Genomic DNA, 66,307 nt, shown 5'->3' with positions numbered 1-66,307 from the left:
GGAAAAGCCAAGTACAAGGCCAGTGAGAACGCCATCGTCTGGAAGTGAGTCGCTGCTCTGCCTGAATCCAGAATCTCTCTCTCACACACACACACACACACACATGCGGTATGTCACCTCTGTGTGTGTGTGTGTGTGTGTGTGTGTGTAGGATCAAACGCATGGCTGGCATGAAGGAGTCTCAGATCAGCGCTGAGATCGAGCTGCTGCCCACCAACGATAAGAAGAAATGGGCCAGGCCCCCCATCTCCATGAACTTTGAGGTCAGAATGCATGCAGTTCAGTCCGTGCCTGCTTCTTGCCTACGTCTCCCATCATGCCTCTGACGCGTGGCTTTTTGCCCCCCCCCCCCCCCCCTGCAGGTTCCTTTCGCCCCGTCTGGTCTGAAGGTGCGCTACTTGAAGGTGTTTGAGTCCAAGCTCAACTACAGTGACCACGACGTCATCAAATGGGTGCGATACATCGGCCGCTCCGGCATCTACGAAACCCGCTGCTAGAGCGGAACCCCCCCCCCCCCCCGGCGGCGGGCCGACCACCTCTCCATCTATCTCTCCATAATGGGTTTTTTCCTCCTGCTTCCTCCCCTTCTTCCTTTTTTAGCTTCTCTCATTCCCCCCCCCGTCCCCCGTCCGAACTAGCTGTTGGAGATTGAATTTACACCCTAAAAAAAATTATATATAAATGCACAGATATATGCAAAATGTGAACCGTTGTATCGTATATATCTCGTAGTGATGCGTAAACCTGTAAACGGCAGGCGATGCAGGTGACAACCACGGGGAGACCCGAGGGGCGTGTCCCGCCCCCCCGGTGGTCCCGCGGCGACCGCTCGTTAGCTGATTTGCTGTTGTGGTTTGAAATGAATCCTAAACTCCACTTCCTGTCTGAGCCTTGGCCCCTTCCTCCGTTAATCTCTTTAGTGTCTATTTGACCGGTGATTTTAGGATCAAAGGTCAACCGCCATCATTCCTCACGGGTGCTGGGGTGGGGAGGGGTTGGCACGGCGGATTGATATTGTATTGCTTCCTTCCCGTGAATATTTCCCAGTTATTCCCAGAATTCAGTGAAGAAAGTCAGAATGAAGTGATGAAGGGAAACAGTCCAGACGGTCCGATCCTGACGAGCGCCCTCACAACTCAGTGGTGGGGGCTCCCCCTGGTGTTTGCCTCATCGCTGTCTGCTTCATGTTTGTTGCCCTGGTGACCATTCTGTTCAATAAATTCTGACTGTAACCAACCCCCCCCCCCCCCGGCCATGACTTATTTTTGATCACTTTCTCCTGGAGGGTCCGTGTCACATGACCTGTGGGATTGCTAAGCGATGGTGACGACATCGATTTATTTTTACCCTTTTTAGATCAATCTCTCGACCGTTAATTTGTTGAAATCTGAGGCGACTCATTTCATGTCAAAAGTCGTACGAATAATTGAAACACACGGTTTATTTTAGTACGACTTTACTGTCAATCTTCCTCCACACACAGGACAACAGTAACACGACTGGGACACTTGCTGTTAGAACATTTACAGCAGCAGCAGAACAAAGGAAGATTCCACAGCAATCGAGGCAAGGCTTCCCGAAACGCGGCGTAGCACCAGTTTAAAGGCTGAATTCCTTCCACCATTTACACTCGCTTTGTACCATCTAATACCAGAAGGTTGAACACATACCCGGGGAACTCCTTTGCTTCTTTAAAAGCGGACACGCCCCCACAAGCGGGGTCGCCGTCTTTGGGGAAAACCGAACCCAGGACAGAAATCACGGTGACGCAGGACAGAATCTAAAACGTGTGACCCCCCCCGACTGTTGCTTTGGCAACAACGGCTCTGTTCAGAAAGGGAAAAATAATGTTTTGTATTGTTAATCTCAGGAAATCCAGTCAGCTTTAGAGACGGAGGTGGCTTCAGAAAGTTGGGACGCGTCAACGCGGACCCGGTCCTCACGTCAAAGTTCCCTTTCTGGCACAGGTCAGGATCGAACAGACAAATGTAATCTCCATCTTTGCTCGTGTTGATTCGTCGCTCTACACGCGTGGAATGAAAGGAAAGGCTCTACAAAAATAAGTGTTTTTTTTAATTTACATCTACATATAAAATGGGCTTTCCTAGACGCCACCACAGGCTTCCCTTTCAGCAGACAAAGAACATTAATTATTACTCTACGCACTTAAGTCGAAGCTGAACCCAGATCTGTGGCCAGATCGCACATTTCCAAACAGACGGACGAGCTCGCCTCCACGTCTGTCGGATAAAGCAGCTGCTGAGATGACGGTTAACGCTCGACTCCCAGATCGGATGTAACCCGGAGTTTCCTCAGCTCCGAAAAACCTCGCCAGAGATATTCAGCAGCGTCACCACGAGGCCTCAACCTGCCCCCCCCCACAGAACAAAATACATGCACTGCCCCCAACAAGAGACCAAAGACCTGTGAGCCATCCCGCTAAAGCTAGAGGAACATTCCTGCAGTTATCAGAGTGACAGCAGCTCGCTAACCAGTGACTCGTGCTAACCCTCACCGACTGTTAAAAGGACAAAAACCGACAGTTAAAAACGAGAGCGGTGTTCAAGTTACCATGACGACCAAGTGCTTAATATAAACAAAACAAATCAATGGAAGCAGGAGCTCTGAAGCCACACGACTGGACGGCTCGGTTAACCGGCAGCCCCGACACGGGAAGGATTCGAGCGCGCCTTAGTTTTCATCGTCGTCGTCGTCGTCGTCATCGTCGCTGATCAGGTACCCGCGGGTGCCGCTGTGCTGCGGGGGAGGGGAGGGAGGCGGGGACGTCTTGGTGAAGAAGGGGAGACGGAAGGTGGGGGAAGGGGAGCGCTCCTCGCGGGTGGGGCTGCTGTCGGGGCTCTGCCTGGGGCTGATGGCCTGCAGCATGCGGCCCTTGCCTTCCTGCAGCATGTGCTTCTGCGGATCAGAGATGGAAGCCGATCGGTTTAGTGCAGCGACACGTCAGCTAGCCCTCCAGACAGAGGAAGAGTAAATGAAGGAGGATCCTCACCAGCGCCCCCTCGGGACCGAACATCTGCAGGAAGTTTCCGATGAACTCCCTGGATTTCTCCTCCCACTTCTGGATGAGGTCGATGCTCTTCTCCTCCACCTTCTGGACGAACTCTTTGCTCTTCTCCTCCACGTCACGCACCTTCCTCTTCACCTTGTCCACGCGCTCCTGCAGGTGGTACTTCTTCTCCTGGGAAGAGCAGAGGGGTAGGGGAGGGGGGACAAAGCCTGACCATGAAGGATGTCACGCGCCGACCGCTACCACGGCGCGGAGGAGGAGCCCGGTTCCTACGTTGATGTAGCTGACGTTGAGCTCTTTCGCCGTGTAGCCTCTCTGAAGGTTGCGTCGGACGTAAACGTCGTAGTCGCGTACGATGCGCGTGATGATGTCAGAGGTGGAGATGCCTTCGGTGCGCTGGGTGGGGGCGAACATTCCTGGGGAGGGCGGGACACCGAAGCAACACGGCGCCGTTGGATGCTGAATCAATTGCGGAACTTCTGAATTAATTTTTGGAGCCTCACACACAGTTTTTTTAGTGCAACCCCACATCTCGCATGACTTTGGAGGCGGGGCTATTTTGCGCTCACCAGCAGCCTTGATGTGCTTGTAGACGTCATTGCTGCCTGCCGACGAGTACGGAATGTCATCGTGGGCCACAAAGTCGATCTAGAGACCATCATCACAGTAAATCCAGAGCTAGAGGTTATAAAGCAGCAACAGGCGGACCGACGCGAGGCCCGGGGGGGGCGGGGTTAAAGCAGGCCTGGGGCGGACCCACCCCGACTCCTTCCTGTAGATTATTTGACTACCTTCCACCCTCCTTGGCTAACCGGGCGTCATCCACTCACTCTGTGCCTTTCGAGGAACTCGGGCGTTAAAGTCCAGGGAGCGTTTCGCACCACTTCGTCCACGTAGCGGCAGTGGCTGACGGCGTCGTAGCGCTCGTCCTCGTTCATCACCGTGAAGCCCTTGTATTTGCGGGTCAGAGCGTCGCTGCACACTTTGAACAGCGAAAGAAAGACAGGAATTGCCGCTTGAGGAGCTCCCCAAGCTTGTTTTTCCCGTATTGCAGTGAAAAAAAATGCATAAATATCATCCTGTGACCAGATCGCCATGGTAACCATGCGAGCCGAAACGCATCCAGTTCACGCGGAAGATAACTTTTACAGCTAGCTGAAGACCGATCTGAAAACTTCAGGTCAATCCACAGTGTTGGTGGATACTACGGCCTTGTTGTCATAGCGACGGCGTTTACCCCTGCAGATGATGAACCGTGACTCACTCTTACCTCCGACAATGAGGTGTGTGTTTGGGAAGAGGCATTTGGCCTGCATCAGTGCTCTGGCGTGGCCCGAGTGAAATATGTCAAAGATTCCATCGGCATAGACTCGGACCGGTCGGTCGGCTGCAGGAGAGACGGGACCAAAAACACAGACACGTGAGACTGATTCTGCATAGAAGGAACACGCATGTTTGATTTGGATCGCCAAAAGGCATCAGACAGACGACCGGAACGCTGCGAGGAGGACTCACGTGGCGTTCCCCTCTTGGCCTCCTCCATGTTGACCCTCTCGTAGGGTTTATCCGCTGGCTGCAGCTCATCTGCGAAAGGTGCCGGGTGCTTCAGTCCCTGAAAGAACCGCACGGACACGGAAAACAAACCCACAGCTGAATAAATTGCTCTTCCAATTCCTCCACGCACGATGATCTGACCAGGAAGTGAAGGTTCGCCGCCGGTGACACTTTGTAAGATCTGTTTTCTGCACGATGCACGCTGTGGGTCGAAACTACCCGAAGCCTCATGTGGAGAGTTTAACTGTTCGTACCACAGGCCTCTATTGACAGCACTCGGCTGACTCACCACAGTACATCTGGGGATTTTCCCGGGCCTCTCGACCTCCTCGGCCTCCCCATTGGAGCCCTCCCTCCTCCTCTTTCTGGACAGCAGGAGTCCGCTGGAGCTCTGAGCCTCCATGGATCTGTGTCAAAGGGCAAACCCACGCGCTTATTTCCCCGTCTTCTCGCATGATTAAAAAGAGAAACGCACGCGCGTGACAAAAGCTAATTCCTTGCATCAGAAATAAAGGATAAAGGCTATTTAAGATCATTTCAAGCCACCTGGTTCAACAGAAATCACTTTGCTCTGGAGCGTACAGAAAAGTTCAACCTTCATTTGCCATTTCCAAAGATCAAGTGTGACTGAGATCAAGTTAAGTTTTGGCATCAGGAGACCCGGTCCGGTCTGGTCCGGTCCGGTCCTTGTGTCATACAGTCAGCTGGACGACTTTCTGCTGACCCCACAGACCGCTGAGGTTTTATTTTCAATAATAGCAAACAGAACTCGAAGCTTTCCACAATATCATTTAGACGATTTATTCATTCCAACATTTTAAAAGTCACTTTCAACAATAAATAACCAGTTTGACCACTGATTCATTCATTAATCTTTGTCTGAATTCATATTTGAAGAGTTAAGTCTGGAAAAAAACAGGAAACAGCCACTGTGGAAACTGGAACCAAGGAGAATTGTATTCATTAAGTAGTGATACCTGGTGATTAACATTAACCGCTGCCTATTACACATAGGCTGAGTCAAGGTTCAACAAACCGGATATGTGGCCGGAGATACTCTCTGGAATCTAACATCGTATGCTTTCATAAAGTAAAAAGTCTGATACACAATGAACAAATCAAATTCACCCCGTCTGTCCCAATTTAGTGGAGGAGCAACAACACCTCTCGACATCCCATAATAAGAATTAAGGCTCTGCCTCATTCCACACATTCCACCGCACCAACAGCCACAGGTCATGGTAAAAGGGAGGGGTCGCTGTTTCGAAATGTTCATTTCTACGTTTCCGCTGAGGTTTGCTCGTCGTTAAATGCGTCTCAGATTTTGCCGCAGACCCCGGAGGGGCCGGTGACTGCTGCTGATCCAACACCGGACCCTTCCGCAGGTTCACCCCATGTCTCTCTCCCCTTACAACAGATGAATGGATGTAACATGCTGCTAATATTAGCACACAAACGAGAGGGCAGTCCTGTTTAACCAGATGCGTTTCATAATGGATCCTTTTGTCTTGTTCAGTCAGACAAAAGTCTCTCACAGTACAATGAGAGCGATTTATTCTGGTGAGCAAGAGTTCTGATTGGACTGATTAATCTGGACCAGCAGTCTCAGTAAATTAAATGAAAAATCAGGTTGGAACACAAAGTTTACTACTGGACCACTGGAAGTCATTTAAGCGGCTCCAGACGTCCCCCCCCCCCCCGGGAGCATAGATTGGGGACCATCGGTTTCAGATGCATTTTAACACAATGTCCCCGTGGGATAAAGACAGACACACACAGACACACATCTAGTAAAAGTTGTTAAAAGCTAAAGCGGGGACCAGAACGAATAACAGAGGACTTCTAGCTGTTCTGTTGACACACTTGTACCACCTGTCAAACTCCGGTTTAAGCTCCTCCTCTACCGATAAATGATCAAAACAGCATAACTAATCTAAGACAACGATTTAATCTTATTTTATATCTCTACAACATCTACTAAATTCACTTACGTTTTATTCTTTATTCCGGAATGATGCAAAAGAGACGCTAACGCGGTTCGCTACCGTCGAATGCTAACTAGCAAGCCAAGCTGCCAGACAGGTTGCCGTGTCGGCTAACTTCCGTTGTCAGCTCGCTGGTTAGCTGACACCGGCGGTAAGGATAATCCTGTGTGTCGCTGTTAACTACCCGAAGAACAAATAAAATGTTAGCAGCGACAGCTTGTACTACAACGCTGACAGGTCAACTACACAGGAACTACAAAACTTAGACGACGTCAAAGGAAATAGCCCGACAAGGCGGGCGTTTCCGGTATTGTTTCGTGCTGCCACCTGGTGGCCATCCAGACACATACATGTGTCTCATCATCACAAAATCTACAAATAGATTTTAATATACAAAAGCTACACAGATATAACAAAACATAATTGCGAAATTTAACAACAAACAAATAAACAAACAAACAGCGCACATGAAGAGATGAGCGACAATTGAGGAGTTTCAGCTTTCAGGCAGGGGGGGGCGCTAATGTCTCAGTTCAGTGGTTGTGGCGCCTACAGGTCAGGAGAAGAAGCCGCACCCAGCGAAGTGAACTATCTTCCAGCATCATCAGTGTTGTCACCGTCACCTCTAATCGGGAATTGAGGCGCAGGGAACGGGATTAAATCGTCAATTGTCAACTTGAACATCCGATATCAGGTATTTTACAGAGACTTTATCGCCGCGCTGCTTTTTTTAAAGGGTGAATAAACGGGACGGTCAAAGGCAGAAGAGCTCGGGCGTTGGTTCGCTCGCGATGCTTCCGTTACACAGCAAGGCCCCGCCGGGCGCCCCTGGAAGATTAGCATGCTAACGCGGCTAACATAGCAGCTAGTGTAGCCCTTGATAGATAATATAGGATTATAAAAAATGTATGACATGTTGTTTTAGTTGGTATAGAAACTTTTTGTGACGCAAAACGCTCATCAAATGATCGATTTATGATAAAGACATGGGTTGAAATCAGCTGGTTGTGATTGATGTTGGAGCATCTCGGTCGCAATGGACGTCAGCAGCATTATCGCAAATATGACGCGTTTATTTATCATCATTTAGGATGATTAGATTAGAAATACAACTAATGGAGTCATTATTAATTCCCCGGGTGTTCTGTAGAGCGGAATGAGACACGCTGTCGGTGAACTATGGCCCGAACAGGAGCTAAAGAAAGCATAAAGAGAATATTGTGATGATCAGCTGACTGGTGCTCTGACGTCAGCAGCAGGACACGCCCCGGGGGCGACCGTCGGAACTCACTGATGACGTGTCTTTTCCTTCAGTATGTCAGACAAGAGCGAGCTGAAGGCTGAACTCGAGAGGAAGAAGCAACGCATCGCCCAGATACGAGAGGAGAAGAAGAGAAAAGAAGAGGAGAAGAAGAGAAAGGATGCAAGTTCAAACGCCGCTAATTCCGCGTGCCACCGGAAGGCTCTAAGCCCACCGGCGTGTCTCTGACTTGTCCTGTGCTCTGCAGGGAGACCCAAAGCGTGGCGCCGAGGTCGGCGCCGGGTCTTCTGCTGCCCACGAAGACTCTGACCTGGAGAGGAAGAGGAGGGAGGCAGAGGCTCTGCTGCAGAGTGTCGGCATCACCCCGGACGTATCCCACGGTAACCGACGCGCGACACTCGCATGCGTCTGCGTCTCACCTTCACGTCTCGCCCTTTAATTCATTGTTTGCTCCATGCGTTTGCAATAAATGTCACTTTAAACGGACTTGATTTACATCTTTGCCCCGCCCCCACTTATGGGAACATTTTATTTGTACTGCTGTGCATGATCAAAACCAAACCTGAGCCAATTCTTTTCATTATCTCCCCCCCCCCCCCTGTCTGTCCTTCGTGTTTTACTCTCCTTACTGCATGCCTCCTCATTCAATCACTCCCTCGTCGACGCTCCATACATCACTTCATCTCTCACTCTCTCACTTCATCTCTCACTCTCTCACTCACTAAATGGCTTCATCACTAACACACATGCACCCACAGCTCAGGCCCTGAGGGTAGTAACAGAAGATACGTGTCTGTTTCACTACCTAGTCCCCGCCCCCATGTCTCCCTCCAACAAATCAGTGGGCAGTGATGCAGGAAGTCAAGATTCTGGAGACGGAAACGCAGGACCGAGGTCTGTGTGTGTGTGTGTGTGTGTGTGTGTGTCTGTGTGTGTGTGTGTGTGTCTGTGTGTGTCTGTGTCTGTGTGTGTGTGTGTGTGTGTGTGTGTGTGTGTGTCTGTGTGTGTCTGTGTCTGTGTGTGTGTGTGTGTTTGTGTCTGTGTGTGTGTGTGTGTGTGTGTGTTTGTGTGTGTGTGTGTGTGTGTGTGTTTGTGTGTGTGTGTGTGTGTGTGTGTGTGTGTGTGTCAGAAACATACTTGAATTCTGTAATGTCTCCTTTGTCCAGCAAGACGACGCTCCTGAATTAACGCACGCTCCACTCTTTTCTCTCTCCCGTTCTTCCTCTCCGTTTGCTGTCTTTCCCATCTTTCACACATCCCACGTGTCTCACCTTTTGTCTGTCCTCTGTCTTTCTGTCTGTTCTGTCTTTCTCTGACTAACACTGTCTGGTGGTTTGGCTGTAATAAGGACATTGCATTGGGATCCTGACCCTTCTACTCTGCAACTGCACTCCGACTCTGAGCTCATGGGGTACTCCTCCTCCTCCTCCTCCTCCTTCAGATTGTCTTTCTAGCTTTGTTTATTTTGATAGGTTTTCATCTTTGGTTTGTCTGAATGTTCTGTCTGTATATCAGTATTCGTGTCTCCACATGTAGCCTCTGCTTTGTACTAGCAAACCTATTTACCGCGCGTCTTTGTTTCCATGGCGTGTAGACGTGGAGCCGCGAGGCTGGGCATGTCCAAAGTGACCCAGGTGGACTTTGTCCCGAGGGAGATGGTGTCCTACTCTAAAGAAACGCAGACACCCACTGAGGCACCGACGCACGGCGATCAAAAAGCAGGTACAAACCGCTCAAAGGCCGGCTTCACAACCTTCTCGCCTTTCGGAATGAAAACCAAATCATATCCGCATGTTGCAAGACGATGAAGAGGACGAGGAGGCAGCGGCTCCCCCACCAGCAGAGGACGCTCGGGAAGAGAAGGATGGACAGGGCGACCAGCAGGAGGAGGGTAGGAACAGAAGATTGTTGCCGTGTCTGCATTACAGACACGCATTTTGGTCGTCTTCCCTTTTACGTGACTCGTCTGTCTGGATTTCGTTGCGATCAGATTCTCCCAAAGAGCTGACGGAAGAAGAGAAGCTGCAGCTCCTGCACTCGGAGGACTTCCTGTCGTTCTTCGACCGAGGCAGCAGAATCGTGGAGCGAGCGCTGGCCGAGCAGGCGGACGTCTGCTTCGACTACAGCGGCCGAGATGTGGAGGACAAGGAGGGGTGAGGCGCACGCCGGAACGCCGTGAGCGCGGATCCAAGCCGCGACGGTTCCAGAGGTGACGTTGTCCCGTCCCGCCTCTTTCAGGGACTTGCAGGCCGGAGCGAAGCTGGTTCTCAACAGACAGTTTGCAGATGAGCGCTGGACTAGAAACCGAGTGGTCACCTGTCTCGACTGGTCTCCTCAGGTGAGCCCGAACGCGCCGGTTCCCGACTCGCTCGTGAGCCTCGTCTTCACCTCGCCGCTGTGTAAAATGGCCGGCCTCTTCTTCGTAGTATCCAGAGCTGCTGGCGGCCTCGTATAACAACAACGAAGACGCTCCCCATGAGCCGGATGGAGTGGCGCTGGTCTGGAACATGAAGTATAAAAAGAACACACCTGAGTACATCTTCCACTGTCAGGTAAGGACAGACACCCCCCCCCCCCAAATAAAATACCTGATTTAAACATGTTTAAATTCTGCTGTTGTCCCTCATCCAGTCAGAAGTCATGTCTGCCGGGTTTGCTAAGTTTCACCCCAACCTGGTGGTGGGCGGGACATACTCTGGACAAATTGTCTTGTGGGACAACCGGAGCAACAAGCGCACCCCTGTTCAGAGGACCCCCCTGTCTGCGTCCGCTCACACAGTAATGCACGCTCGCCGTACATCCACACAGAGCATCTTCGTCCCGTTTTGGGTTCTAATGGCGCCCTGGCTCCGCCCCTCTGTTCCTGCGCGCAGCACCCGGTTTACTGTGTGAACGTGGTGGGAACCCAGAACGCCAACAACCTGATCAGCATCTCCACCGACGGGAAAATGTGCTCCTGGAGCCTGGACATGCTCTCCCAGCCTCAGGTACGTCGCCGCCGACGACGATGAGGCGGCGTAAACGCCGGTCGTCCTAACGACGCCCCCCCCCCCCCCCCCGCCGCGTTCCCTGCAGGACAGTCTGGAGCTGGTATTCAAACAGAGCAAAGCGGTGGCCGTCACCTCGATGGCGTTTCCCCTGGGCGACGTCAACAACTTCGTGGTGGGGAGCGAGGACGGCTCCGTGTACTCGGCGTGTCGCCACGGCAGGTGATGGATCCTCCCAGCCGGGATGCGAAGCGGCGGCGACTAGGAAGTGATCGCTTGTTGTCGTCGTGTGTTTGTGCGACAGCAAGGCGGGCATCACCGAGGTGTTCGAGGGCCACCACGGCCCGGTGACCGGGCTGAGCTGCCACAGCGCCGGCGGCCCGGTCGACTTCTCTCATCTCTTCATCTCCTCCTCTTTCGACTGGACCGTCAAACTCTGGAGCACGAAGGTGAGACTCTCGGTCGCGATTGGGCGACGCGTCCGTGGCGTCTTTTTAAGGATCTAAACGCTCGTTTGTCCGCAGAGCACCCGTCCGCTGTACTCGTTCGAGGACAGCTGCGACTACGTGTACGACGCGATGTGGTCGCCGACGCACCCGGCTCTGTTCGCTTGTGTGGACCTCGCCGGACGGCTGGACCTGTGGAACCTCAACAATGATACAGAAGTACGTTCACACACACACACGCACGATTCCGAGCCTTATGATTGTCTTGATGCTCTATTATTAGGTTCCCACGGCCAGCGTCTACGTGGAGGGGGCGCCGGCGCTGAACCGCGTGAGATGGGCTCACTCTGGTAAAGAGATCGCCACCGGGGACTCGGACGGACAGGTGCAGGTCTACGACGTAGGAGAGGTAAGGATGTCTTCGGTTCGCCACACGAACGGCTTTTTGGGTCCAGACATTCTCTGGAACGTTCCGCTCCCGTCTTTCTGCAGCAAATCTGCGTGCCCAAGGCCGACGAGTGGACGCGCTTCGTCAGGACGCTGGTGGAGATCAACGAGAACCGAGACGAAGCCGAGGAGCTGGCCAACGCCTGACGACGCGACGCCGACGCCACGCCCATAAAACACCACCTGACTCTGGCTCCACCCACTACACGGACTGGCCTGAGGAGACTTGCAGGGCTCGAGGCGACAGACCAAACGTGTGTTTGTTTTTGTGTCTTTTTGGCATTTTCGAGCACATTTTTAGGAAGTAGGAATATCTGGTGCGGAAGCAATCGCTCGGAATCCACAGTTTGAAGATGGAAGTTCATCTGACGGGAACTAAAGACGTGGAGGTAGATTCTTCTACCTTCGATTGCATCCTCAGGCCTCCAAGGATCTGCTCTTCTCCTGAGGCCACGACTCAGTTCTCCTTTTTAAAATATGCAAATCTTTCTACCTGCACCTTTTTTTATTTTTACCATTTCAGTGTTTTTACTCATTACTTTCCGGACATTCTTGTGCACATGCTAACTACGTCCCAAAGCGCAGGGAACAGACCTCTTTCTGACCAAATCCTGCTAACACGCTATTCCGCGCTCGCTGCGGGTCTTTATTATATTTTAACCACTACAATATTTAATATTTATTCTGTCTGTTGCACTTATTTAAATATTTTTGCGTCTTGTTTAAGAAGTGCTGCTCCGTGCTAAAGTGCTCTCCATTCCTAAGTTGGGAACTCCGAGGTTTCCACAAGGCGGGAAACAGTTGCTGTATTTGCCTTGAATTTACTGAAGCTAGTTTTTTCCTGCAAAGGTTGTTTTGTAATTACTAATGAAACTTCCTGACTCGCCCTCTTGAAGAGGATCTAGAAACTAAGGTGACACATGGAGGTCGAACCTCAAACGTGAACCGTATTTCCCAACTTTCCTTTTTCCATCCAATTCTTCCTTCATTCCAGGAAGCAGCGTTCCTCATCCCGCTGGTAAATAAAGCATCTTAAATCTGCACCCGTGTTTGATACGACACGGCCGGGACCAGCATCCTGTTCCTGTCAGTGGCTGAACGTTTTCCAGAATAAATCTGAGAACATTCTGTTCAAATTAAAACCATATGGATGATTTATTTCAGTAACATACAATTATTAAATTCAGATAATTAATTCATAAATTTCTGCTCATAACTTGAACAGTTTGTGTTTCATCAGGTTCTCGGCGCCGCTGTAACATTACAGTCGCTGAAAAATTATACAATATGCACAGTACTCCGCCCCTTCTCTAAGGACCAATCAAACGGAAGCCCCAGACACACACACACACACCGCACTGACCGATCTCATATCTACGTCTGCCGTCCAATCAGAGAAGTCCTACACTCACTGAGTATCAGAGAGAATAAAATCATACCAGCTAGCCTAAGAGAGCGAGAAAGAAAAGAAAGATGGCTGAAGCTTAGTTTCATACAGATGAAGAAAAGCGATGGCGGTGGCAGGAGCGAGCAGCCACTGAGGATACGACACAGTCATTGCTCTGGTTCCGTCGGATGTCGGCCCGGGGACGAGTGGAGCGCTCCCTCGCCGTGGGGAGGGTCGCCGGCTGGTGTTTCTCGTCCCTAAATTGACGGCGCCTACTTGTGGAGTGTTTGAACTGTATCTCCAGTGTCTGGCTCCTGGCGGAGGAAGAAAGGGATGGCAAGGTGAGGTGGAGGTTCGGGCCTCTACGAGTCCTGAGCCGGCGTGGCCGCCGCCGCCGCCGCCGCCTCTGGGTGATGTATGGAAGCCACTCCGGACGACTTGAACTTGGGAAGGTGCAGGCCAAATTTGTTCTCCACTCCGGCAAAGGTGGCTGCGGCCAGACGGTAGCCTCCCACGTGGTCCGCGTTGACGGGAGGAAGCTCTGAAATGTGAGACTTGAGGGTGGGTGCTGAACCGGACGGACGACTGCGGAAAGGAGAGACGGAGGAACAATCAGGACACGAATGGAGCAGCATGCCCCCCCCCCCGCCCCGTCCCTCTTTAAATGAACTTACTGTCCTCCAAAGTCGACGTAGAACCACCGCTGCAAGAGCTCGTAGGTCACGAGCGTCACGCCGAACTGCGGGGAGGACCTGCACATGCGAGCTGCAGAGGACAGACGGGGTTTTAACGCGACGTCCGCGCAAACGCGGCCTCAGATTGGAAATGCATTCGAGAGCGTACCTCCAGCTCCCTTCCACAAGGCCCTGAACCCTTCCTCTCTCAGGACCTTCCTGAAGCAATCGATAACACCCGAGTAAGTGGTCTGTCCCGCCCTCGCCGCAACTTGCAGACGCGTCTTCACCACGTCGGCGGGCGTGACCAGGGAGGCCGCGGGGATACCTGGGAAGTCGCAAAGATGGGAGTCAGACGACGGCGGCCGTCTCTCCCGCTACTTCCTGCGGCGCAGCACAGACGCCACGCTGTCCCTTACCTGCGATGGCTCCAGCCGTCAGGAGCTGCAGCGGTCCCAGCCTGCCTTGTTCGTCAGCAAAATACGTCTTGAGGTGGGCGTAGGCGGGGAAATAGATTGCCGAGAAGGGGATGTCTCTCAGGAAACAAGCTTTAGCGCCCTGCACGGTCACACGAGGAAAACGGTTGTGAGCGAGGCGTCGTGGCTCACGGCGGGAGCCGCGTCGCGCTCGGAACAAGCTACCTTGTAGAGGCCGAAGAATCCCAGGTCACGGACCACGCTGAGCGCGCTGACCCGGGGTCCAGTGGTGATCTCTCCTGCCACCTGCAGGCGAATCTTCACGATCTCCAGAGGATTGGTGAAGATCACCTGAGAGGCTCCGGCCTGTATCGATGGGGGGGGGGGGGGGAAAGAGGAGTTCACAAAGTTTCAGGAAGGAGTCACTGGATGGAAGCGAAGGCTAAAGAGAAGTTTAGAAAAATCCATTTCTCTGGATGCTGATGTTTCCTAAAATCCTATTGTATCTGGAGCTCCAAGCAAATTAACACAACAGACAGACAACCTTTTACACCTGGGGGGGGACAGAGGGTGGGGGGACACTTACACAACCACCGGCAATAATCTCGGCATACAACGGCATTGTGTCGCCTTTCCCCATGAACTTGTCTCTTACGAAGTCGTTCACCTGAGGAGCACAGAGAGGAACCCTGAGACCCGAAGGGGCGCCTGCAACGTCGAGCAATCCTCCCGATATATATCCAAACATTCACGAGCAGAGCGAGCACGAGTCGGACATGAGGAGGGGGGACTCACTGTGAGCTTGATGGCCTTCTCGGGGGCCACGCCGATGATCTGTGGAACCAGACCTGTGGGGGAAACATCATACACGACATCAGAGGACGGTTGTCTCTGCACATTTGGCTGCCTGATTTATGCTAATGCTGAAACGGCCATGGTGGGGCGAGTAAAGGAAGAGGAACGTGACCGGAGGCGGGACGCGAGGCGGGCTTTAACTTCCTGGCTCACCTCGGTAGAAGCCGAAGACGCCCTCGTAGCGGAGAACCTTCTTAGCGCAGTCGAAGCTGTTCTTGTACATCAGCTCTCCAACAAAGGAACCCGTGGACCTCTGGTTCTGCATCCGGGTCTTCACCAAGTCGATGGGGTACACGGCCGTCGCTCCCGTCGCTACGGAAACCACACAATAAAACTCAGGCTCTCTCGTCGGAGGCTTGCGGCGCCATCTCCTCCGCGGGACGACTCACCTCCGGCGACGGAGCCCAGCATGAACCTGTAGGCCGACTCGGCAGCCTGGAGCCACACGGGTCTGTCGGTGTCCCCGTGGGTCTGTGGGGGGGGGGGGGGAATCACTCATGAGACTACGGCGGATTTACTTTATCTGATCCCTCCACCTTACATTGACTTACCTGTCTTTGGGATTCCGCCAGATGGTGGGGGAGAGATCCTTCCTCTAACGGCGCTATCCTCTCAATGTCGTTGAGATTCAGACGCCTGGGAACACAGATGGTTCACTCCACTGTTACTCACGTCACTGGCATAGAGATCGGCTCACGTTGCAGCAGATATCACTCCGTGTGGGATTTTAAGGATTTGGGGCTGGACGGACTACCATTCGGGCGTTTTTACCCCGTGGAAGAGTGCAGGCCCGACAGCTGGTACAGGATGTCGATTTCCATGGGGGTGATCTGACCAAACTTGTTGGCAGCGTGAACAAACTCCTCTGCAGAAAGAGAGATAGGAGACCGACCTTGTAGAACAACATGGACGGACACACACACACACACACACACACGCGCGTCACCGAAATGTGACGATCTCTGCGCACCTTTGGTCACGAGTGTGTCCTTCCGCGTGCCGGCCACTGTGCTGTAGATCTTCCGGATCAGCTCCATGTTGTTCAGGAGAGAGTTGAAGGCATTGAAGTAGGAGAAGCTGACCATGTGGGAAGTGCTGCCGCCGGCGGCCTGCGGAGCAAACGCAACGTCAGGCCTCGCCGAGCGGCGTCGGGCATTACGGTGGGCGCGTGAGAAAAACGCCGAGCACAGCTCAAAAGATGATTAAACTCGGGAACCAGTAAAGCCCAGGTTGAATCAGACAAGAGTTAGCTTCCAGCTGTGAGCGTGGCTCACACACACACACACACAGCGCTCACCGAGACAAGGTTCTCCTCAACAAAAGGCGTGAGCATGTGATGTCTGATGGTGGCCATAATGTCGCTGAAGTCCATGGCAGAGATGGCGCCATTCTTCCCTTTGTCCTTCTGGGCGAATGCCTGGCGAGCGTGTTCCAACTGCAGCTCCTGAAAAAGAAAACACGACACCGCAAGGCCGAGTAGAATCTATATATATATATATATGTGTGATCTAGTAAAGGCCAAGTAGAATCTATATATATATATATATATATGTGTGTGATCTAGTAAAGGGCGAGTTGAAAGCCGATCTGCGCGTTTAACTGCCGTACCTGCAGGAACTGGGTGAACTCGAGGTAACTGAGCTGCTTCTTATTGTCGTGCCCAAAGTGCAGACGGATGAATTCACAGTTCCAGTTGAAGGGGATGTGGTGGTGCACCGTGGTCTGGCCGAAGATGTCCCGCACATTCTCTGCAGCACGGGAACAGAGCGCCGTCACGTTAAAGCTGTACATGCGTGGACAGAAGTCAGAAGGAGGGCAGCAAGGCGAGCAAACAAACAAAAAAAAAACATGGCTTCAAAGCACCGTGATTAAAGTCGCGCTTCATTGTGTTTGCACTTTACATGCCTCGTAAACATGACAAATAGAGAGTCCCGTCTTTCTCCCCTTCTAACCTCGAAGGCTGCACTTCAAACAGCAATGGCCCCAGCGTGTGCGAGCGCTGCGCTATATTTAGAGTGAAATGAGATTGAAATCATGTGAGCGTTCTTTCGTACCGAAGGAAATGGTTCCAGTTCCGGTCTTGTCGAACAGCTGGAAGGCTACGATGAAGAGGGTGTCAGGCGCACACAACACCGACTCGAAGGCGAGAAACTCCTGGAACGAGATGAGCCTGCCGACGCGGGCGTAAACGCACGACAGGAAAAATACAGTAAAAGGTCATCTGTTAGACAGCAGCAACTCAGCCAATCCAGATCCCACAGCGCCGCTCAGATAAACGTTCTGATCCCTAAACAGACCAACGCACACGTTACCTCATAAACAAACAGTATCCAGCGCTGGCGTCTCTTATCTTATCTTTATGCGCCTACAGCAGCATGTATTGATCACTCAAACTGTCGATCAGTGATAATAATCGTTGTGCGTGTGTGTGTGTGTGTGTGCGTGCGCGTGTGCGTGCGTGCGTACCCGTCCTTCGTGGTGTCGGCCACAGCAGCGATGAGCTGAACGGTTTTGGGGTTGTGGTGAATCTGGGTGTGCAGTCCGAGGTATGTTTGGACAAAGTCTCCTGGGGTCATGAACTTCTCTCCATCCTTGTCCACCACGCTGGCGTACTGAGAGGAGAAGCAAACAACAACAACAACAACAACAACAGCAACAACTTTGTTAGCGTTAGCTTGTTGTGGAGCAGCTCTGTGACCTTTTACCGAGCTGCACAGGTGATCGCTGCTGCAGCTCGATGGCCAGGCCTGTGCACGGGAGCATGTGCTTCGGCTTTCGTTCATTATTAAATGGTCCTTTAAGCCCAATTCCTCTCTTGACCGAGACATCCAGCCTTTAAAGCGGCGAGTTTCTCACTCTTCTTCTACAACCATATTCCCTGAACGCGCCACGGCAAATAAAAAAGCGAACAGAGACTATGAAAAGCAGACGTTGCACGGAAGAAAAAATAAACCACAAGAAAAACTGTCCACTCAGCAAACATGAAGAAAAACTACATTAAAGACTCAACCTCCGTCCCATGAAACAACCTTTTCAAGGGTTCAACAACAACAACAACAGCAGCAGCAGCAGCAGCAGCAGCAGCAGTCTGTGCTGGAGCTTCCGCTGCAGCTAGCATGGAATGAAAACCTCATGACAAGCCTTAACCAGCTTATTAATCAGGTCAACACAGTTGCCTTTAACTCTGCAAAATAACAGAACGCATTACTTTGTTTCACTCTGCCTGCATAATGAGTCGCTGATTAAATAGACATTTCATTTGGATAAAGATCTGAGAGAGATTTACCTTCTGGAAGATTGTTTTCAGCTCATTTGGATCCCCGCGTTTGGTAGATTGCACCTAAAACAAAAACAAAAAAAAGCACAATGACAAACACACAACCAGGAGGTTGCTCGACGATGCTAGTGTGTGTTTGCGCGTTACTGCACAAGGTGAAGGCAAAACAAGACGCTTGGTTCAAGTCTCCTTGAGAAGACAGCTGCACAAACCGCTATAACGGGCCTGGCACACAACCAGGAAGTTGCTATTTTGGCAAACCTTCACCATAAACTAGTTGGGCCGCTAGCTAAACGCGTCCTTTAGCATCACAACGTAAACGTAAACTCAAAGTTACGTTCGAAAATGTTAATTCGCCGGCTAGCATAGAGCAAAACACGCAAGGAATAGGACGCGAACCCGCCGCAATGACACCTTCATATCTCCAGAAAACGAATCCGACTGGCCGTGGCGAGATCAGACTGGAGCTGGCGTTATTGATTTTCTCACTAGTAGCAATCAGGATCCGATAGCTGTGTTTAGCATTATGTTGTCTCATCAAGGCCACCGGGGGGGCGGCCGGCTAGCCCCACTGATGCTACCGCCACATCAGAGCCGCCATGCCCGAAAGGGACCGAGCGAACCCGAGGCTCCACGGTGCATGCACGGGAAAAGATAAATAAAACCACGCAGAAGACGCGGTAAAATAAGAGATCGTTAAGAGAAGCGATGCCGAAGTCACCTTGACCGCCATGCTGGTTTGACGTCACGTCACAGTGAGCGCGAGTGGGGGCGCGCGGCGCGCGCGGCGTAAGCCATCATCGGAAGTGGTCTGGTCTCGAGACGCACACGAAAAGCGCGTGGCCTTTCAGAAAAAAATAAAAATAAATAGTTATAACAGCATGTCCGGTCACTCAAATGCAGCCATCAGTGTATTTAATAATGATTATATTTAATGATTATTTGTAATGATGAAGGGATCTCTCTCTCTCTCGCTCTCTCTCTCTCTCTCGCTCTCTCTCTCTCTCTCTCTCTCTCTCTCTCTCTCACACACACACACACACACACACACACACACACACACACACACACACGTCCATAGTGCGGTGACAACGTCAGGTGAGACAACAAGAGAAAAGGTGTGTCCCCGGCCCCGCCCTCAAATGGGCTCATAGTGGCTCGTTTCGCAATGACAGCTCTAGAGCCCCTAAAACGTGCCACGTGGACACGACATTTCACTTTTAACTCATTCAATGCCATTAACGTCTAAATACGTTTTTTTTTTTAATAACCCAAACATCCACTGCCAACCCTGACAGTGAAAGCTGCCTCGCTGCAGAGAACATAGAAGGAATATTCTGTGTGATTTTGGAATAAAAACTGAATCACTCAGCAGAGAGCAGAGCTGGAAATGGCTGGCACTCAATGAGTTAAATATTCCTGGCAGGCAAAGATGTTGCCTTTAATACAACAAGCTGCTAATGTAATCTACTTAGATAGGTGACTTAGTTTAAACAGTTGTAATGAGTTACAGCCAGCAGCATTGTCCCTGAAAAGACTTATTTATAATCATCGGACCAGTGTTTGCCCTTTACTAAATAATAAGTATAATGAAAAATAAATAACTTCAGGTATTAGCAGCATCCAAATTATATGAAAACTACAAGCAAACTACATGTCAGCTACCTACATGGCGGGCAAGCTCCCAATAGTTGAGAGGTACGATATGAACTCGCCTGTTGGGTTGTTTCTTGGTAACTAGTTTTGTTTTGGGTCAAAAATAATTTCTCCATTGTAGTTAATAAATCCATACACTTATTTTCATGTTTGTTTGTTTTTAATCAACTCAAGTTCTTGTTACCATTAAGAATTTGGAACTTCCATTTGCTGTGGTCTGTGAGTCTAATTGACCTGACCTCATGCAACTCAATTCTTTTTTAAAATAAACATATTGTGCTATTTATCACAGACTACTTCGATCCAATATTTAACACTGACATACATTTTGAAATTACTTAAAAAGTTTTAAATAATGGCACAAAATAATATAGGTTTTCTAAATCTGCTCATGAGGAATCATGACCTACCAGACATGATAGGAAGCTTTAAGGTATACACTAATTTGAATGTTGCAGCTGTCTATGCTTGAGACTTATCTTACTGACCTTGGTGATCTGTCACTGAGAAGGCAATGACATACAGTTGTACTTCCACTACCTTCACTACAACACTAGCAATGGGCCTTTTTTTTCATGTCACTTTGTTAAACAGTTGTAATTGCACGTTTGCCTCCCGGCTTGTTTGACTCTAGACTAGAGGACTGGGTTTGCGCTTCCCCCACCTGCACCAATACGTTTCTTTGAATTGTGCATTTACATTTATATGAAATTCAGGCTTCCAAATCAAGCTCACTGTTGGTACAATTCCTCCTGTGACAATTGTAATCCTGAAAGGATACCAGGCCGAGAACATTAAGTATAACAAGTGTTGTCTGCCTCCATGGAAAATTGCCGTAGGCCTATGATTCACAGGTAAATTTCTAATTTGTCACTCAGGAGGAACATTTTGTCTTTGTGGCCAACAAAAAAGTAGAATAAAATAATACTGAAGATTAATCTCATTGATAACGAGTAACTGCACAATAAAATAAAATAAAACAGGAAAATCATTACAACATTCTGCTGAAGAAAAAACTGGGGCCATGAATAAACAAATACAATTTCGCGTTGATGAAATGTATTTTATTAAGAAATACATTTTACGTGATGTTTGTCATGTGACGTGGGGAACCTGCAAGAGTCACGTGACTCCTATATCACGTGACCACCAGAGGAAAGATGGCGGCCCACTGCTCCGCCGGACGCGCGTCTCGCTCAGGTACCGGAGCTCGGTTCCTACCGTGGAAGTCAAGCAGGATTTACCTCCGTTTGTTTCTTCTTCTGAGGCAAAAGGTCCTAAATTAACAAATGCCTTGAATATGACGTCAGCGCTGATGTTTTTTAAAAACGGTGACGTCAACCATTAGTGGCGTTTTATAAATATTACAGTTCGCAGTTGTATTTTTCTCAGCTGCCATCATGTAATTTGATTAGTTCGCCTTGTCCTTGATTAAAAGTTCTGTTTTTAATATCAGGCTGATGAGAGAAAATGACACCTTTGGGTGGACAGAGCAGGTACTTTTTACTTGAATCTCTCCTCAGCCTTTCCTTCAAATAAATCATTTGTTTGATATTGTTTTCATTTCAAATATTTTATGTTGTTGTAGATTCTCTCAAGAAGTAAGTGATTTGTCCAATAGGCCGTGCGTCATTATGCCTTGAACTACTTGTAAATAATAATTATTGTGCGTAATATGTTTGACGTTCAGTAATTTACAAAATACTACAAATTAAACTAAATAATTAAGCCGTTACGAACAGCGAAGAGTCATTCAGTTTGAGTGGGTTTATTACTTCAGGGAAGAAAACCAGGACAGTCTTCCTTCATTATCAAGCAGCAAAAACAGGGTGTGTGCGCAAACGTGTCTCAATTACAATTATGCAAATCAAAGGTGTTTGGTCTCACTCGCACAATAAAGTAAACACACCTGTTGCACAGTAGAGCTGTTTTATTTATTTATTTTATTATGTCGCCTTCTTTTTCTACCAGGACTGGCTTGTTTCAAGCAGAGACTTTGTTGCTTTAGAAGCCGTGTTCCCCCCAAAGCCCTTCTGTGTCAGAACCATCGCTCCTTCTTCTGGAGGAAATGGAAAAGTTCTCCCAGTGTAGTTCTCCCAGCTACTGTCAGGCCTGCCTACGCAGTACCAAAGGTACAGTGTCTTAAACAGTCCCAGACTGTACTTTGTATACTTGGGATTCTTCCTTGATGATGCTGGAGAATTCTTTTTTCTCCTCTGCTCCCTGACCGCAGCACATCGTGCAGCCTGACTACGTAGACTCTAAACTGGTCCCGGAATGGCCAGACTACATAGACATCAAAGACCAAGAGCAGATCGAAGGCCTTGCCAGGGCATGCCAGCTAGCCAGACATGTGCTGCTGCTCGCCGGACGCAGTCTGAAGGTAAGTCACTGCTCACGGATGCGGGATCGGCGTTTCCATGTCATTAGAAACAAAAGCTTTAGCGGTTGCGTTGTGTGGCTTCCAGGTTGGCATGACGACGGACGAAATAGACTTCATTGTTCACCAGGAGACAATCCAGCACAACGCCTACCCCTCCCCTCTCAGATACGGAGGGTTCCCCAAGTCGGTCTGTACATCCGTGAACAACGTGGTTTGTCACGGCATACCTGACAGGTAGAATATGTTCACAAATTTACATAAATATTTTAAAATATTCAACATAATTGCTTTATCTTCTTTTTTTTTTACGTCTCTGTTCTGCAAGTCGGAAACTCCAGGACGGCGATATCATCAACATCGACGTGACTGTGAGCTGAACCCTGAACAGACGCGCTAATAGGCTCAACGTAATCCCGCTCACGTTACTGACCCCCTCCTGTTTGTGATAGGTGTATTTAGATGGTTACCACGGTGACACCTCTGAGACCTTTCTGCTTGGCGAGGTGGACGAGGTCGGGCAGCGACTGGTGGACACTGCCAGGCGTTGTCGAGATGAGGCCATCGCCGCCTGCAAGCCGGGTGCGAGCCTCTGTGTCATAGGAAACACAATCAGGTGCATGCGCACAAATGTAACACAATAGAATTCACATCTCGCTACAAACATTCTTCCTAATAGGACGACTCATTTCCTTTTATTTTTTTGGGCCGACAGTGAAGTAGCCCATGCCGGTGGTTTCCCAGTGAGCCCTTATTTCATTGGACATGGGATCGGTGCCCGCTTTCACTGCCATCCTGAGATTTGGCACCATGGTGCGATGGGTTTGAACTTTTTAACAGTTAAAACTTTATTATTTTAGTACTAAAATAATTTGAAAGCATCAAAATGTCTTGGGTATGACACGAAGAATCCTTTTTTTTTTTTTCTTCTGTCTGTTTCCAGCCAATAGCAATGACATGACCATGGATGAAGGGATGGCGTTCACAATAGGTGAGTTCCGTTTTTAATATTTGAGCCTCATGACTTCACTGTGTGATGGTGTCTGGTCATCTGCAGAGCCCATACTGGTGGAAGGGTCTGTGGAGTTCAGGGTGCTGAGGGACGGTTGGACCGCTGTGACTGCAGATGACAAGAGGTGGGAGGGCAAACAAAAATGTGTTGCTGATGTGGTTGTCGATGATTTGTCACCGAAGCAACGACTCATTTTTACGACACGGATTCAATGCAACCTTTGCTTGTCGGCTGTCTAATAGGAAAATTCTATTTTGACCCTGTGATGCTAATCTCACCTGTGCATTGTGTGTTTGTTTTTATTTATATATTACATTGTTACAGGTCAGCTCAGTTTGAGCACACAGTCGTCATCACATCTGACGGAGTGGATATCCTCACCGAACTGCCAGAGGAGAACCACCTGTGACACCGAGCCCACGTCATCTCCGAGCATCGAACAGAACCCTTTGTGACAATAATACTCTGCTATAAGAACTTGAAAGGTGACCCAACCGGACTTATTTCAAACAAGTCTCTGCTTTCTGCTTGCAAAGCGTGTAAATATTTCCTTCTCCTTTCTGCCTGCGACCCACCCATAGCCAGCTGTGGACAATAGATGGCAGCACAAACCTGGAGCAGGTTGAATCTCCATTTCGACATTTGCAGTTTGTAGCCTGAGAAAGATGAATCCAAAACAAGGGTCGGTAATTAAATAACTAGCTGATTCATCAGAAGCACAACGTGACAAGGCTGCGTTTAAAGTTTCACTAGAGATAGTCTCTGAAGGATGAATGAAAAAAATATTGAACAAATTCCAGGCAAAGCAAAAAAATTGGTGCTAATTTATTTATACTGTATTTATCTTTAAACAGCCTGAATTACAGATTGGATTGGAAGTAAAAAATCTTCAGACAAAAAAAAAAAAAACAGGAGAAAGTGGATTCCAGCCCACTGGGGAGGTGCTTTCCGCTGAGTTCCACTTTATGGGTGGGGAGGGAAAGAAAGCACAAACAAAGGTGGGTCAGCTAATCAGGAGTCTGGTCACGTCCGGCCAGGAAATGATTCACATTCAGTTTTATTCACGATCTGTCACAATAAAAGCGTAAAAACCGATCCATTTCTTAATTTGTTGTGAAAAAGAGCTTCCTGTGAATCAGTGCAAGAGTCACATCAACAGGTTTAAACAGCCTCCCATCTCTGAGTGATTAATAAAATGTGGAAAATGTGAAAAAAATATAACGCGCTTGAACCAAAGAAGCAGAGGGGAGGACTGAGGGAGGAGCAGGGAGTGGCGGGGCGAGGTCACGGATCATGATCATGACTTTTCTCGTCTTTCATTCTTTTCCTGCATGTTGGAACTCATCCCTGCTTTCTCTCACTCTGCAGCTCTCCTAGCAAATTCCAGCCCCAGAAATGTTTAGGATCCTCTTCGGTATTCAATCTGGAAATAATAAAAGATAATATTTGCCAAAATTCCTCCATTGTATGAGACTGAAATCTTGTGTCTTATCTCATGTTGTTAAACACTTTTCTATGTCTGTCAGACATGGAAGAATTTAATGTGCATTAAATAAACAGACGTAACCTCAGGATAATAAGACTGGTGAGGATTTTTCCTTGTTGACCCTTAGAAGGTGGAAAACTTTCTCTTTTGACCTCTTGACTTTTTCATTGCAAGGAATTCTTGTGACTTTTCAAAAACGGTGGAAATTCTTGAGGAGTTCTCTTTTAATTGCAGGAGAGCCCAGACAGAGACCCCCAGGCTGTCGAGGGTAACCCTGATTCCTGGCCTGTCGCTTTGTCGCACTTCCTGTGTGATAAATACCCAAAACAGAGCGTCTCGACCAGGAGCAGGAGTGTAGCGCTGTGGGTATGTGTGTGTAGATGGTATGCATCGCCCTAGGCAGCTTTGAACGGCCTCTGATAAATGTTAACTGTCTGCCTCTGCCACACACACACGCACACAACTCACTGCCCTAAACAATGGCCTCCCTTACTGTGTTTGGACCCGAGAAAAACCAGTTCTGCAGCTCAAACCTATACCCTTTTAGCCGTGTGTGTGTGTGTGTGTGCACTGTACAGTCTACTGAAGTGGATAAAAAGAAGGGCAAGCTTTACTCTGTGGTGTGAAAAGGATTCCTGGGAAGGTGAAGGAATCCGCACAAGTTTTAGCGTCCCTGTCAGAATCTACGATGTGCCACAGAAACAGCTCAGTGTTTTGGAAACATACTGGTGTGTTGCAGGTGTAATATTTATCAAACACACTTTTATTGTTGCGCTATAGCTGTTAATTTAGATTAAACAACACACATTTGAAGCTAATAGGAATAGCTTTGGTATTGCGTGCAATTATCACCTATACTTTCTGCCGTTGCTTTGATTTCCATTAAACGTTCTGTTCTGTGAGATAGAATGACATCACCATAAGATCTTTTTTTTGTGCATGTGCGTGTGAGGGTATCATGTTTTAACCAGGAGTGTGAGTTCTGCTCAGTGTCAATACTATTAAAAAGAGATAGATACATGATGATTGTGATTATTTCTATGATCGTTATATTTACACATGGAGTTAGGAATACATTAAAATGGTTTAAACCATTATCTGATCTCACAGACATAGACATTTCTTATCACTGGCCACAACAACTTAAAAGATACAGTTTTTTTAGGCATGCTTCTGCACCCCGCGCCGTTTCAATCACAACTAGCCGGTCGCTACTTGAGAAGATCTCAAGTGCGTGTGTGTGCGTGCGTGTATTTATCACTATCCCAAGGCTATGTATTTCTAAAGTGTCATAAAAACTCGCAGCGCCGCACCCTCTGATGAGTTGTGCGTTCAATTCCTCTTAGTGTACCTGGAGCTGCAAGAACAAATAGTGGGCTGTGGTGCGGGCGAGCCCAGGCGCAGAATGTTCAGTGTGTGTGTGTGTGTGTGTGTTCCTCCTCTTTAGCACCGCTGCTGTCATCATGCTAAACATGCTGCACATGTTCTTTACCATGCACACGCCTATGACACAATTATTAGACATTTACGGCGGCTTCTATGTATTTAACCGCTATTAAATGTGAGCATTGCTCCATTTACTGCACGTTCCTTTACTCAGAGCTGAAAACAACTTGTTGACTGTTTTTTTTGTGCGCCTGGATGTCAACATGTTAATGAATAGTAGTTGAACTTTCAGTCTGTTTATGTGTAGACAGGACACTTTATTAGCCCTCAGGCTGTTGGAGAAAAAAGGAGGGCAGAATGATGTTGGCGGGCTGTGGTATCTGTGGTGCTGCTGGATAAAAAAAAACACAACAAGCACCATTAAGAATTTCTAAAAAGGTAATATGCAGTGAAAGAGGAAGCGCTGTGATTGGTTCTGTCGAGTGTTTTAAGTCTGTCAATGACTTGGACTTCATTCAAAGGGTCAGCGTGTTCACACACACACACACGGGCCATGGGCGAGCTACGCTAACGCTCTCCTGGCGCTGCTGTTCTTATCAGTGATAAGGCTGACTCCTGTCTCTGACCTTGTGCAGACGGAACCATAAATCGCAGCCGAACACCCGGCCGGCTGCTGCTCTTTATACCTGGAACTGGAACGGGAACACAGGGTGGGAGAAATCCCCACAGAAGCAGCCACAGAGTCAACAGTCCCACGGTCACACGGTGTGGTGACTGGCTCGTATCTAACTGAGCCAAACAGCCTTTTTCTCTGCGCCTCAAATCAAGCATCAGGAAGTTCTGCTGCTGATCCTCACTGGATGCAGAGGAGCCACATTCCTCCCTTGACCTTTTCCCTCTCTGCGATCCCCTCTTTTCTTGTTCTTTTTTTTTTACTGTATGTGGGCACTTTGTGTCTCCCTCTCCCTTTCTCTCTGCCCCTCTTTCTCAACGTGCAGACAAAGCCCGCGTTGTGTTGCTTTGGGTCAGCGTGCTGTGGAATGCCTTGAAAACCATCTATTGAGGGGGGAATGCGTTCATTTGTCTCGCTCCATCTGTGACTCGCCTCCTCCACATCAGGCCCCGTAACATGAACGATCTGTCGGAGGAGGCAGAAAGGATTGGATAGCGCTGCGGCCTAACAGCAAGAAGGTCTGCAGGTTCGAATCCGACTTGCGGCCTTTCGGTGAGGAGGTTGCGGGTTCTCCCCGTGTCTGCGTGGGTTCTCTCCGGGTTCTCCGGCTTCCTCCCACCACCAAAAACACGCAGCTTAGGTGAATTGGTTACACTAAATTCTTCATAAGTGTGTGTGTGTGTAAAAAAGTGAGTCAGAGTCAAACTCAAGTTTTTCTTGACTCAAGATCTGCACCACTACATAAAACGTCAGCAAAATATGTTGACAAAATACAAACAAACAAACAACATACATGTAAGAGATGAATATCAGGATCACCTGTGGGAGTGGAATTGAGCTGACATAGATTTCTAAGAAACTGAGGTGTGGTAGGTGTGTGTGTGTGTGTGTGTGTGTGTGCGTGCCAGGGGGGGGCGGTGGGAGGAGGGACAGCTGCGCGTAAAGTGGCACACTATTCCACTCTCCGCCCGCTGCGCCTCTCAGTCCTTTCTCATCCTGCCCGTCCGGCACTAGATCCCAACCCCATGGAGGACAGGATCACCTGCGGGCTGTCGGTGCTCGTTTTGCTTTTGGGATGTGGCCGGTTGTCCGCTTTCAACCTGGACACCGTCAACGTCCTGCAGAAGAGGGGCGATCCAGGCAGCCTGTTCGGCTTCTCCCTCGCCATGCACTGGCAGCTCCAACCGGAGGACAAGACGATGTAAGAGCCGCGTCATAGTTCGAGCTTCCGTTATGGGAACCGAATCCGCGTTCCAGAGACAAGGTGTCTAGAACTAGAGAGCTAAAATGCTGCGCCATCATTCGAGCTCAGGTATTTCGCAGGTAGGTTTGAGTTTCAAACCTGCGGGGCTCAAACGTGTTCGCTCAACTTCAGCGGACTGTATTTAACTTGTTGAAATAATCCCCTCACCTTCAACCCGCTAAACCCCCTTCCTGCCCAGTCTTTCCGTCAAAGGTTACTTATTGCCCCGTTTTTATAGACCTCCATGACTTTTTGCGCACAGCACTGCGCGCCCACACAGCGCTCCACCTTCCCTCCCTCCCTCCATCGCGTTTGTTTTCTTGACTTGACTTTCTCTTAAGGAGATTTCAGGGGAGCCAAAACATGTAATTTAATAATTATTGGTATTTATTTGGGTTCTGATTCAGAGCTACTTGTCAGACCTGAGATCAGTGTTTTATTCCCTAACCATAAATATTTATACTTCATATCCTCTAAAGGCATCTATCCCATACTGTGACTGTTGTATTATTATGTATTACACGTGATTAATTATTGGCTGGTGCTGTCACAGCAGGACGGTTCTGGGTTCGAGTCCTTCTCCCTGCAGTCCAACCCTGTCTAGTTGGAAGGATGACTAAATCTCCCCTAGACGCGGATGTGAGCATTATGCGTCACCTCTAAACTTGTGTTCCTTGCTTCTCACCAAATGTCAGGTGGGACAGCCCCCCCCCAGTGACCCTCCAGAATAAACTGCAGCAGGAGATATAAAGGAATAAATCAGGGTGACTGATTTTAGGGTGATCATTGGGTTAGTTTCTTGATAAATCTGCATTCATGGGTGGATCTAGGACAGGCATGGGCAAACCCAGGCCCGGGGGCCATATGCGGCCCGTTGGTCTTTTTAATCCGGCCCGCCAAACTTGTCCAAATTATATTACATTAAATAAAATTGTATTATAATTAAACCTCATTCATTTGACCTTTTCCCTGTAATGATACCTGTAAAAGGCCAAATCCTTTAATGCAATAGCTTTCATGTGTCATTTATATTAGCTCACACAAATACTCCATCCATCTGTTCTTGGCCCGGCCCCTCTGTCAAATTTTAGAACCTATTGTGGCCCGCGAGTCAAAAAGTTTGCCCACCCCTGATCTAGGATAACTTTTTTAACATTGAGGGTTTTATTATTATTTTTTTTGCCATTTCTGTCTCTTTCATGTAAGTGCTGAACGGATTTGGATGGAACTGGGAGGAAGGGTTGAAAATGTTCAAGTTCATGCCGCGTCATGTTGCTGTGGAGCTGCAGGGACAGCGCAATTATGTGCAAAACAGGAAACAAGCAGAGAAGCGGAGGAGCAGTCGGCACCTTACTCTGAGAGGCCTAGATCAAATCAAAGAGTCACATTGTGAGGGTCAAACGATCATTGATTATTGCTTTTAAATGATATCACGAATATTCTAGTCAATTTAGAAAAATACATTCAATACTCAAGCTCTTAAGTTAAAATCTACACGTTTTTTCCCTGTTAGAATGGAAGATGGCGTGATTTAAGGTGCAGCAGCGCAAATAGGATCAGAACTTTTAGTGTAGATTCTTTTATCTTTGGTCAACAGCGGTTTTACCTGCTGCCAGATGTACGGAAGTGTGAGCTGACAAGACTCCCCTGGTGTTAAACCTGCTTCACTGTTGTTACAGTGTCTTCACGGCCTTCAGTCAGGAGGCCGAAGCCGCCGCCGCCGGTTCTCCTGATCCGGGTCACTAACTTAAGTGGAAAATAGGAAGCTGCAGGTTTGTGTGACCTGAAAAACAACGGCTACCAGTGTGGATAAACGTACAGCCAGTCGTCAGTGGAGGAGAAAGCAAAGTCAATTTGGATCACGTGTTAATTTGTTTAAGCCTTTTATAATCTTAAATCAAAGAAAATCTTTGCATGTTCCCGCTTTCTAAACGACAAACTGTATTTCCTCGCCCTCTGTGGAAGTTTACATCTGTTTGTCTCTGAGCTGCTGTGATTGTGATGAGCATTTATCACTGTTGTCTGACTAAAACATTGACGAGCAAAGAGTAAGTGGCAGATGAATTAAGAACCCTTATTTATAAGGGCTTGTGAGTCCCGTCCCCCCCCCCCCCCACGCAGAACGAATCTTCTGTCAAACCAGCTGAAGAAGTTTGTTGCTGGAGTCTTTTAGATATCAGTCTTGTCCAGAATCGCTCTAGAAACAACGGCGCTCGATGGATGAGCAGCATGTACATTAGACTGAGTGTGTGTGTGCGTGTGCATGTGTGTGCATGTTTGACCAGGAAGCCACGTTTGTTATGCAAGCGACGCTGCTCACACTGTAGCTACAGAGCTGGAATGCCCTTTACCCCGTGGAGTGTGTGTGTGTGTGTGTGTGTTCATGCACAGGTATTCATGCGCAGACGGTGAATGTGTGTGTGTGTATTTGAGGCGTTGCCTTGCTGTCAGCTACTTGAAAGAGCGTCAGAGAGCTCGACCTGCTGCTGAATACGTTCCAGACCTGAGGCGAAATACATTAAAGATGGATCTCTGTGTTTGCGCTGACGGTGATTTTCTTCTCTTGAGTTCTCTTGACTGTATCGACACGGTGAAGTGTGTGTGTGTGTGTCTGTCCTCACTGTTGGGTGTGTACAATGAGTCACACTCCTTTGTCAGCCATGCTTGCAAACCTTTCCACAGTCCCCCCACCCCCCAACTCAGTGTCATTCATGCCCTCCAGGGACGAGTATTTCATGTACCTGCAGGAGAGGGCAGGAGGTTAAAACACTGTGTGTGTGTGTGTGTGTGTGTGTGTGTGTGAGGTGTCTCTGTCATTCAGATTAGTTGAGGTTATCACACATCAAAGAGAAACAGGTGACGACTGGGGGAATGCAGCATAAATCAGTTTAACATCTGGGCACTAAATATAAACCGTTATCCAGCCGGTGGGCTGGCTGCCCCCTGGCTGGCTGTGCCCTGGCTGGCTGCCCCCTGGCTGGCTGTGCCCTGGCTGTCTGCCCCCTGGCTGGCTGTGCCCTGGCTGGCTGCGCCCTGGCTGGCTGCGCCCTGGCTGGCTGCCCCCTGACTGGCGGCGTGAACCATTTCAATCTGCAACCCATTTGAAGGGTGAGCGTTTCTATTCGATTGGATTCCGCTGTCGGTCTCTAAGCAAGAGGCCGGGTCCTGGACGAACAGCTGTTAAAAAACAACGACAAAAAAAACACCTAACCTGCACACCTCTCTCGACGAGGTGCCTCTAATGGTCGCTCAGTGCAGGGACAGACTGAGCTTCGCTGCCACACACACACACACACACACACACACACACACACACACACACTCATCCTCTGTGTGTAGCAACTTCCTCTGCTGCTGGTCAGTGATTAGATAAACAGCTGGATGCCAGTCAGTGGGCCAGCAGGTCAGCCTTATCTCAGCGTTACTGCCGGCTCATCACGTCAACACTTTCACGCCTCAGTGGCGGAAATCAATAAAGACAATACCAATATATATTTTACTTTCCAATGTATAACACATCATTGGGATCATGAGTGAGCGGCTACATTTTACAGTCTGATCCTTAATCCTTCGCTTAAAAAGCTTCTCACATCGGTCTCCATTAATTCGTTGTGACTCCATGTCTATCAGTGCCCGTGTTTGTGTGTGTGTTTGTGTGTGTGTGTGTGTGTCTGACAATGGTTTGTGTTCCTGCTAAAAATGGCTTCTCTTAATCTTATCTGCTGAAGACATTCTGCTGGACAACATTAACATTAACATCAGCAGACAGCCAGTGAAAGCCAGAGCGCGCTCGTGGAACGTGCACACGACGGCGTGTTGACGGTTTATGAGGCTGAACATCTGCTCTCGACTTCCACAGAGCATCAGATTGTAGAATGACATCCGCGACCGTTGGGGAAACTCTGACCACCGGGTGCCAGCGTCCATCCTTGGGCGTGGCATCTGCTCTTCTTCTACGCCACAAAGGCGGTCTCTGTGTCCGTGTGGAGATAGAAAACCGACTTAAATTAACCCCAGCAGGCGATTTGAAAGGGGTCTTTGACTCAGTTGGGCCACGAGGACATGGAGCATCGGTTGTGTGAGGCTGCTGTGTGACACCGGAGATTGGAATGTGTGTGATAATATAATGCACACGCCAGGATGCTATAGTGAGAATGAGCCCCCACCGCCTCCTGACGTATGTTTGACTGAACCTTAAATGTCCTGACTCTTGCAGGCTGCTCGTCGGCGCCCCGAAAGCAAAGTCCTTCCGTGGACAAAAGTCTGAAGTGACGGGAGGGCTGTACGCCTGTGACACGAGCCCAGCCGACTGTTACCGAGTTGAATTTGACGAAGGCGGTGAGATATCTGCTGACACATATTATATAGAGAATATTTTTCTCTTAGTTTTGGCTGCCTTCAGCCCCGATATTTGCATAACGACATCCTTGTCGTGTCTGTTTCTGGTCCTGCAGAGGACACAGCCAGAGAAAGCAAAGAGAACCAGTGGATGGGGGTGACAGTCAGCAGCCAGGGGCCCGGAGGCAAAGTTGTGGTGAGACTGCATCACTTTTACTAACTGACCTTAGAATTGCTAGTCGTGCTCCTCCAATCTGTTATTCAGTCAATAAAAAAATCAGCAGCGACTGTTTTAATTGGCATCAGGACATTAATTCATTCATTTTAATCGGCTGCAGCCTATCCCAGCCGTCTGCAGGCGAGAGGCGGGCTGCACCCTGGACAAGGCGCCAGTTCATTGCAGGGCCACACAGAGACACACACGGACAATTTAGTGTAACCAATTCACCAAATGTGCATGTTTTTGGTGTTGGGAGGAAGCCGGAGACACAGGGAGAACATGCTTATCCTGCGCAGAGAGTTGGATTTGAACCTGTGACCTTGCTGTGATTTCACAGTTACAGTTATATCAGACAGAGACGACTGGCGTTCAGTAGGTCAAGCATCTCAGTTTTCTGTCTCCCCTTAGACCTGTGCCCATCGCTACCAGCGCCGATCCAACGTCAACACGAACATTGAGTCCCGTGACATCATCGGCCGCTGCTACGTGCTGAGTCAGGACCTGACTATCAATTCTATATCAGGCGACGAAGGCGGCAGCTGGCACTTCTGTGAGAGCCGACCCAGAGGCCACGAGATGTTTGGCTCCTGCCAGCAGGGCATGTCTGCCATCTTTGACAAAGACTACCACTACCTCATATTCGGAGCTCCCGGGGCGTACAATTGGAAAGGTCTACTGATGAGCATCTTAAGATTACAAGCCAGAGCCAGGGAATTCTGCATCGCGCACCCCTAACTCAGCCCGCGTTGTCTCCTCTCCGTCAGGCGTGGTACGCTTGGAACAAAAGAACGACACCCTCTTAGAGATGGGTATCTATGACGACGGGCCGTTTGAGGCGGGTGATGAAAGCAAATGGAACCCTGACCTCGTGCCGGCTCCTCCCAACAGCTACCTGGGTAAGTCACTGCAGCCTTAAAGTCCTTTCAGCTCCTCCACTCACACGGGGTTTTGGAATTTCTGTCTCGCTGTCTCGCGTCTCTCAGGATTCTCTCTGGACTCGGGGAAGAGTCTGACCAAGAAGGGTCAGCTGACGGTGGTGGCAGGCGCTCCCCGCGCGGGCCACAGCGGCGCGGTGGTGCTCCTGAAGAAAGGCGCCGACGAAAGCAACATCCTGTTGGAGGAGCACACCCTGCACGGGGAAGGCTTGGCCTCGTCTTTCGGCTACGATCTGGCCGTGTTGGATCTCAACGGGGACGGGTTAGCGATCCGTGCCACCTGCCACCTGCCATGCATCTGTTTATAGAGTCAACTCGCAGTTAAGGTTTGCTTTCGCGTCCGTCAGTTGGCAGGACATCGTGGTGGGAGCGCCTCAGTACTTTGAGAAGGACGGCGAGATTGGAGGAGCCGTTTACGTCTACATCAACTCCGCCGGACAGTGGCACAAAGTCACCCCCACCAGAATAGACGGACCCGAGGACTCCATGTTTGGCCTGGCGGTGGAGAACCTGGGTGACATCAATCAGGACCGTTTCCATGGTGAGACACGCACGCTGCTGTTGGCTTGTTGCTCTTCCTGTGCGACTCCGCTGAAAGTCGCCGTTGTCATTCCTGCCATCAGATTTCGCGGTGGGAGCTCCTTATGATGACGACGGCGCAGGGAACGTCTACATCTATCACGGATCGTCGACGGGTCTCGGCTCTAAAAAAGTCGCTCAGGTATGCCATCACGCTAATTCTTCTTCACCTCTAAGGATGTTGGGTGGCGAAAGGTCGGAAAATCGTCTCTGGGTGTTTACGTCACACGTCGGACTCCTCTTGTTCCCCCCTTTCCTTAGGTTTTGAATGGTAAGCCCTTCGGCGCCAAGCTGTTTGGCTACTCTTTGGCAGGAAACATGGACCTCGACAAGAACTCCTACCCCGACGTGGCTGTCGGATCCCTCTCTGACTCTGTTTTCATCTACCAGTGAGTGGAAGTGGAACGCGATGTCCGCTGATCGCGATCGGAGAGATGTTCACCGAGTTCTGTCTTTCCAGCACCCAACCGGTTATTAACATCAAGAAAGAAATAAAGTTCTCGCCGAAGGAAATTGACCTCACGAAGAAGAACTGCGGAAATACCTTCTGGTATGCGGCGCAATCTATTTCAGTAAAAGCCGTGGCAGCACTGTGTCTGACTGGGACGCCTGCTTTGTGTTCCTAGCTTGGATGTCACTGTGTGCTTCACGTACACCGCCAACCCCAAGAGCTACGCTCCCAGCCTGAGTAAGCTGAGCATCTTTGTCTTTATCTAAGCAAATCTCCATCACTGTGATGTTTTTACCACTTATTATCCGATATAAGGTCCATGGCACAGCAATAGGGAAGTAAAAGCCTTGCACGAAACTTTCCCCTCCCTTCCCTTCCTGTCTCCGTCCCATCTAGCGGTGGCGTACAACCTGGAGGCTGACGCTGACCACAGGAAGAACGGTCTCATCCCCAGGGCGACCTTCTCTGACAGCCACAGCTACGGATCCCGGGGGACGATCACCATGAACAGCAAAGGAAAGAAAGAGTGTGTTCGACGTCAGCTCGCCATACAGGTGACTATCGGGGTGCCTGCCTATCGGAGTGCCCGGTGGGCGTGTTTTAACGTCGTGTGACGCGTTCATTCTGCAGGAAAAAATCCGGGACAAGCTCCGTGGGATCCCGGTCGACGTGTCGGTGGAAATCCGGAATGCCAAACGTAAGCGCAGACAGAGCTCGTCTCTTCAGCTGCCTCCCGTCCTGGATGCCAATGAGCCGGCGATGAGTCGATCAGAGGTGTGTGTACTCAGGATGCAAAAATGTGGGACGCGTTGGACAAGCGATAACTTCATCAATGCGCCCTCTTTGTGTGTGTGTGCGATTGTATACGTTGTAGGTCAGTTTCCTGAAGGAGGGTTGTGGCAACGACAATATTTGCCAAAGCAACTTGCAGGTGAATCATCGCTACGGCTACAGATCAGCTGGTGACGACACGTTTACTCCGTTAGAACTGTAAGAGAGACTTTTTTTCGTTTTTTATACGGCTTCTACGAAAAACGGCACACACGGCCATTCATCCTGACCCGGCCTCGTGGCGTCTGTCTGCCTAAAGGGAGAACGGTTTGCCGGTGATCTCGCTCAGTGACCAGAAGGACATCGCTCTGGAGGTCAAAGTGACCAATCACAATGGAGACGACGCGTACGAAGCCTCCGTGGTGGCGTCCTTCCCGCGCTCCCTTACTTACTCTACTTTTCGTGCTTTGCCTCAGGTTGAGCTTTACATTTTTTTGGCCTCTCTTTCTGTACACACACACGCACACACACACACATTCCAGATCGTGGTCTTGATGGGAGCGTATTGATTTCAGGAGGGCCAGGTAACCTGCGTCGCCAACAAAAACGGTTCTTGGGCTGATTGCGAGCTTGGAAACCCCTTCAAGCGTGACTCTGAGGTGAGAGGAAACCACCCGCTGTCTCTGCACCCAGTCGTCCTGCTTCACTTACCACAATGAAAGGTCTCTGTGTTTCTATGCATAGACAACCTTCTATATCATCATGGGTACATCGGGCATCTCTCACAACACCACTGAGCTGGAGGTAGATCTTCAGCTGGAGACGTAAGGCGGTCTGAAATCAAATAACGAGGGACGCTTTGATGCTGACCTCGATCATTACTTTACAAATAGTCCTGCAGAAATTGGCTGCATTTTCAAACGTTTCTGATCTACATCTTGACGAAAACCACCGTTAATGAAATATCAAACTAATTCATTCCAGTTTTCCTATTATGAGCGTCACGCCATCATGTTGCCACTGCTTTTAGTCGCAGTGGCGCGCCTTCGGTCTGAATCCTGTCTAGTTAGCGATGTTCGACTTCACCTGCCTCTGATCTCGCAGGACAAGTGACCAGCAGAAGATTTCCTCCGTTAAAGCAAAGGTGAAAGTGGCTCTCTTGTTGCAGCTGTCTGTAACGGGGTAAGAAACGCGCGCACATGCCCGACTAGTCCAATAGAACCATGCAGCAGATTCACGCTGCTAGTTGTCCTCCTTTGCCTTTTGCAGACAAGCCCAGCCATCGCAGGTCTACTTTGCAGGAGAGGTCAAAGGTGAGGGGGCCATGAAGACAGAGGCTGAAATTGGCAACGCTATCACACACCAGTTCAGAGTGAGTGCAGGAAAGCTCAGAAGTCGTTGCAGAGGGTTCAGTTCCAGCCGGCATTATTCAGATGCATCTGGCATTCTGTTTGTACGTCGATATTAAATCATCTGGACGTCTTGTGTTGATTTACAGATCATCAATCTAGGAAAGCGCTTGGGAGATTTGGGCACCGCCACCCTTGACATCGATTGGCCGAAGGAAACGGAGCAAGGGAAGTGGCTTCTCTACCTCATGAAGATCAGCTCCACTGGAGTGGAGCACATGGAGTGCTCTCCTAAAGGAGAGGTCAATCCTCTGAACAAGGTCAGTGAAGGCATCGCACCGTGATCGCGGTGGACGAAGCGGATGAGATTATTGGCACGTCGGTGTTTATTTAATCCGAGGACGCTGGGGCAAAGGTTCTAGTTGGATGTGCTTCTTCTTCTCGGCTGTAAGGAACCGAGTTCCACCAGGCAGAGAAGAGCAGCAGGAAGCAGCGGCGAGGGCACCATCTCACGATACGTTGACAAGAAGAAGTCTAAAACTCTGGTAGCGCCACGTTCCCAGTCTCATTTCTCTTGCTTGTGTTCTTTGTTTTCTGTGCCCAATGTGAGGTAACTGCTCTCTTCCTTGTGCACAGTCCTGCAACAGTGGAGCCAAATGCGTGAGGATAAAGTGCCCCCTGCGGGGCATGGACAGTAATGCAATCATCACTCTCAACTCTCGCCTGTGGAACGGCACCTTCTTAGAGGTAGAGCAAAAAAGACCTGCTGTAAAATCAGTGTGCTGTCAGTCAGATTCACCAGAAGCAGTTCCCAAATGTGTGCTTTTATTAGGAAAGGATGCATATAAGTTAGATTTGTTCAATGAATAGCATCACTAACATGAATTATATTTATTGCATCAACTACATGTTTCGGTGTTAGCTTTGATTCCTTTCATCTGGGTGTTAAACAGGATTATTCCCAGTTGCATCACGTGGAGGTGATCGTGAAGGCCTCTCTACATGTCGACAGCACAACAACCAAGACGGTGCTGAAAGACGCCGAGTCGGAGGTACCGCCCGTGTTTCACGCCTGAACCCGATTATTTGCTGCATGCTGATGCAAACAGAGTTCGATCCTCTGTGTGTGTTCAGGTCAGATTGACGGTGTTCCCGGCGAGGCGCGAAGCCCAGCATGGAGGAGTGCCGTGGTGGATCATTGTGCTGTCCATCCTGCTGGGGCTGCTGCTGTTGGCCTTGTTGGCCTTCCTTCTCTGGAAGGTAGGACCAGGGACCGGAGACAGTCGTGTCAATGAAAGCACACACACACACACACACACACACAGCACAGAGACAGACGTGGAACAACTGGAGGCATACATAACAGCAATTACACACATTTTCTAATTATATGCCTCTCCTCAGTGCGGAGTCTTTGGGAAAAAGAATAAAGAGGAGCCATCAGAAAAAGAGAGGCTGACACCAAATGCATAAAAACCAGAGGGTAAAATTACCCGGCCTGCTCTGAATGGCTGAAACGTTTCCTCACTCCTTTCTGCTATAAAAAAAAAAAGCTTCTTTCTTGTAAAGGCAGGCAGTGGGCAAGTATTATTCGTGATGGGAATGATTATTTCTGCAAAGAGTTTTCTCCTAAAAAGATTCTCACACATGCTTATGTGTGGATTATTGCATTTTACCTGCATGGCCAGTGGTGGTGACGGCTGATGAGCACTGATTCACTTAAACTTTTGCCCGAGGATCACATTGGGAGCTGCTCTGCACCTGTTTGGTTTTCTCTTTTCTCTTTTTCCACATGGAGCGGTCTCGGTCTGCAGGTTTCTGCCTCTGCACACAGAAAAACAGGAGCTTCCCGTCTTTAAAAGGAATGCTGATGGCTTCCTCGAATCTTCGCATCCTGGTTGTTCCCCGTGAACCAGCCTGATGACACTAAATCCCCTCATCGTCCTCTTTCACCCCTTTCTGATCTTTTTCAGCAGCCCCCCCCCCCCGGAATAAAGCATGTGACTGTGTTCTGTCTCCTCTCTGCAGTGTGGCTTTTTCAAGCGAGCCAAACATGAAGACGAGGTTCCCAGTTACAGCGCTGTTCGGATCAAACGGGAGGAGAGAGCGACAACATCCGGGAAAGGCAACTGGGAAAACCTAGAGAAGAAGCCCTGGGTGACAACCTGGCATGAAAAAGAACATTACTCTTAACAAAGAGTGAGCTCTGATTCAGAGTGTTGTTGCCCCCCCTCCCCTGATAAATTCCTCATTTCACTATTCTTTTCCTGCCTTGTTTTCTACTCAGCGTGGACTGTAAGTATCCAGAAACTAAACATTGTGAATAAATCGCTAAACGCCCGATCGAAGGTTCTGCATCAGTGGCTGGATGAGCTCAGATAACGTCTGTACGAACCACCGGGGAAGAGGATCAGAGCTCGTGTTCGTTTCTTGCATTCAGTGTTGGCTGGGGGGAGCGGGGGTTTGTAAATGTAAAAAAATAAACTTGTATTTATTCTTCGTGGAGTACTTTGTTACGTAGAGGCTACTATAGGTCGAAGACTAATGTTTTAAGTGCATAGTTTCCCTTTTATTATTTTTTTATTTTTTTTTTACAATCGTCTCTGCGTCGCCACCGATCCGCTGATCACTCGTGCATTTTTCGTGCGTCACGTCCGATATTATGGAGCTGTAACTCATTCTGAATTTGCCGGTGCATGACCAAGCCTCCGCAGAAACCATTGTATTCCCCGGTGGCTGTGAGACAGTAAAGGATGGAGAGTGAACAAAGTTTCTTTGAATAAAAAGTTTGGAATCTTGACATAATTGTCATTTTATTAGTAAAAACAAAAGACAATTTCACCATTTAATTCTAAGATGGTAAAAGCATTATTTATTAACACATAAAAAAGACATTTACAGCAGATATATGCATCTGCACATTATAAAAAAAAAAAAAACATTACATCACACCTGAAAGATGTTTGCTGTGAAACCAGCTGGAATCTGCATCCCAAAACGAGGAGGTGAAGTCTAAGCCGTTTTAATTTCTGCTCCATGCTGGTGACGCATCTCTAAAACTTTCATAACATAGATTCTGTTCTTATAGTCCTGCCACTGAGTCTGGAGCCTTTCCCACACTTCTCTCCCATGGCCTTCATCCTCGCCTTCGCTTCCACTTCCTTATCCAAAACTGCGCTCTTCTCTTTCTTCTGTGCATGCTCGCTCTTCTTAATCTCCTTCAGCTTCTTCTTCAGGGCAGACCGGTCGCTGTGACTGCACACCCCCAGAGCCTGGCGGCACAAAGCGGCGAGTCAGCGTTTCAGCTTTCCCCGTTGGATGCCTTCACGTCCCCGATGGACCCACTCACCTTCAGCTTCTCACCATCCAGCTTGAGCAGCTGCGTGCCGTCCACGCCTTTGGCAGCAAATTCAGACGCGTAGTGGTCCATGTCCATGGCGATTAACCACAGACCCACCTGCTGGCCGCTCCACTGCAACACGGGTCGACTTTGCCACTGGTGGTTGTTATTGGTGGGAACCGGGTCGTCGTCCAGCGTCTGACGAAACAGAAGTACGAGAGGAGAGACGGAGGGAGATCAGATAAAAGTGAATGAAAGAGACGACTGTTCAGAGAGCAGAAATGAAAGGATCGGAAGGATAGACTCACCTCAGAGGAAGAAAAAGTGAAAGTGTGAGAGTGTCCAGAGAGGGAGAGATCAGAGACATGACCCACCATGCTGGAGCCGCACACTGGAGAGCCAATACTCTGGAGGCAAGAGAAAGACTGCCTCCGTATTGTGCTTTAAGCCCATAAAGGGCTCCGTTTCTACATCCTAAGGTTCAGGCAGGAAACGGAGACGGGAGCAGGGAAGGTTCCAGGTTTCATCCCAAACGTTCTTACCTGATCTCTTCTGCCGGTGGTGGTCAGGTACGGCAAGCTGCTGCTGGACACGGATCGAAGTGTCTCCCTGCCTCCCTCGCCTTTCTCTCCCCCTCGTTCCCCAAACCAGGGGAACGGTAGACAAGAAGGCATGGAGTTTACCGAATCCGACGGAGAGACTCCAGCCGGCTCGCTCCCAAGCTCGCCACATGACCCGCTGGCAGAAGGCAGCATGTCATCAAACAAAACCTCGCTATTTCTCCTTCATCAAAAAAAATCTGGCCTTTCCTCTATCGTTAAAGTGGAAATGTAGATAAATGACAGGTGATGTTTATCTTAGCTTGAACTCGTTTCTGAATGGCTGGAAATGAAACGTTAAATGGTTAATTGTTGTGTCCTCCTACCTGCTGGGTCTGGACTTTTTAGGGCGTTTTTCACTCCTTTTGCTGAGAGACTTGCGAAGGCCACTTCAAAAACAGAAAAAAGAGCAAATCATTACGAGAACGAGAGATCAGGAAATATTCAAAGTGACAGCAAATGGCTAAAAGACATTCTGTAAGCTCATGTATGATTCCAATCTTCAACTGTATATATGAGAGAGAGAGAGAGAGAGAGAGACCATGCACCTGAAATCGGGGAACTTTCTTTCCTTCTTTTTGGACTTCCCGGATGAGTAGGATTTTTGTGACGAGGGCGTGATGGCGTCGGTGATGTAGATGGGAGGGGTGACGACGGAAATGTGCGTGCCGAGGGCCGAGTGAGACGAGGTCCTGGACAGGTCACCTCTGCTCTCCTGTTGCTTCGGCGCTTCCTCTTCCTAAAAACAAGGACTTTGTAAGCGTCTCCGGTTGGAAAACGACACGCCGAGCGTCGGTTCTCCGGCGCCGCCTCCACCTGTTTTCTAAAGCTCTCTCGGAGTTTGTCTCGGGATGGCGGGTGGCGCTTGGACTTCTGGGCCAGTTGCGCTCTGGCGATGTGAGCGCTGGAGTCGAGACGTCTGGTCTCGGGAACAGGAATATACCAGTCTGGACCTGGGAGACAAACAGCCCGGACATTTGAAGGACAAGTCCATTTGTCCCCGCAGTTCTGAATCCACCATCGCTTACCAGAGAGTGAAGGGTCCACAGGCTGGCTCTCGCTCTCTGGGTCTTTCCCCTCCAGCCGTGCCATCTGTCGATAAACGGTATGAAAGAATAAAGACAAGCGGCACGCCAAAGTTAAAATGAAAGTAAATCCACGCAGGGCTGAGGGTCTCTTCTGACCCGACTCTGCAGCCTTTCAACGTTCTCTCTGTGCAGATTCTCCCTCTCCTCCATTTCTCCTCTCAGATCGGCTTCTCTTTTCTCCCACTCCGCCTCTCTAAGACGGATTTTAAACGTTTTAATACAAATGTTTTACAATCAAACACAATAGTAATAGTTATTTTGTGCATCACTTAATTAAATGGATTTGACGGACTGGATAAATACCGGCTCTGGTATTCCCTGACCATCCTCTTGGCCTTGTTGTATTTGATCTCGAAGCTCTCCGATTGGCTTTGGGCATCGGCCAATCGCTGGCTCACAACCCTGCACAGAGTCTGGGCCTCCTGCCAATACCTAAAATAAAGGTGAGGGGGGGTTAAACCTCCCTCTACCCTAGACTTCATAGTATTTAAACTTAAGTTAACTCTAGATCTACTAAGTACGTCTCCATGGTTACACACTTCTCCAGTTTGTCAGCCTTCTCCTCGCCATCCTCGACCCTCTGCTCCAACTCCTCCTTCTGACTCTCCCAGGAGGCCCGCCGCTCATTCCATGCCTTCAGCTTGACAGGGAGGTAAAACGACATCTTACGCGTTTATGAATCCTCACGTCGACGCACAAAAGGGAGAGCAAGGACAAAAACTATTCTGAGACAAACTGGTCTCTCCTTTAATTACTTTCAAGAGCTAATAATAACGCGGCGACGGGCCAGCTCACTCAGCTAAAATGGGTCAGACTGTTCCAAATATGGATGAAAAGGTAACGCACTAAAGTGAGCACAGTCATTGGTTTTATGGCCGGGGGGGGGTCTCACTCTTGGCTGGCTGGCCTACCTTTTCTCTGGCGTGCTGAAGTTGCGATGCTCTGCTGCGTAGCTTTGACTGAAGCTGGAACAAACACACAAGAGGCTACGCTGACCCACATGCAGCAATCTGCTCCAGGTAACAATGGCGGGCCTGCGTGCAGCCACCAGCAACGCCGTGTTTAACTGTGGACGTTAGTTAATGAGGCACCTGCTGGTACTTGAGGCACAGCTGGTAGGTGTCCAGGCCGGAAAGAAGACGCACATCCTCCTCTTCGTCCTCTTCCTCAGCCAGGGAGTCCATCTCTGACACGCTGCAATCAGAGCTTCCCTCCGCGTCCACGCTTTCTCTCTTCATGCATTAAAAAAAAAGAAACAAACACAGAGAGCAGCAGAGTCAAACGACAGGGAGGCGTCGCCCCGACTGAGGACCCGCTCGCGTCTTACAGAAAGCACACCTGGCTGGATGCTTTGTCCATTTCCAGGCTTTCGTTGATCAGTCGCGCCACCTCGCTCTCCACCCCTTCCTTTTCTCTGCCAATTAAAAACCTGCAGCCAAACAGAGGAACGCCAAGTAGCACAAACACAGGTGGCACCAACGACGCTAACGATAGCGTGTCTCAAACAGGAAGTCAACCGTTTGTCAAAATCCTATTTTTCTTGAAGCCAAAAATGTTTCCTGGAGTTTTACAACTTAATCTAGTTCACGTGCATCATCTGATAAACGGGTAAAAAAAAAACTATAACCTCTTAAGAAAAATTATCTGCGGCCGTGACGCACCCGAGACCCAGGACAGACGTCTTACCGGACGAGGCCGGCGGTGTTCTTGAGCACTGTGGCTGCAAACAGCTGGGAGACTCCCACCAAGCTCATCCCGTCCACCTCCACTATCTGGTCATTCACCTGGATCCTACACACACACACACACACACACACACACACACACACACACACACACTGATTAGATCCTCACCGAGTCGCCAGACAACAGACTGCTGTTGAAACACACCTTCCATCCTTCCGAGTGGCTCCTCCTTCAGTGACCGTTTTGACGAAGATGCCCAGTTTTTCCAGCCCCTGGTCGGCTCCCACTCCCATCCCTATGATGCTGATGCCCAGACCCTCATCTCCTGCAGGGAAGGCAGACGTGGTGGAATTCATTCTCAAGAGACTGTTGCATCGCCAGGAAGAGCAAAATGTCACACACAAAAAAAAAAAGTGCCTCAGAGGAGGACAGTGCAATATTTGAAATAAAGCTGCGAATAATCCTGACACGCGATTTGTTTACGGGACCCCCTTGTTGACGACGCACCCTTTTCTATGTCCACCGGGAAGACGTCCATCCGCTCCACCCTCTTCTCCAGCTCGTACTCAGCCGAGGCGGACACGGGATCGATGTCCTCGTTGTGTCTGTCGTACTCCGCGTTGGAGTGAGTGCAGTACACCTGGAAGAAGACATCGATACGTGGTATGTCGTTAGGGGCGGGGGGGGGGGGGGGGGTGTTAACATTGATGTCAAACACCAATCAACTGACCCTGATGAAGATTTATGTTGGGAAATATAATTGTGAAACATCTCAATATAAAACACAGCTAGTGTGAATCAGTGATCCTACTCTGACCCAGAGGACTGTGGCTTACCCCCCCCCCCTACAGGAATGCTTTCTGTGCTTTTACATCCAGCAGCTCTGAGCTGACAGTGAAGCATGTGGCGTCTTGCCGCCCCCCCCCCCCCCCCCTCCTGCTTTGTGGCGATGCCTTTCTTACAGTCACACACCAGCTTCAACCAAAGGTCAAATAAGATGAATGAACTTAAAGGAAAGTGAGCCTGCAGCGGGTTAATCTTGTTTTTCCCTCACCTTGATTGGTGCTGAGGAGAACCTGACCGTTCTTTTTGCACCTCCCTCTGGATCTTCATCCTCTTCATCGGTCACTTCAGGCACACCGGGAATCTCCTCGTAACTAAGTAAACGCCGATGCACTGGATCTGTGGACTTTTCCCACTCCTGCCTCGCTGTCAAACGCTCTGAGGGCGATTGGGACGCCTGATCCCGGACGCCGGTTCCGTCCTCAACCCCTTCCTCCTGGCCTCCTCCTCCTACGTCATCTCCCTCATCACAGATCGCTCCACACTCCTCGCCCTTGAGCTCCTCAATGCCCCGTTCCTCCTGCGGCGCAGACGTCATGTCGCCTTCTATCTGGCTTTTCTCTCCCTTTTCATTTCTTTCCTCGTCTCGACTCTGCTCGCATCCTCCCGCCCCACCTTTCCGGTCTGCCCTGCAGTACGCCTCGACTTCCTCGTCGACACCCTCCTCTTCTCCTGCTGTGCCTCCCTCCTGCCTTCCAGCTCCGTCTCCCACCCCTGCAGCCGCTTTTTCCTCCACGTCGACCCCCTTTCCCGTCGACTCCCCGGCCTGTGCTGCGACCCGTCTGCTCCGCCCCTCCCATGTTCCATTCACCTGCAGATACTTGTCTCTTATACCTTCACCACCTTTTCTATTTTCCTTTTCCCAGGAAAAGCTGGTTGCCGACTCCCTCTGGAGATCCTCTGAGGATCTACTGCCTCCTGCTTTTGGGTCCACTCCATTTTCCAGCACATCTATAGTTCCTTCGAAGCAAGGCACTTCAAAAACGTCATCCACAAGGTCCTGTCCACCTCCTCCCGACGCTTCACTCCCCTCATCCCGAGGCCAGCTTTTTGCTTCTCTCCCCTCCTTTCCGTCTTCATTCTCGTCGCTTTCCGAGGAGTCGCTCTTCACATCCACCAGTTCCGCCCTCAGCGGCGCCTCGGGGCTCAAGCTGAGATCAGGAGTTCTACGTTCAGCCCGTTCTCTCTCTGAGCGTGTCCCCGTGGTTTTGTCGTGTTTGTAAAAATAAAAGGGAGACGCGTTGGATCCTTCCGGTCGGTCTTCGGATCGAAGAAAAGTAGGGTGCCCCGTTTGTAAGGTCTGGTCAGGAGACTTAGGTGAGGAGATATTTATGATGGGCAGGCTTATGGAGTCGTCCTCCCGTGTGAGCCGATGTCTCCCTCTCCTCTTTTCCTCCTGGCTGATATCTCCGGTCCCTTCTTCCTGCTCCTCCTCCTCCTCCTCTCCTTTCCCACCGGGCATCAACTTACTTCCCCTGCAAGCAACACCCTTGGAAAGCTGCCCGCCACAGCCGTCACCCTCCATCACTTTGGTCTCAAACAGCCGCCGGGCTACAGAGAACTTCTGAGCCAGAGCAGCTCTGTCGAGATCCACCATCTCCTCCGGTCTGGACGGCCTCGCTGGCAGAGACGAGTCTGTGCTCAGAACAGAGGAGGAACCGAGGTCTGAACGCCTCCCGAAGCAGGGAGAGGTTTGGAGCTGCAGACTCGGATCATGCGGACAGAGGAGGAGAGGTGTGGAGCCGGTTCTTTCGATTGGAACAATGTCTTGTTTCAGCTGCTGGCTGTCCATTTGCAGGAAGATGTTGTCCTTAATCTTGGCCCCCCTGGTGCCGTGAACCCTCCCTCTGCTGCCTGTGCTGGTAAGAGACATTAAGGGTTCCGGCAGGATGGATGGCAGCCTGGTTGACCGCTGGGTATCAGCTTTGGTCCCCGACTGCAGACTGGTCCCGGCGTCAAATGAACATTTGACTGCATGAAAATCAGACTTGTAGGTTATCCTGTGAGGGGAGGCACTCCGGCCTTTGCTGTCCATCCGCATCATTTGGAAATTTAGTTTTCGATGAAGTGTCAAAAAGTGGAGGGTTTGATGAAGAAGCTTGTCGCGGCTGATTAAAATCACCTCAGCAGGTGTTTAGCAGACAGATAACACTTCAAGGTTTGCTGGTGCAGCAGAATAGCAGCGATAAGGCAATGAATACGGCTGATTGTCCAGCTGGTGTTTGAAGATCTTGTGTCATTTGTTTCAGCAGACCGGAAACGTCAGCAGGTAGATGCGTCAGATAATTCGGCATCACCTGGTGGTGTGACGAAAGGTTCAATTCAGTGTGGATAAAATGACAATGCAGATGATCATTCATTCATAAAAAAAACCCCGCACAGAGACAAGCCATTAATTAAGCAGCTTCCCGCATAACACGCAGCTATCGGCGTTATTAAAATCAATGCATTTCAGGCAGAGTACTCACACTCGCGGCGGTGTTTGAGGATTAGCATCGCAAAAAGCAGTAAACGTAACACTGAGCATTAAGGGCTCCGCCAATACGGCCGGATACCAGCGTGTTCGCTGAAGCCATGAATGAAGTACGCGGATGTGAATGGTGCCTTTAAGTGCTGTCGGGATTTTGCTCATCTGCATAAGGAATGTGATGTATTTCAGTCGGAAATTCGCATATTTTAAGTAAAAAAGCATCATGATATTATTTTTATTAGAAATAAGAAACAAACCGAGCGTTTTTTGCTTTTCCCATAATCCTCAAGTCATTACTTATTCCGACTGAAACTGTTTCACTACACGGCGCTGAAGAAGGTTAAACATTTTACTACAACTATGAAGGCAGCTATTCTGGACCAACCTGGCTTTAGCGCGAGCGCAGGTCAAAGGTCGCTGCTCTGGTTGGCTCGCGCGCGTTGATACACATTTAGCTAGTGTAAACAACACACTGTCATTGATGGCCGCGTAGCTTCTCTTACCATACTGCGCTGACGGCTCCCTCGCTGGGATAAATGCAGACAGATGGCGACTCATGTCTCTAAATGCTGTAAGTGGATTATCCTTCCGGTAATCCTGTGTAAACTACTCTAGTAACTGTGAAACACGGGTCGCCAATGGTACAGTTTAGCCCAAAGGCTAAGGAAGGCTAATTGCTACGTCTGTGCCCTATAATTTATTTATACACAAACATTATGTTGACTTATCCGCCCAGCCTGCGGAAGTATTGCCATTGTGTTCATTTGTATAAGATGCTTTATTTTAACATGACTTTCCATTATCACATAATAATTTAACATTTTGACATCATTTGCTGTTCTCTACTGTATGTGCATCTTTCAGTACTATCACACAAAGAGTCTTGCGGCTACATCCACTCACCTCGTTTTTCAGCATCCCCTGCCACCGCTGCGACTCGTCCCGTGACAGACGGAGCTCCCTCCTGATCGTAAAGGTAAGCTTTGCGTGAATTATTCACCTGCGTGCAGCTTCCTGTCGTCAAACAGAGCAGCCATGCAGCACCTACCTGTGTGTTCGATGCTAGTGAGGGAATCGGTGCATTGCCTATGTCTGTCTGTAAAGCCGGCTTGTGTGGCAGATGGACCGGACTGGACTGATCCCCACAGAGCCGGAGAATGGTTCTGCCTGCTGTGACCTGGATCTGACTGGAGACCATTGTCCCAGGTGGCACTGGGACCTAGTTGATATAAATATTATCCAATCACAAAAGCCTTATTCTGAATGAGGCTAAGAAAGGGGAGGGAGGGAGAGTGGATTGAAGTCGAGATGGAAAATGAAGGAGTGATATCAGTGTGGGTGGTACAGTAAATTTAGAGAAGTATATTCTGCAAAATAGCCCGAGAAGCCAAGAAAGGGAGTGATGCAGACTAGATGGAGACAAGTGGAGGTGGAATTTTAACCTGGACTGGTGAAGTGAAATGTGAACGCCTGTTTGGCATCCATTTGAAATGTGATGGCTGCTGAGTAACACGAATAAACCTCCTCAAACCGTAACTCAACAGTAGTATTTAGAATTGATGACAGTTAAGATGGGAAATACAAACCTCTGTTATTGCCAACGTAATCCTCCACTCCATTTTCTCCTCACCCACCTTGACTTCTGTAGAAGTCGGTGTTCTTCCCTGCACAGACTCATGAAAATGTTTCTTTTTAAATTGGAAATTTATATCTGTACTGGCACATGGCGACTTATCGCCGATCAAAGTTTCGATGTACGACAGTCATTGAGCGGGTGAAGCGATGATGGGGATGCATAAAGCAAGAGGACCAAGATTTGTGAATCACTGTGTGGTCCCGTTTTAATTTAATTTTAACTAATCAACATGTTTGATTTGCATTGCTGTTACGCAGTTTGTCCAACAGAGAGCATTTTATAGTTAAACTGTAATGCATCCCGTCCCGTTACACATTTATGTTGTATTTATTTACAATGTCAGTATCTGTGTACCTGTGGTGTTGATTGCCATATTCAGTCTTGTTTTAATGAATTGTTAATCTAAAGAGTCAAGTTGGGGAGAAAGGAGAGATTCTTTCTTTAGGCTGATCTACCTCCTGAGAGCTGATGGTATCAATTATCTGTGTGTGTGTGTGTGTGTGTGTGTGTGATGTGAGATAGATCGGCTGCAGGTTCTAGTGCCCCGTATGTCTGTGTGTTTCAGCCAACCATGTTAGTTTCCCAGCTTCACAAGGGAATTGCACTTAATCTCATGAATATTTAAACAGAGACACACACAGAGCGTCTCTGCAACACATGGCTGGGGTGAACACACAGGTCAGCACGTCTGTGAATCAGTCTGACACATCCCTTAAAGGGCGGTTTTTATAGCTGAGAAGCATCAGCGTGTATGAATACATAAACAGTAACACTGCCTCTCTGTGGTGGGACGTGTGTACTGCACATACATCCTAAGGGGAACCGTAAAATGAGACTGAAACTAATTTGACACACAGTCTTGGTGAAAAGTTGCATCACGCATTACAGCAAAAGTGTGCAGGAATACCAGATAGATGTAGTAAAGCGAGAGTAAACGCTCTCTCTCTCTCTCTCTCTCTCTCTCACACACACACACACACACACACACATATTCTGCTGCAAGAGGTTCACACATTTACATGTTATTCACCTGCTGCAGCAGAACTAATGACTTTAGTGATGTGGGTATGTTGGATGGAGTTATAAGTTTGCGGAACCTGAGATGTGACGGTTTGTCCTTTTTCTCGCCCTTCATGCTCCTGCTTTGCCCTCTTTCTTTCCTTCCACCTTTTCCAGAGGAGACACAGAATAAATAAATCCTTACATCCTTCATGCGTCGTCTCCTCTCCCTGAATGTCCATGTGACATAACTTGTGTTTTTATTCAGTTCTGGATGTCCTTGCTCTCTGCCCTTTGTTGCTCCCTCCATCCCTCTGCTGCGGTGGCTGCTGACGGGCTGCCTCTCTCATCACAGGGTTGTGAATCGGTTTAGAGACCAGAGCCGTTTATTGACCTCTGAGGTCATTAACAGTTTACACACGCAGCTCAATTTCAGGCTAATGTGAGCGTCTGCATTACCTTATAGCTCTACTTCCTGATCAAGTTGTGATTTTGTATAGTTAGAATATAAATGCGACCAGCCCTTTCTTCTGCTTTGAATTGTTTCTATTCCAACCTGATCTTTCCATTCTTGATATATTAGTGTTGGATCGAACATTAGATTTGCTTCCTGACTCTAACCCAATCACATCACATCCTGTTGTTGAGGAACGTCTCCGGCCATTACACCGCTTTAAAGAATGCCATGCAGGCAGCTTGACGCGAGTCATCCGCTGCTGCGGTGATGAGGGCAGCATCAGCAGCATCAGCAGCATCAGCATCAGCAGCAGCATCCCGTGATTGTGTGCGGCGCTGGGGCGGGGAGGGGAGCGCAGCCGGAGCTCACGTTCATTAACGACCACCGAGGACCGGGGAGCCTCCTCCGGTAAGCGTCAAAGCGTTTATCCGTCACACGGACCAGGGGAAAAAATGGTCGCGGTGCAGACGTCCCCCAATTGGTCTCCGTCGGCGGAGTGGATCTGCTGCCTGGATAAAAGGTGGGTGGGTTGCGGTCGCCGCGACAATGCGTCTTCTCCACCCTCATTCATTCATTCATTCACCCGCTCCAGCGTGATTAATCAACCGGCGTGCCCCGTGTTCGGTAACAGCATCGATACGCCCCGTTTTGAGCTTAGAGCATTTAAGATAGATCTCACCCAATGATGGCTAAAGCTGAAAACAACGCGCATTGTTTTTATTTAAAAAATTTTTTTTTGCCAAGTCCGCGATCAAAATAAATAAATAAAACGCGTCGGTTCCTTCTCGGTTCACCGGGATGTCTGCACATGGGACGCACATGGCTTTGTGATCTGCTTGGATCAAATAGCCCTGCATTTATAAAAAATAATGCCGTGCCTTGCATTTCGTCATGCATCGTATTTCCTGCATGTGCGTCTGTAGCATCTGCTCCGATTGATCCGGTTGCAGGAATTGAACCAGCGCATTTCTAATCCGTTTGCCAGCTGGCTGCATTTGAGATCCAGAATCTTCAGTGTTTTGGGGGGAAACCTTTTTATTTCATGATTCAAATGAATTCTCATGAAGAGTCTCCTCATGCACAGACAGCTCAGATACTGATGCACTAAACATCAAAGGCGTACACCCACCCACACACACATCTCACTATGACACATCCTCTCGTTACCATTGGCAACCTGAGACTACCATCTTGTCTTCCTGTCCTCACCTGTTGTGATTGGATCCCTCATGTAAATACATTTTGCTGATGACACGGCAGCTGTTTTATTTGGTCGGTTAATCTGCTGATGAATCGATTTATTGATTATGGTGATTGTTTTTGTCTATAAAGATGTCATAGAATTATTACAATGGGATTGGCATCTTTGCAGTGTTATAATATTTAATGCTCCAGTAGGGAGTCGCCGGTGATGGCAGCCTCGGGCGTCATGTTGGACCGGACAAGACATGATCATATGGTGGGAGCACTCCCAGATCCTCAGCTATGCACCTCCTTCCTTAATCAATAGCTGTGTGTGTGCGTGTGTGTGTGTGTGCGCGCATGTTTTGGGTCCTAAAGTTGAGAGCTCTGCTGATATGATAGTCAGGACAGAAGGGAATGGGGGGATGAGATAGATCAGGTGAACAGCTCTCAGGTCACATCTGTCTCAACCCAGTGGGGGGGACGGGGGACGGGGGGACGTTTATTCCTCCGGACAGGCAGGAAGGGAGCAAACGCAGGACAAGGAAGAAGAGAAAGACGGAGCCAACAAGGATTTAGCAGAGAGGAGGATACAGTAAGTGACTGATCCGACTGTTCCTGCTGGAGACGGGGGGGTCAAAGGGTCAGGCGGTGCACTCGTGGTCTCCCCCTGTTGTTTTGTGTAGGAGGACACCTGTCTCCTCCATTAACCCAGACCAACCGGCTTATGCTGCTCTGTTGGAGCAGCGGGAGATAACACGTTGACTGATGGTAGGATGGGTCGGATGCAAAAAGAAGACCTCGTCCCGTCTGCACTGACTGAGCTTGTGGGACTGGGAGGATACATGATGTGTGTGTGGGGGGGGGGGGGGGGGGGAGAGAGAAAGAAACCCACAGTGCATTAGTGATCCTGCACACACACACACACACATAGAGGATGAGTCACTCACAAAGGAGAATGAGTGAGTGTTACTCTGAGATGTTTTTTTTTTGCCCACCATATTGCAGAACAGAATGTTTCAGCTCTCGGATCAAACTTGTTTGTGTTCTTCTCGTCTCCAAGTTTCCACGTAGATATCCAAGAATCCTCTCACGTGCGCGCAGATTCAAGTGTATAAAGAATGCTCGTAGTACAAATGAGATGTGACATCAACACCCGGTGTGTGTGGGGGGGGGGGGGTGTCTGAGGCGAGAGAAGCAACGCCTGCAGCTCGACACCAGGGTGAAGTGAACAATGATGACTGATCGTTTCGTTCTCAGGCCGTCGGAGCGCTCTGGAGAGGATGTGGACATCATTCTGACCAGACTGAGGGAGGTCAAAGCCTTCCATCGGTTCCCCCCTCCGCTGCTGCTGCAGATCTGCGCCTGTGCCTTCTATGAGTGCCTGGAGAAAGGCATCACATGTATGTACGCGCCCATAAATGTGGGACGCTCCGCATGCTGCTGGCTTTGGATTGAGTCGCCACAATAAAACATTGTAGATAATTTCCTCTTGCATTGATCGGGGTAAAGTGACGGAGTTGTGCATCATTTAAAGCCAAGCCTGGTTATATCACCATGGTTACAGCATGGCAACCCTAAGGTGGTTCAGAAGAGGTTCTGTTCAGAGCTTAGGAATCTGTTTGTCCGCCCGATGCAACATGAAGACGCACGGCCGCACCGTGAGGCGTTTTCCTTTTGAATTTCACAAGCGCTTTGCTTACCGTGTTTTCTTTTTTCTCACCGTCTGCAGTGTTTCGACAGGGAGACATCGGCACCAGCTGGTACGCCGTCCTGTCCGGCTCTCTGGACGTCAAAGTGTCAGAAACAGCCAACCACCAGGTGAGAGTAGCTCAAGCCTGATTGGAGCCTCGTGCAATGTAACGTGCTTAAGTTCATCTGCTCATTGAATCTGAAATGAGTGTCTCAGTAATGCTTTTCTGTTTGAGCCATGCACATAATTTGTCGTTGATTATTAGCAGAGCTGCATTATTTGTCACAGCCGCCAGGCTCCTAGTATTTCCATCGTGACGTTCTGCTGTATGTTGGGATCCGTGCTCGCTCCACGAGGGCTCCTCATGTCGGTCCGACTCTCGTGTCCCTCTTGCTTGAATATGCCAGAGCAAAGCTGCCGCAGCAGCACGGAACCAGAAACCCGGTCGTCTGCTACTCGCCGTGAAAATAGGGTTCTACAGCACATATGAACGGAAAGACTGACGTGTGCGAGACGAGAGGATTCCTCCCCACTTTAAGAGATTAGAAGCCCCTCCTTTGTGAAATGTCCTTTTTATGTGTGTAGCCCTAAAGTGCCATCGGTGGCCTAGTTTCCAGAGCTTTATTTGAAATGTCGATTTGGACGTTTCCCTGGCATGCAGAATGACTTTCTAAAACGGTGGATGCTGTACGTCTGTGCCTGAACGCCTCAAGGCTGCCCAATTATAGCCAAGCACTTTTTCCTCACGGGAGACCGTGTTCACTACTATTCGAACTGATTTGCATTCATTTCCATTTGTTTATATTTGCTTCCTTATAAAGCAAACATTTGGAAATATTTCAGCTCCTGCTGGCTGGTTTAAAGAGCTGCTATTGCATGAAGAGGAAATGATCTGGTTAACCACAGCTTAGTTTCAATAATCAATAATGATTAAGTCTTCCGTGGCGATGAACACAAGATTATCTACATAAAAAAAATATTAAGCAGCCTTTCTTCTATTTCTTATAACACACATTAAATACATTTTGGTACAGAAAACACTTCTTTAAATGTTAATATAATAGGACGACTGATGGTGGTGACGGTGGATAAATGGGCCGGCAAACGGATCTCCTCATACATACATTGATTGTACACAGCCATTTAAACAAGTACGTTGTGTTTGTGTGCAGGATGCGGTCACTATCTGTACTCTGGGGATCGGGACGGCGTTTGGAGAGTCCATCCTGGATAACACGCCGCGCCACGCTACCATCGTCAGCAGAGAGACCAGCGAGCTGCTGCGCATCGAGCAGAGGGAGTTCAAGAGCCTTTGGGAGGTGAGCGATGGTTTCAAAAAAACTCGCGCTGCGCTATTTATAACGCTGGAGCCGCAGTATTGAACATGAACCGTCTCAATAGCGTACCTAAGTCTCCAGGTGAGCTCTGATTGGCTTCTGAGTTGCCACTTTCCTTTCACCTGTAATTGATGCTGCATATAAAAGGGAGGGAATGTTATTATGGTAAAGACTAGGCAAACGTCTTACATATTCATGAAGACATATGTCTCACTCAATAAGGAATGTTGGACACATGGTTGGTCACCTTTTTATATAAAGCGGCCCTTTTATGGCCCCTGAGTCAGAAGAATCTGATTCCACCTCTGATGCCTTATTTTTCAGACAACCCTAAATTGTAATTGAGCCTCTAACCACTAGAGGGCACCACAGTGACTGTTCCACCGACTGGACGCACGCCTCAGGAAACAGAGGAGAGGGAGTGTGTGTGTGTTGTTCTGGATGTCTGTTGTTTTTAGATCCTGCTTAAAGCTTCTGTAGCGGAAATGAAGATGATCAAAGTGATGCTGTAAGATCTGCATCCTGTTACATGTTTGTTGACGGATTGTTTTTCAAATAATAGCTGGTATTGGTTCGTGTTTACACCACCTAAATCAATAAATGTATTCATCTGTAAAAGGGGAAAAAATCCAAGAATGCTAAAACATTAAACGACTTGATATTAACAGCTAAAATGAGACGTCTGTCTTTAACACAGGAACTAATAGTCCTCTGTCTCCTTTCCTGCTGTCTGTTGGAGGACAGTAGACATAAAACAGACATGTAGCCTGAGGTTGTCCTCTTTTCACTTGCTATTCAGCTCATAGAAAGAGGATCTGTGTGTGTGTGTGTGTGTGTGTGTGTGCGCGCGCGGTGAAGACTAGAAAGCTACAGAATGAATGCAATCTTGTGTTTGATGAAAGGATAAAAGCAAAAAGGGCTCCATAATTTTAACAGCAATGAAAAGGGAAATGTAAAACGGCTCGTTGTTTCCTCCACACATGTGAACGTAGTTTATGAGACGCTCCGCTGGCCCGGATCCCGTCTGGCTTTCATTCTCTCCCCTAATTTACTCTCCTGTCCCTTTCACCTGCTCTGTTTCTGTAGCCCACTTCCTCTCTCTCTATCGGGCATGCTGCGACTGTTGCCACCCTCCTTCCTTTACCTCCCTCCTTACTCCTTTCTTTCCCTCTTCTACTCCCTTTCTCTGTGTCCCCCCCGCCCTCCCTTTTCTACGGCGGCTCGGCCGTGAGGAGGCTCGGATCACCGTGGTAACCTGTGAGAGAAAGTGGTCCGGTTCTTGGCTCAAATGCAGTGAGAGAGGAAGTGAGGAACTAAGACAGATGCTGTTTTATGTGTCTGACAGAAAGAGAGAGAGAGAGATGTGTGTGTGTGTGTGGGGGGGGGGGGGGGGGCAGCCTGTTTAGAGCAGGATGCTGTCTGGTGGCTTGTGTGTGACTTGTGAAGAAGCAGAGGGCATCTCTCTGGGGTGTTAGGCAGTGTTACCTCAGGTGAGTCTGACTCCTCTCTTCATCATGTTGTGGTTGTGTGTGTGCGTGTGTGTGTGTGTGTGTGTGTGTGTCCTGTTTGTCCATGAGCAGGATTCAGAAAAACATCTGTCGTTGTATTTCGATGACATCTTTGGCAGAGTTGCGGTTCGTCCTCGTGAGCGCTCGATTAGCTGCTGGTGGCGACCAGAAGTTTGTGCCATCTGGTTATTTTTTATTTTTTGTCTTTCTTAAGAGGAAATTGAAGCTTCCCAAAATTGTTTTGACTTTTTTACTTCGTTTGTGTGCCAGAAATGCTGGATTTTGTGTGATGAATTCAAACGGTTTCTCCCTGTGTTTGTCACCTCAGAGGTACGGACGCCGTGCAGAAGACGTTCAGATTCACATTTACCTGCTGTGCATTTTGGTGCTTTAGAAAGTCAAATCACGTTTATTGATCACGAAAGCTGTAAGTGCAGCATCTGTACATTACAATTAATGCTTCTGTGTGTGTGTGTGTGTGTGTAGGTGTGTGTGTGTTACATAATGCCAGTTGTTCTGCATGTAAATTATCTCGCCTTTGTTTCAAGGGAAGCAGTGTGTGTTTAAAAGTAGCACCAAGGTTTTAATGTGTCATAAACGATCATAACAATAATAAATTGTTAAGACTGTCATAAATTGTGTTGTGTGTGTGTGTGTTTGTTTGTGTGTGTTTGTGTGTGTGTGTGTGTGTGTGTGTGCATGCTTTGCAGAAGTATCGTCAGAGCCTGGCAGGATTGTTGGCCCCTCCTTATGGAGCTATGGAGAGTGGATCCAACAATGACCGTGAGCAGACACACGCGCGCGCACACACACACACACACACACGCACACACACAAACGCACACACACACAATAAACAGTACTTGTTTCCCAGCTGTTCATCAATGTGTCTCACTGCTTTCTTATATTTGTTTAGGGAATAAACTGTCAATATCTTGTAAAGATCTTTGGAGCAGTTTAGAAACCGTTTTTCTTCCTCAGGACTCGCAGACAAAGACAACATGAACTCAGAATCTGCAATCAAAGCTCACAACAAGGTGACGCACTCTCTGGAGAGGGAAAGAGAACACATCCAGCAATCTGGGCCACATCCCACGAAACTGTGCTCTGCTGCAAACGTCCACGTTTCACAATGAATCAAAAAGCCACAATGAATTTTGGAGCTGTGGATTCTGAGGGGAGACGAGTGACGACTCACAGCCGTGATCCTCTGCGATTATGCTAATGCGGCTAATGCATGCACATGGAAGAAAGCTCCCAGCTGCCAAATTAGCATGCCTTGCTGTGTTCTACTGTGTGTGTGTGTACTCCTTCGATTGGTCTTAACTCACTATAAATGTTAAAGCCGGGGGGGCTTTCCTGCGTGTTCTCTAGATTCCTACAGAGAAGCTACAGAGAGCGGGGAAGGTTCTCCGCAACGCCATCCTGTCCAGAGCCCCACACATGATCCGGGACAGGAAGTACCACCTCAAGACGTACAGGTAAAGGCGTGCTCAGTTAGCATTCCAAAAACACGAGTCGTTCATTCATTCGTAATGAGAAAAATGATGCATGTGCAACCGCAGACAATGCTGCGTGGGCACGGAGCTGGTGGACTGGCTGGTGCTGCAGAGCGCTTGCGTGCTCACACGGTCCCACGCCGTGGGCATGTGGCAGGCGCTTCTAGAAGAAGGGGTGCTCAACCACGGTGAGTGAAACCATTTCCACGGCTTCCTCGCCTCCGTGTAGACGGACAGAAGGGACGATGTAACGCCGTGCTCGTCTCCTCGCTCAGTGGACCACGAGCTCAGCTTCCAGGACAAATACCTCTTCTACCGTTTTCTTGATGATGAAGAGGAGGACACGCTGTTGCCGAGCGACGATGAGAAGAGGGAGAGCGAGGAAGAGCTGCCAGAGACCATCCTCTTCCTTGCCCAGATTGGCCCGGACGCGCTGCTGCGAATGATCCTCAGGAAGTCGTCAGTAATGATTTGTTATATCCTGCAACATTAGCGTTATGATCAACGCTAATCCTGCACTCGCATTCAGTCTGGTTTTATTCTGGCTGACCCCCCCCCCGTGTCTGCAGGCCTGGTCAGAGGACCGGGGACGACCTGGAGATCATCTATGACGAGCTGCTCCACATCAAAGCCTTGTCTCACCTGTCTAACACTGTGAGTCATCATCAGACCCACTTACTGCAGGGAGAAGCTGGAGCTGCTGTCGGCGTCCCTCTTTAATTAGATTTCCGTGTCCTTTCTGCAGCGTGCTGGCAGGCCTTCACCACGCGGAGGACCGGTTAATGGCCCCAGAAGAGTTTCTGGTTTTATTTTTATGCTCCTTGTATAGCCAATTGCCTTTTCATAATTTTTTTCTTTGTCTGTGAATTGCTTTTATCGCTATTGAACCGCGTCTCTATTAGTAGACGTTTCCTAAAGCTGGACGCCACGTGCTGGCATGACTCAAAACGATTTAATCCTCAAACAGAAGCTGCCGTGCGCATTTCACTGTCCTGTCAGGTTTGTGCGGAGCAGCTCAACCCAGCGGGACTTGAACTTGTGTGCTCTGGTTTGCAGGTGAAGAGGGAACTGGCCAGCGTCGTGATCTTTGAGTCGCATGCGAAAGCTGGGACTGTGTGTGAGTCTTCACTTCGTCCATTTCACCTGTGCAACCCCCCCAACAGCAACATCAGATAGAGGACAGCAACACCATATCAGGAACACTAGCATCTAAAACAGGGGTCCCCAATGTTCTGTAATATCAACTTATTACATAGTAATTACCTTGTAATAACAGGGCAGGTTTCCTCACCTCCACGGTGGCATAGTTGGCAGCACTGTAGAGGGGGGCAAAATGGCCCTGGTATCGAATCCCACTACGGGAATGAGATGGAGCAGGGGCAACAGGGTAGGCCCAGGGCACGCCTGAGCGGAGTGGAGTGGACCAGTGGTCCAGTTCACTCCGCCCAGGCAAGGCCCTAGGCCTACCCTGCCGCCCCCACTCCACCCCCCTGCCGCCCCTGCTCCACCCCCACTCCCACAGCCGGATGCGAACCCAGTTCCTCTGGCAGTAGACCGGTAACCCTACCGACTACGCCACCGTATAGGTGAGGAAACCTGAGGTATTCTCAGACCACAGCGTGTTGTTATGTTGTTCTGTGTTGCTGTGTTGTTGTGTTGTTATGTTGTGCTTTTTCTTTTTGTGTTATGTGGAGTGGGCGTGTCTCCGACCAGGTGACGTCGTACTGGATTCAAAACCAGTGCCTCTGGTCTAAAGTCAACAATGCTACTGTCTATTTATCCTAACGCTTGGTGGGGTAGCATCTAGGTGGCGTAGTGGGTAGTGCGCTTGACTCCCTGCTAGAAGATCCTGGGTTCGAGACCAAGGCGTGCAGCGCTCAGGTTTTTTACAATAATTTGAGGTTTGTCGTTTGGTCCTCTGCAGCTGTATTGGATCAGCTGATTGATCCAGTCGTTCTTCCCCTCTGCACTTCCTGATAGTGCTGGAGAGAGACTGAGTTTGGGTGTGAGAGGCATTGCGTGTGTGACACTCGATTCATGTCACTGTGTGTAGTTGTGATGGTGAGATGAACCATAAACTACAGCCTGCCTCCGCATTCGGCCCCTAAATGTTTAGGCACCCCTGCCATCATCACACTTTTCCTACAAACTGGCCCCGGTCCTCCATCAGAGAAGGGAAAAGTGATGTGGCCCTCACAGGAAAAAGTTTGGGGACCCCTGATCTAAAATATTGAACATATAACTGCTGAAATATGTGGAGAAAAAAAATTATCTTTATTTTGTGTCTTACTTTGATTTGTTGTTTAATCACAGGTTGTTAAATTATGAGCCATTCATTCAATAATTTGGGGGCTTTAGTGAATGAAAACAGGAAGTAGGAAGTTGCCACAGAAACAGTCACAGTTAGTTTTCTCTGATCTCCACTTTGTTTCCTTTTTGGTAACTTCACCATTCCCAAATGCTGAATTAGCCATTTGCACTTCCTGTTTGCATTGAACCAATGGCGAGACAGACAGCTGTTGCGTCACTGGACTACTGTGATGCTGACTAATCTTAAAATGAGATGATAATCTGATTATTATGGGCCGTAAAGAACATCTTCTTTTCCATCTATTCTTTCCAAGTAGAACTATAAACATTTATGTGCATCTACATGGAATCTAAAACTAGCGCCCGTGTCTCCTCAGGAAGCGCACCTCATTGTTTGCGCAGATGCTTTTATTCATGTACGCTGTGGTCACGTGTTCGTCCTCTTTCTTCCAGTGTTCAACCAGGGAGAGGAGGGAACGTCGTGGTACATCATCCAGAAGGGCTCCGTCAATGTGGTTATCTACGGCAAGGTGAGTGTTTGGCGCTGTTGTGTACTCGTCGCCATGTTTCGTTGTTGGACACGTGAGCGTTGTTCTGCTATTCCATCTGTAAGTTAAAGGGTTAAAGTGTGTAGCCTGTGTGGCGCAGGCCAGTCAGCCGAGTTTGGCAAACTGGAGCGGGTCTTCGTGACTCACCGCTGTGATTCAATGTCTTCGGGGATTGTCTGCATACACAACTTCACGCCTGATGATGATTTACAACCAGTGAACTGGCAGATGCGCTCTACACACTCTGTGCATAAACACACACACTCTGTGCATAAACACACACACTCTGTGAATAAACACACACACACTCTGTGAATAAACACACATACTCTGTGCACACACACACACACACACAAGAACAAATGATTCATCCCTGTCCTCCAGCTCCTAACTGATTTTTTTTGCATATCACAAGATGACAGCATAACTATGATTGATCCTGATTGGTGCATGAACATGTGTGTGTGCTTGTGTGTGTGTGTGTCGTTAGGGTGTCGTGTGCACGCTCCACGAGGGGGATGACTTTGGGAAGTTGGCCCTCGTTACGGATTCACCCCGGGCGGCCTCCATTGTTCTGAGAGAGGACAACTGCCACTTCCTTCGTGTGGACAAAGAAGATTTCAACAGGATACTGCGGGTAGATCATTTAGTTACATGTCGCCCTCTTGTGGCAGAGAAGCCGTGTTACATTTTAAAAAGACATGTTTTGCTATCATTGTGGCAAGATGATCCATGCTTCTTGCGTTTTTAGGACGTGGAAGCCAACACGGTGCGTTTGAAAGAGCATGAACAAGCTGTGCTGGTGCTAGAAAAGAGCCCCCGCGCCTCCACCCTGGGAAGCATCAAGTATGTCTCGGGAGTCTTGCACACATTTCTTTAACGTTTGTAGTAGAATGTCTTTTTTTTGGTTCTCAACTTGTCTTCTTTTTACAGATACACTGTGATATCAGGAACTCCAGAGAAGATTCTGGAGCACTTCCTTGAAACCATGAGGATGGACGTGCACCCCGGCGAACCGGGTAGCGATATAGAATCAGGATTTAACTGATTTCTTTTAACATTACATTATTATTCTGACTTGATTTCCTGTCTGTTTCCTCCCTTCTGTCAGACCCAGCGCTGGACGATTTTGTTCTCATGCATTGCATCTTCATGCCCAACAGCCAGCTATGTCCTCTCCTCATGGCTCAATATCCTTTCTAGCTTTTTACACGCAGTTTTATTTGTACTCTCCACTCAGAAAGTCTGAGTGACATTGTTTACCACTGATGTTGATGCCCTGATTTACCGTCTTACCCTAACCCTACGGTTATAAAAGGGTTGATGTCACTTGTCTGTCTGTATTTAAGATCTGCTCCCTTCTACGCCCGTGTATCTCTCTTTAACCCCGCGTGCACCTACCATGCGGCGTCTCCGCCCGGCTCTGAGCAGGAGAAGTTTGAGTATTCTCTTAACAGTAAAAGGAGGACCCTCATTCTGGTCCTGCGCTGGGCTAACACTCACACCTACCTGCTTCAGGAGGAGCCTGCTCCCATCCCGTTCCTTGAGGTGACAAACGATAAGATTCCCATTCCCAATAGGAATAAATCACATTATATTGATCCGTGCACTGATTAAATGTACGGTTCTTCGTAGGAGCTTTATGGGAGTTTGTCAAACGATTCTCGGATGTTGAGAGCTCTGAAGGATTTGGTTCCTGACCTGGATAAAGTCCTTAAATTTCAGTACGTTTGCCAGTTTCTGCCCATCAAACCCTCACATAGATAATTTATATATTTTATTCCATATTTATTGTGTTTTTTTCTTTTTCTACCTAGTTCAGAAGAAGCCAAATCCACAAAGAAGGTATTTCTAAAACCCAGTTTAACAACGCCACCCAGTATATTTCCACACCTGCCCTGCGGTGATGCTGACTAGATGCCGATTTGTCTGATTCCACAGAAGACTCTAATACGGCAATTCAGCGACGGAGAGGAACGCCTGCAGAAGAAACAGCCCCTGAGGAACCACGATGACGGTATGCTGGAGGGAATGATGTTCTCTCGCCCTGCTGGTGACGCCGGCTAGCATGTTGACCGTTTCAGTCTTGTGTCTCTACGTGTCCAGTCCTGCTGAAGGTGTACTGCAGCGATCACACGTACACCACGATCCGGATCCCCGTTGCAGCCCCGGGGAGAGAAGTGGCCAGCGCCGTGGCCGACAAACTGGGCACCGCCGATGAGCTCCTGTTGGTCCACCTCAGCTCTGCTGGTGGTAAAGAATGCCTTGTGGTTGCTTTTAACCAGGGGTGCCCAAACTACGGCCCGCGGGACGGATCCGGCCAACTTCCACATTTGGCCTGGCCCCCTGAACAATACCAGAGACCCAAAATAAAATGTTCTTATTTTCCTATTCATACAACATGAGTAGCCGGTGGGGGATCAATAATGGTATTCTGTGCTTTTAAGAGGGGTCATTATTTTGGTATTTTGTTTCCTAACAATAATATTAATAGTATTAATTAATATTAATAATAGTGGCGAATATATTAATATTCTGAAGAAAAGCATTCTTCCTTTTATTTGGGACAATTTTAATGATGATCACATACGACCAGAAAGTTAATGTTCCATGGACTTTTTTCTGGTCTGAAATTACGCAGTAATTACTGTGTAATAACTTGATATTTAGCCTATATAGCGATTCATGCCTACAAAGTAATTACCTTGTAATAACAGGGCAAGTTTCCTCACCTCCACGGTGGCATAGTTGGCAGCACTGTAGAGGGGGGCAAAATGGCCCTGGTATCGAATCCCACTACGGGAATGAGATGGAGCAGGGGCAACAGGGTAGGCCCAGGGCACGCCTGAGCGGAGTGGAGTGGACCAGTGGTCCAGTTCACTCCGCCCAGGCAAGGCCCTAGGCCTACCCTGCCGCCCCCGCTCCACCCCCACTCCCACAGCCGGATGCGAACCCAGTTCCTCTGGCAGTAGACCGGTAACCCTACCGACTACGCCACCGTATAGGTGAGGAAACTCGAGGTATTCTCAGACCACAGTGTTGTTGTGTTGTACTACGCTGTGCTTTTTCCTCACGTATTATGTGGAGTGGACGTCTCTCCGACCAGGTGACATTGTACTGGATTCAGAACCAGTGCCGCTGGCCTAAAGTAATCAATGCTACTGTCTATTTATCCTAAGGTTTGACAGGGTAGGGCACGGTTCTCGGTGGTTTAGTGGGTAGCACGCTCGACTCCCGGCCGGGAGGTCCTGGGTTCAAAACCAACGCGTGCAGCATACAGATTTTTTACAAGAATTTGAGGTTTGTTGTTTGGTCCTCAGCGGCTGCGTTAGATCAGCTGATTGAGCTAGCCGCCTTCAGACGCTCTCCAGTCATTCTTCGCCTCTGCACTTTGTGATAATGCTTGAGAGGGACTGATTTTGGCTGTAAGAAGTATTGTGTGTGTGACACTCGATTCATGTCACTGTGTGTAGTAGTGATGGTGAGACGAAGCCTAAACTACAGCCTGCCTCCACATTTGGCCCAGCCCCTAAATGTTCAGGCACCCCTGCAATCACCACACCTGCTTTTGACTGTCTCCATCATGGTCCTTGGATCAGTGTGTGGAGTGAAAAGTCAACACTCCTCATTTGTCTTCCAGAGAAAGTCATCCTGAAGCCGAACGATGTATCGGTGTTTTCCACCCTGAGCATCAACGGGAGATTATTTGCTTGCCCTCGAGAACAACTCAACAGTCTGGTGAGGAGGAACGTTTGTTTACATGAGATGGATTAACGCTATTAACCGGCGTGCAGTCCTGCTGTTTGGGAGAGGGACGTGAGGCTGACCTGGTTTCTGCAGCAACTCTAAAGCACATGGACTTTATAAGGAATTATCTTCCTGCAGCGGATCTGATCTGATCATTCCAAAGATGCTGCGTTTGTAATCCATATTTATTTATTTATTGTGCTCCTCAGAATCCTCTCCCAGACCAGGAGGGCCCCTCTGCGGGCTCCATGTCAACGTTTGAGCTGATGAGCTCCAAGGACCTGGCTTACCAAATGACCATGTTTGACTGGGAGCTCTTCAGCTGTATGCATGAGGTACGCACACGCACACACACACACACACAGAGTGTGAGTTCACAGACACGTTGGATCGCTGGACTGACCCTAAACCTGCCCCCCCCCCCCCCTCCTCTCTGCAGCATGAGCTGCTCTACCACACATTTGGGCGGCAGAACTTCAGGAGAACCACGGCCAACCTGGACCTTTTCCTGCGCCGGTTCAACCAGGTCCAGCTGTGGGTGGTCACCGAGGTCTGTCTGTGTGGACAGCTCAGCAAGAGAGTCCAGCTCCTCAAGAAGTTCATCAAGATTGCTGCGCAGTGAGAGGAACCCGCTGGCGTCCGACGGCTTCTTCACGAACACGCGCCGATAAAAACAATTTTATTTTATTGGTCTGTTCTTTTGCCTTTTAGCTGTCGGGAGTTTAAGAACTTGAATTCGTTCTTCGCCATCATCATGGGAATGAGCAACCCCGCCGTCAGCAGGCTGAGCCAGACGTGGGAGGTGAGCTTCTCCAATTGAATCCGGATTTCCTGTCCTCTGCCGTTCAAATAAAATCTTCTGTTCGTCCCGCCAGAAACTCCCCACCAAGTTTAAGAAGTTCTACGCCGAGTTCGAGAATATGATGGCGAGTTACGCAAAAAAATCCATTTTCAGTGCAGGTTATTGAGACAACTTTTTTTTTTGAACTGAGTTGTACTTTTTGGCGGCAGGACCCATCCAGGAATCACCGGTCCTACCGACTCACCGTCACCAAATTGGAGCCGCCAATCATCCCCTTCATGCCGCTTCTCCTCAAAGGTGCGGGGGATGATGATAATAAAAAGGGCGTAGCGTGGGAGCGACTCTGCTGCTGACTCTAAATCCTGTCTTTGCAGATATGACGTTCACACACGAGGGCAACAAAACCTTCATCGACAGTATGGTCAACTTTGAGAAAATGGTGCGTGTCGTTTCCTTTGTCCCTTCACTCCAGTTCTGATTGACTTAGAACATCTGACGACTCTTTTCTCCTCACCCCCCTCAGCGTATCATAGCGAACACAATCCGCCAAGTCAGGCATTGTCGAAGCCAACCTTTCAGTAAGTCGCCTTATTTCAGTCACTTTTTAAAACACCGGAATCTTTTCACCGCGTTTATGTTCTTGTGTTTTCCGCTCTTCAGATCCAGACATATGCCAGCCCAACAAAAACCACGCGGAGGTACGGAGCTACGTCAGGAAGCTCTGCGTGATCGACAACCAGAGGGCGCTGACGCAGCTCTCCTACAGGCTGGAGCCTCGACGGACATGAGCGCCGGATCTCCCACCGCCATCGCCTTCTCTGTACCGTCAGCATTTAAAACAAACAAAAAAAAACATACGCATAAGATCACAGCTGGTCATTCAGTAGCAAATCACAGCCATCATTGACATTGACTGACAGATTGAAGACTTAAACGGTGCCATTTAAAGCCTCCTCCTTCCTGGACGGGAACTGTTCAGCTGCTCTCTCGTCTCTTGAGGGTTTTTGACTGTGCTATCCATCCCTGTTGGATAGAACTGGAATGTATAGAACTGGAGTCCGTATCCTGCATGACTGAACTTCATAGGCTTTGTGTTCTATACAGTGTATTTCTATCGACGTGTCCTGTACTGTTTCTATTCCTGTAGCTGCTCGTAAAGCAAGCGTTAACCTCCTGATGGTGCGAGACGGAAGAACAGGAAACCCAGACTCATCATTTCCCCCGTCATATACACACAAGTATAAACCCTCAAGGTACTTTGTAATAATCGTATCCAGGTCATTAGGATTTGTCCCCCTTACACTCCCAAACTACTAAAGCGTGTTAGTTGCATTAAAGTCCTAACCGTATTTAAACATTGTGCAGTATTTCCTGGTATTCCAAAATATACCTCTTTGCTTTATTTGCATTATTAGCGTACAACTCCTGATTAGGATTCATTCTGCTCGATGAAGTTCTTGCGATCCGCTCTGCACAACCGAAGCGTCCGACTCTCCATCGACCTTTGCCCTCGAGCTCAAACCTTCTCGTTTCCACCAGTCGTGATCGGTCCGTACTATTTTAGTTTTTTTTTTAACTGTGGGTGTAGATTTGGAGTCTGTTCTTGCCTTCTTTTTCATTTGATCTCAGGAGCTTTTGATGTGACGTGTGTGTGTGTGTGTGTGTGTCGAGACCTGCTGCGAGGTTCCCCAGAGCAGCCTGTATCCGTGCTGTATGTGTGTCACGCCTTGTAAATAAAGAGTTCAATTGACGCCGCTCGTGCTTTGA

At 48.9% G+C, this 66,307-nt stretch overlaps 8 protein-coding genes across 8 annotated transcripts in view; 5 read left to right on the top strand and 3 right to left on the bottom strand.

Annotated features, from left to right (window-relative positions):
* The window catches only part of LOC137904229 (AP-2 complex subunit mu-A-like), a 6,059-nt gene extending 4,823 nt beyond the window's left edge, over positions 1–1,236 (top strand). The window contains exons 11-13 of the mRNA XM_068748378.1: positions 1–44; positions 152–263; positions 363–1,236. The exon at positions 1–44 is cut by the window's left edge and continues 54 nt beyond it. Coding sequence (XP_068604479.1) covers positions 1–44; positions 152–263; positions 363–497 — 291 coding nt within the window. The 3' untranslated portion in view covers positions 498–1,236. The remainder of the gene's footprint in view (positions 45–151; positions 264–362) is intronic.
* Positions 1,237–1,454: 218 nt separating this feature from the next.
* Positions 1,455–4,985, bottom strand: pcyt1aa (phosphate cytidylyltransferase 1A, choline a). Its single transcript, XM_068748653.1, has 8 exons — positions 4,872–4,985; positions 4,544–4,640; positions 4,299–4,415; positions 3,859–4,010; positions 3,598–3,676; positions 3,302–3,444; positions 3,011–3,199; positions 1,455–2,916 (listed from the first exon to the last, which is right to left on the bottom strand). Exons 1-8 carry the CDS (start codon positions 4,983–4,985, stop codon positions 2,692–2,694), a joined length of 1,116 nt encoding a protein of 371 aa, XP_068604754.1. The 3' UTR covers positions 1,455–2,691.
* Positions 4,986–7,206: 2,221 nt separating this feature from the next.
* On the top strand, positions 7,207–12,843 carry dync1i2b (dynein, cytoplasmic 1, intermediate chain 2b). Its single transcript, XM_068749015.1, has 17 exons — positions 7,207–7,261; positions 7,882–7,990; positions 8,076–8,208; positions 8,587–8,722; positions 9,177–9,239; positions 9,423–9,550; positions 9,630–9,719; positions 9,819–9,981; positions 10,067–10,166; positions 10,255–10,380; positions 10,460–10,606; positions 10,702–10,815; positions 10,904–11,037; positions 11,120–11,264; positions 11,340–11,480; positions 11,545–11,670; positions 11,754–12,843. The coding sequence occupies exons 2-17, from the start codon at positions 7,883–7,885 to the stop codon at positions 11,853–11,855; spliced, it is 1,956 nt and encodes a 651-aa protein (XP_068605116.1). The 5' UTR covers positions 7,207–7,261; position 7,882; the 3' UTR covers positions 11,856–12,843.
* slc25a12 (solute carrier family 25 member 12) lies at positions 12,840–19,074 on the bottom strand. Its single transcript, XM_068749016.1, has 18 exons — positions 19,039–19,074; positions 18,327–18,380; positions 17,507–17,652; positions 17,095–17,210; positions 16,649–16,788; positions 16,338–16,484; positions 16,011–16,149; positions 15,812–15,905; positions 15,592–15,676; positions 15,430–15,511; positions 15,194–15,352; positions 14,981–15,033; positions 14,772–14,852; positions 14,411–14,551; positions 14,189–14,327; positions 13,939–14,097; positions 13,770–13,860; positions 12,840–13,680 (listed from the first exon to the last, which is right to left on the bottom strand). The coding sequence occupies exons 1-18, from the start codon at positions 19,048–19,050 to the stop codon at positions 13,458–13,460; spliced, it is 2,061 nt and encodes a 686-aa protein (XP_068605117.1). The 5' UTR covers positions 19,051–19,074; the 3' UTR covers positions 12,840–13,457.
* A 2,059-nt stretch (positions 19,075–21,133) lies between these two features.
* On the top strand, positions 21,134–24,921 carry metap1d (methionyl aminopeptidase type 1D (mitochondrial)). The gene is made up of 10 exons (XM_068749036.1): positions 21,134–21,173; positions 21,945–22,105; positions 22,207–22,356; positions 22,442–22,590; positions 22,682–22,724; positions 22,806–22,969; positions 23,069–23,166; positions 23,297–23,344; positions 23,411–23,489; positions 23,690–24,921. The coding sequence occupies exons 1-10, from the start codon at positions 21,134–21,136 to the stop codon at positions 23,772–23,774; spliced, it is 1,017 nt and encodes a 338-aa protein (XP_068605137.1). The 3' UTR covers positions 23,775–24,921.
* A 3,014-nt stretch (positions 24,922–27,935) lies between these two features.
* Positions 27,936–38,964, top strand: LOC137905073 (integrin alpha-6-like). The gene is made up of 26 exons (XM_068749297.1): positions 27,936–28,111; positions 32,370–32,491; positions 32,608–32,687; positions 33,120–33,381; positions 33,476–33,607; positions 33,695–33,908; positions 33,994–34,187; positions 34,270–34,367; positions 34,487–34,614; positions 34,686–34,775; positions 34,852–34,913; positions 35,073–35,230; positions 35,307–35,450; positions 35,551–35,666; positions 35,767–35,923; positions 36,023–36,106; positions 36,192–36,271; positions 36,552–36,629; positions 36,717–36,819; positions 36,946–37,116; positions 37,249–37,341; positions 37,433–37,543; positions 37,750–37,848; positions 37,931–38,056; positions 38,201–38,279; positions 38,825–38,964. Exons 1-25 carry the CDS (start codon positions 27,936–27,938, stop codon positions 38,267–38,269), a joined length of 3,147 nt encoding a protein of 1,048 aa, XP_068605398.1. The 3' UTR covers positions 38,270–38,279; positions 38,825–38,964.
* Positions 38,965–39,858: 894 nt separating this feature from the next.
* Positions 39,859–46,396, bottom strand: LOC137904876 (neurabin-1-like). The gene is made up of 18 exons (XM_068749087.1): positions 44,564–46,396; positions 44,017–44,149; positions 43,714–43,834; positions 43,510–43,614; positions 43,162–43,252; positions 42,915–43,055; positions 42,735–42,788; positions 42,363–42,463; positions 42,127–42,255; positions 41,920–42,016; positions 41,764–41,827; positions 41,515–41,688; positions 41,284–41,470; positions 41,062–41,124; positions 40,679–40,874; positions 40,445–40,543; positions 40,146–40,334; positions 39,859–40,068 (listed from the first exon to the last, which is right to left on the bottom strand). Exons 1-18 carry the CDS (start codon positions 46,394–46,396, stop codon positions 39,859–39,861), a joined length of 3,987 nt encoding a protein of 1,328 aa, XP_068605188.1.
* A 3,970-nt stretch (positions 46,397–50,366) lies between these two features.
* Positions 50,367–65,485, top strand: LOC137905121 (rap guanine nucleotide exchange factor 4-like). The gene is made up of 30 exons (XM_068749353.1): positions 50,367–50,434; positions 52,357–52,499; positions 52,829–52,917; positions 53,962–54,108; positions 56,345–56,417; positions 56,616–56,671; positions 57,009–57,115; positions 57,200–57,321; positions 57,409–57,592; positions 57,703–57,787; positions 58,190–58,250; positions 59,897–59,973; positions 60,482–60,628; positions 60,743–60,837; positions 60,925–61,010; positions 61,103–61,181; positions 61,389–61,539; positions 61,627–61,715; positions 61,809–61,836; positions 61,933–62,008; positions 62,098–62,244; positions 63,632–63,729; positions 63,948–64,073; positions 64,178–64,356; positions 64,450–64,540; positions 64,614–64,664; positions 64,750–64,837; positions 64,915–64,979; positions 65,064–65,118; positions 65,201–65,485. Exons 1-30 carry the CDS (start codon positions 50,367–50,369, stop codon positions 65,326–65,328), a joined length of 2,991 nt encoding a protein of 996 aa, XP_068605454.1. The 3' UTR covers positions 65,329–65,485.
* The last annotated feature ends 822 nt before the right edge of the window (positions 65,486–66,307 follow it).

This window comes from Brachionichthys hirsutus, chromosome 15, assembly GCF_040956055.1.
Source record: "Brachionichthys hirsutus isolate HB-005 chromosome 15, CSIRO-AGI_Bhir_v1, whole genome shotgun sequence".
NCBI classification, from domain to species: domain Eukaryota; kingdom Metazoa; phylum Chordata; class Actinopteri; order Lophiiformes; family Brachionichthyidae; genus Brachionichthys; species Brachionichthys hirsutus.
This window is presented reverse-complemented; position numbering and strand designations above follow the sequence as displayed.

Coding starts and splice junctions, on each gene's coding strand:
- pcyt1aa (XM_068748653.1), bottom strand. CDS start 4,985: ATGGAGGCTCAGAGCTCCAGCGGACTCCTGCTGTCCAGAAAGAGGAGG. Junction 4,641..4,871: donor AAATCCCCAGATGTACTGTG/GTGAGTCAGCCG, acceptor CGGTTCTTTCAG/GGACTGAAGCACCCGGCACC. Junction 3,200..3,301: donor TCAACGTCAGCTACATCAAC/GTAGGAACCGGG, acceptor TGCTCTTCCCAG/GAGAAGAAGTACCACCTGCA.
- dync1i2b (XM_068749015.1), top strand. CDS start 7,883: ATGTCAGACAAGAGCGAGCTGAAGGCTGAACTCGAGAGGAAGAAGCAA. Junction 10,381..10,459: donor AGTACATCTTCCACTGTCAG/GTAAGGACAGAC, acceptor TCCCTCATCCAG/TCAGAAGTCATGTCTGCCGG. Junction 10,816..10,903: donor ACATGCTCTCCCAGCCTCAG/GTACGTCGCCGC, acceptor CGTTCCCTGCAG/GACAGTCTGGAGCTGGTATT.
- slc25a12 (XM_068749016.1), bottom strand. Junction 14,552..14,771: donor AGATTATTGCCGGTGGTTGT/GTAAGTGTCCCC, acceptor CCATCGATACAG/GCCGGAGCCTCTCAGGTGAT. Junction 13,681..13,769: donor TACGTCGACTTTGGAGGACA/GTAAGTTCATTT, acceptor TCCTTTCCGCAG/TCGTCCGTCCGGTTCAGCAC.
- metap1d (XM_068749036.1), top strand. CDS start 21,134: ATGGCGGCCCACTGCTCCGCCGGACGCGCGTCTCGCTCAG. Junction 22,591..22,681: donor TGTCACGGCATACCTGACAG/GTAGAATATGTT, acceptor CTGTTCTGCAAG/TCGGAAACTCCAGGACGGCG. Junction 23,490..23,689: donor GTGACTGCAGATGACAAGAG/GTGGGAGGGCAA, acceptor ACATTGTTACAG/GTCAGCTCAGTTTGAGCACA.
- LOC137905073 (XM_068749297.1), top strand. CDS start 27,936: ATGGAGGACAGGATCACCTGCGGGCTGTCGGTGCTCGTTTTGCTTTTG. Junction 34,776..34,851: donor AACTGCGGAAATACCTTCTG/GTATGCGGCGCA, acceptor TTGTGTTCCTAG/CTTGGATGTCACTGTGTGCT. Junction 35,231..35,306: donor GACGTCAGCTCGCCATACAG/GTGACTATCGGG, acceptor TTCATTCTGCAG/GAAAAAATCCGGGACAAGCT.
- LOC137904876 (XM_068749087.1), bottom strand. CDS start 46,396: ATGATGCGGATGGACAGCAAAGGCCGGAGTGCCTCCCCTCACAGGATA. Junction 44,150..44,563: donor TCTCCTCAGCACCAATCAAG/GTGAGGGAAAAA, acceptor GTCTTCTTCCAG/GTGTACTGCACTCACTCCAA. Junction 41,689..41,763: donor TGTGGACCCTTCACTCTCTG/GTAAGCGATGGT, acceptor TTTGTCTCCCAG/GTCCAGACTGGTATATTCCT.
- LOC137905121 (XM_068749353.1), top strand. CDS start 50,367: ATGGTCGCGGTGCAGACGTCCCCCAATTGGTCTCCGTCGGCGGAGTGG. Junction 62,009..62,097: donor CCTGAGGAACCACGATGACG/GTATGCTGGAGG, acceptor CTACGTGTCCAG/TCCTGCTGAAGGTGTACTGC. Junction 64,541..64,613: donor GGCTGAGCCAGACGTGGGAG/GTGAGCTTCTCC, acceptor TCGTCCCGCCAG/AAACTCCCCACCAAGTTTAA.